The sequence below is a fragment of the Oncorhynchus kisutch genome, linkage group LG9 (genome assembly GCF_002021735.2).
Source record: "Oncorhynchus kisutch isolate 150728-3 linkage group LG9, Okis_V2, whole genome shotgun sequence".
Classification (NCBI taxonomy): domain Eukaryota; kingdom Metazoa; phylum Chordata; class Actinopteri; order Salmoniformes; family Salmonidae; genus Oncorhynchus; species Oncorhynchus kisutch.
Genome location: NC_034182.2, coordinates 5,595,727 through 5,667,815, shown reverse-complemented (window position 1 = coordinate 5,667,815; position 72,089 = coordinate 5,595,727). Strand labels below are relative to the sequence as shown.

General features: G+C 41.9%; 1 protein-coding gene, 2 pseudogenes and 1 gene segment (V, D, J or C); 3 read left to right on the top strand and 1 right to left on the bottom strand.

Annotated features, from left to right (window-relative positions):
* The first annotated feature begins 1,637 nt into the window (after nt 1–1,637).
* LOC109896635 (immunoglobulin kappa variable 4-1-like) lies at nt 1,638–2,742 on the top strand (annotated as a pseudogene).
* A 27,138-nt stretch (nt 2,743–29,880) lies between these two features.
* On the top strand, nt 29,881–31,149 carry LOC109896639 (Ig kappa chain V region 3381-like; annotated as a pseudogene).
* A 4,562-nt stretch (nt 31,150–35,711) lies between these two features.
* On the bottom strand, nt 35,712–37,116 carry LOC109896638 (Ig kappa-b4 chain C region-like). The segment is given in 2 exon segments: nt 35,712–36,301; nt 36,991–37,116. A coding segment is annotated over 1 exon segment (243 nt).
* Nucleotides 37,117–44,455: 7,339 nt separating this feature from the next.
* Nucleotides 44,456–68,956, top strand: LOC109896633 (zinc finger protein 184). Of its 11 annotated transcripts, none has more exons than XR_004210976.1 (15): nt 44,456–44,539; nt 44,702–45,134; nt 47,465–47,524; nt 47,966–48,053; nt 48,134–48,231; nt 60,038–60,240; nt 60,390–60,482; nt 60,843–60,938; nt 61,043–61,164; nt 61,320–61,449; nt 61,832–65,116; nt 65,508–65,603; nt 65,693–65,803; nt 65,971–66,091; nt 66,298–66,576. XR_004210976.1 is itself a non-coding variant. In XM_020490921.2 (13 exons), the coding sequence occupies exons 7-13, from the start codon at nt 64,438–64,440 to the stop codon at nt 67,944–67,946; spliced, it is 2,298 nt and encodes a 765-aa protein (XP_020346510.1). In that variant the 5' UTR covers nt 59,357–59,703; nt 60,038–60,240; nt 60,390–60,482; nt 60,843–60,938; nt 61,043–61,164; nt 61,320–61,449; nt 61,832–64,437; the 3' UTR covers nt 67,947–68,956. The 11 variants fall into 11 exon arrangements, 2 of the variants coding, with proteins under 2 accessions (XP_020346510.1, XP_020346511.1); XR_004210973.1 differs by having other exon boundaries at nt 44,464–44,539; nt 48,134–48,384; nt 61,043–61,153; XR_004210974.1 differs by lacking the exon at nt 48,134–48,231 and having other exon boundaries at nt 61,043–61,153.
* Nucleotides 68,957–72,089: the final 3,133 nt, after the last annotated feature.

Below are 72,089 nucleotides of genomic sequence, written 5' to 3'. Positions count from 1 at the left end.
TTTCAATGCTGCAGAAATGTTTTGGTACCTTTACCCAGATCTGTGTCTAGACACAATTCTGTCTCAGAATTCTACAGACAATTAATTTGACCTCATGGCTTGGTTTTTGCTCTGACATGCACTGTCAACTGTGGGACCTTATATAGACAGGTATGTGCCTTTCCAAACCATGTCCAATCAATTGACTACATCACAGGTGGACTCCGATCAAGTTGTAGAAAGATCTCAAGTGTGATCAATGGAAACAGGATGCACCTGAGCTCAATTTAGAGGGGTCTGAATTACCTATCTAAATACGGTATTTCTGTTTTCGTTTATATTTATAAAAATGTGTTTTCGCTTTGTCATTATGAGGTATTGTGTGCAGATTGATGAGGGAAAAACATATTTCATCATTTTAGAATGAGGCTGTTAAAATGTGGAAAAGTTCATACTTTACGAATGCACTGTACTGTATGTACATCAACAGTTGAATACTATGGGTCTTGACTAGAATACAGTATATACACTGAACAAAAATATAAACGCAACATTTTAAATGTTGGTCCCATGTTTCATGAATAAATGAATAAACAATATCTTCATTTTAAATAGAACTGTGACTAAGTAAACATATACTCTGTTTTATTATATCTGATTAACAATATGAGTTCTTAAGAAGGGATTGTGTGACACAGACAAGGAGTAATTAAAGTTAATGAACACCATTCCAACTAGGAAGAAAGAAATGGGTTGTGGATTAAGTAAACAGATAAGGTAGTTAACCTATGGTTGAACCGACGAAACCTAGCTCTGGGGTGTTTTAGATAAGACAGTGAGTGCATTCCTAGGTTTTCTGTAAATTAGAACTGTCAGTTAAGTGGTGATCGATAATGTTGAGGGGTCAAAAGTTAATTAAGTTATGTTGTGTGACCTGTGAGTGTGTTAGTGAGTTAGAATGAACTTTTAACCTCACTTGATTCTAGGTCGGGGGGAGGGGATTCTAAGTGTAATGGACAGAATGTCAGAATTTCAGACTGTCAGAATTTCACTGTAAGTGCACATGTGTCGTGACTTAAGGCCCTATTCCCTGAACTTAACTAAACATTTTAAAGGGATTGGCTTGAGTGAATTCTCTAACGAGAATTGATCAAAACCACATGACATTCGAAACATCTATATTTATTCACTATTATTTGCCAAACAAAAGGCTGTATATGTGTATTTTATGTACATTTGTGTTTTAGCCAACTCTGTGCTTTAGTCCTTTTTTCAAGTGAACCAATTTAGATTAAATTCCTTTGAGTGGAGTTTGGTTACCTGACTGTTTGGCTACTGTATCATTTATGTTACTGTGCTATATCTTTTTCTCAATGTGTTTTAACATCTATCTAGATTCACTGAAACACTGAGGTTTATGTTGTTACCAGCTGTAACCATTGGATAAAGACTAAATCCTATTTTATTGTCAACAGATTGTCTGTTGTAAGTAGCCACTAGAATTCTGGAAGCACAGACACCTACTTCCTGCTTACTCATTCGTTATTTTTAGATGACACGTGAGATAGCCGTTTTCATCATTCATTGATGGTGATAGCTGTTCCTCGGAACATCATTTGCATAGAGAGGAGACTTTGCATAGCCAGCACATGCTTCAGTGCTCTGGTAGTGTTTATAGCCCTGTGAGTTTAACACTTCATGACTGAGAGCTGTCCTTCATGACAACAGAACCCACAACAACCATGACTTTTATCACCATCTTCATCTGGACACTTGCCCTCTGTCTCCAAGGTAATATAATTTACGGAAAATTACCCTGACAATATAAAGGAATTATTTTTTACTGGACAAATTAATTAACAATTAAATTATAAATATACATTGCATCTTTGTTTCAGAGTCAAGAGGCCAGGTCACAGTGACCCAGACTCCTGCAGTGAAAGCTGTTTCAGTGGGTCACTCAGTCAGTCTCAGCTGTAAGACCAGCAGTGCTGTACACATTAACAGCAATGGACACTATTTGCACTGGTACCAACAGAAACCTGGAGGAGCTCCTAAACTCCTAATATACTGGGCTAAAACCCTTCAGTCTGGGACTCCCCATCTAGATTCAGTGGCAGTGGATCAGGGAGTGACTTCACTCTGACCATCAGTGGAGTCCAGGCTGAAGATGCAGGAGATTACTACTGTCAGAGTTTACACTACCCCAACAGTGTCTGGGTGTTCACACAGTGATACAGAGCCGTACAAAAACATCCCTCAGTCAGACTGCACAGTGACTGTACTGATACAGCTGGGACCTACTGCAGGTGCTGAGGGGGAAGAGACAGTGACATGGAACACTGATCAGTAGAAGAGGTCAACTTTGAAAACAGAAAGAATCATACGTTCTCCAACATCGTCTTTATCATCGTCATCATCATCGTCATTATTATCATCATCATGGTTATAACTTGTTATATTGGACATGAACTGAAAGTGTATATAAAAGTTCTTTGTAGTTTTGGAAGACAATACCAGTCCATAGTAGAGTAAGATGTACAGAAGTAAGAGGAAAAGTATCAGCCCCCCAAACCAATTCCCTACATGCACTTCACAACCAGTTATTGATGTGATCATCTAGCATGTATTAACTCTTTTCATGAACTGTTAGATCTGTGAATGAGACATGATGCTGGGCTCAAACATGACACATTGATGTAGAGACATACACTACACACTATTATCATAAAGTATAATATCCGTTGTGTCTGTCATTAATTACATGATGGTATATTTGTAATGTCTCCCTCCCTGAATCCACCATAGAGGTTAAAACCAGTCCACTCCCTCACATCTGGCCCAGTCCAGGGTATTTCAGGCAGTAAAACAGGTCAACTGGTAGACTGGTAGCTGTGGGAGTGAAACAGATTTACATAGACAGGGTTGGGTGGTTCTGCTTGTCCCAGAATAGAGCAGAACTGTCACCAGATGTTCACTCTGTCCCCAGGGGGTTGGAGGTAGAGAAGACCAGGGAAAATGTAATGGAAAAGCGTAGACCACACATTGTTAAAACCCATTGAAAAAACATCTAATTTAATAAAATCATATCAGGAATTAATCATGATATATGTGTAATGGAAAGCAACCTTTGAGCGCAGATATGTTATGAGGGCAGATATTAGAGGTTTATTTTTTATTATTGGTACATAAAGTTGGTGGAATGTGAACAACTCTCTCACTTTGGTGAGATGTCTGTCCACAGACATTATTAAAAGAAACAGCCTGAAAGTCTTTCTTCTGGAGAAGATAACATCTCATAACGTTGTTCAATTGCATGATTACATTTAGTTTTAATGAGAGAACACAAAAATTGACTTAATTTTCAGCACCAGTTTTTGCCGCTTCCAAAAGTCCACCACAGTGGTTCATGCTGGTGAAGTCCTTCACATAAGAGTGAGCACATTCACAGACAGAGAATTCTCAGTACCACCTTCATAGTACTGAAGTACACTACAATAGGGACTGATAGTACTTGTCACACCCTGATCTATTTCACCTGTCTTTGTGCTTGTCTCCACCCCCCTCCAGGTGTCGCACATCTTCCCTTTTATCCCCTGTGTATTTATACCTGTGTTCTCTGTTTGTCTGTTGCCAGTTCGTTTTGTTTCGTAAATCCTACCAGCGTTTGTTTCTCTGCTCCTGCATGTTTCTTGCTTCTGTTTTCTCGTCCTTCATGGTTTTGACCGTTCCGCCTGCCCTGACCCTGAGACTGCCTGCCGTTTTATACCTTACCTCACCGTACTTGATTATTGACCCCTACCTGTTTGACCTGTCTTTTGCCTGTCCCTGTTTTGGAATTAAGCTTTGTTTCCTTGACACTGTCTGCATCTGGGTCTTACCTTAAGCGTGATAGTACTGAAGTTTTAGTATAATACAATAGGGACTGATAGTACTGAACTACTATTATAACACAATACTGCCCAATAAAGGCAAAATGCAATAACTGTCATTTTTTGTATTCTGCAAAATCTGACTTCAAAGTCTTTTTCTGTATAGACAGACATCAATTTCTGATAACCCTTGATATATTCTGATCAACTGGCTTGTTTTTGTGTCAAGAAACTATCACGGCACAAGGCGAGACCCAAATGCAGACACAGGAGGCAGATGGTTGGAGTCTTACAATGTTTATTAATCCAAAGGGGTAGGCAAGAGAATGGTCGTGGACAGGCGAAAAGGTCAAAACCAGATCAGAGTCCAGAAGGTACATAGTGGCAGACAGGCTCGTGGTCAAGGTAGGTAGAATGGTCAAAGAGGCGGGTCCAGAAGCAGACAAGGGTCAAAACCCGGAGGACTAGAAAAAGGAGAATGCAAAAAGCAGGAGAATGGGAAAAACGCTGGTTGACTTGGAAAGATACAAGACGAACTGGCACAGAGAGACAGGAAACACAAGAATAATGTCACGATTTCCGCCGAAGTCGTCCCTCTCCTGGTTCGGGCGGCATTCGGCGGTCAACATCACCAGCCTTTTAGCCATCGCCGATCAACCTTTCATTTTCCATTGGTTTTGTCTTGTCTTCCCTCACAACTGGTTTCAATTCCATCAATTACATGTTGTGTATTTAACCCTCTGTTTCCCCCATGTCCTTGTCCGGAATCAATTACATGTTGTGTATTTAACCCTCTGTTTCCCCCATGTCCTTGTCCGGAATTGTTTCTTATAGTGCTTGTGTACGTTATGCTGGTGGATACCAGGTTTTGTTTGACCCATTGATTTGATTGTTCTGTTTACTGTGGTTTGTTATGTTTATTAAAAAACACCGTTGTAAATCAGTTTTCGCTCTCCTGCGCCTGACTTCTCTGCTGCCAGTACGCGCCCCGTTACAATGAATACACTTGAGAAAACCATCGACACCTGGAGGGGGTGGAGACAATAATGAAGACAGGTGAAGCTGATCAGGGTGTGACAGAAACTAAATATCACATTAATCAGATAATATACCTGGCCATTACTACAGATCAGAATTCGTTGTTGCTAAGTTTTGCCTTTGTAGGGCAGAATAGGGACTGATAGGGATGAAGTACTAGTATAATACATTAGGGACTCATAGTACTGATGTACTAGTATAATACAATAGGGACTGATAGTACTGAAGTACTATTATAATACAATTGGGACTGATAGTACTGAAGTACTATTATAATACAATTGGGACTGATAGTACTGAAGTACTAGTGTAATACAATAGGCACTGATAGTGCTGAAGTACTTGTATAATACAATAGAGACTGATAATCATGAAGTACTAGTTTAATACAATTGGTACTGATAGTTCTGAATTATGACTACAGTCCACTAAAGAATGCAGATAATTAAATGTTCATCTTGAATCACTGATTTACAGTAGTAGTTACTTAAAACTTGTTGAGGATAGGGGGCAGTATTTTCACTTTGGATGAATTGCGTGCCCATAGTGAACTGCATCCTACTCTGTCCTAGATTGCTAATATAGGCATATTATTATCACTATTGGATAGAAAACACTCTGTGGTTTCTAAAACTGTTTGAATTATGTCTCTGAGTATAACATAACTCATAGGGCAGGCAATCTTCCAAACAAGAAGTGAAATTCTGAAAGTTGGGACAACTTTGACGTCATCGCCCACTCCTTTCCCAACAAGATATGGATCTGGAAGCACTTCCTACGCCTTCCACTAGATGTCCTCAGTAGAAAGTGGAATGGAGCATTTGCTGTGAACTTTGACCGAATGGGAGGGAAATAGTCAGTGTCCCGACAGAATGCCATTTTCCTGTGGCGCATTTCTCTGTGGGTGCTACCGCTGTTCCATTTGGCTCCAGCTGAAAACGTATGATCCGGTTGGAACGTTTTTGGATATATATGATAATAACATCCTGAAGATTGATTCTCTACTTAGTTTGATCAGTTTATTCGACCTGGAATATATCTTTTGGAAGTTTTCGTGCGAGTTATCCTGGACCAGCAGTCATTTTTTGGGCACGTGAGCTGAAAGTGATAGCAAATGCAGCTACTTGGACACTAGTATTGGACATTATGGAACAAAACAACGATTTATTGTGGAACTAGGACTCCTTGCACTACATTCTCATGAAAGATCATCAAAGGTAAGGGAATATTTATGTTGTAATTTTGTATTTCTGTTGACTCCAACATGGCGGAGAAAAACTTTTATGTCTGAGCGCCGTCTCAGATTATTGCAATGTTAGGCTTTTTCCGTAACGTTTAAAAATAATCTGACACAGCGGTTGCATTAAGAACCAGTGTATCTTTAATTATATGTAGAACATGTATCTTTAGTCAAAGTTTATGATGAGTATTTCCGTTATCTGGCGTAGCTTTCTATAAATCCTCTGGATATTTGGGAGGAATTTCTGAACATGGCGTCAATGTAAACCGAGATTTGTGGATATCAATATGCATATTATCGAACAAAACATAAATGTACTGTCACATGTCATAAGACTGTCATCTGATGAAGATTTTCAAAAGGTTAGTGATTCATTTTATCTCTAATCCTGCTTTTGTGATTTTATCATTGGATGGAAAAAATGGCTGCGTTTTTCCTTTGATTTGGTGGTGGTCTAACATAAATATATGTTGTGTTTTCGCTGTAAAACATTCAAAAAATCTGACATGATGGGTAGATGAACAATATGTTTATCTTTCATTTGAGGTATTGGACATGTTAATATGTGAAAGTTAAATATTTCGAAATAATATTTTTGAATTCCCTGTGCCACCTTTTCAGCTGAATGGGGGGGTGGAGTTCCCCTCGGGGAACGCCTTGCCATAACAGGGTATAAAAAGAAAATGAAATAATCTGTATAATCTGAATCATAGTTAACAGTTGAAAGTGGGTCCTTACCAGGAATAATATTTACATAGGACACTTTGCATTGGCAGCACATGCTTCAGTGGTCTGGGGGTGTTTATAGACCTGTGAGTTTACCACTTCATGACTGAGAGCTGTCCTTCATAACAACAGAACTTCAACAATGACTTTTATTATGTCCTTTATTATGTCCATGTCCTTGTCCGGAATTGTTTCTTATAGTGCTTGTGTACGTTATGCTGGTGGATACCAGGTTTTGTTTGACCCATTGATTTGATTGTTCTGTTTACTGTGGTTTGTTATGTTTATTAAAAAACACCGTTGTAAATCAGTTTTCGCTCTCCTGCGCCTGACTTCTCTGCTGCCAGTACGCGCCCCGTTACAATGAATACACTTGAGAAAACCATCGACACCTGGAGGGGGTGGAGACAATAATGAAGACAGGTGAAGCTGATCAGGGTGTGACAGAAACTAAATATCACATTAATCAGATAATATACCTGGCCATTACTACAGATCAGAATTCGTTGTTACTAAGTTTAGCCTTTGTAGGGCAGAATAGGGACTGATAGGGATGAAGTACCAGTATAATACATTAGGGACTCATAGTACTGATGTACTAGTATAATACAATAGGGACTGATAGTACTGAAGTACTATTATAATACAATTGGGACTGATAGTACTGAAGTACTATTATAATACAATTGGGACTGATAGTACTGAAGTACTAGTGTAATACAATAGGCACTGATAGTGCTGAAGTACTTGTATAATACAATAGAGACTGATAATCATGAAGTACTAGTTTAATACAATTGGTACTGATAGTTCTGAATTATTACTACAGTCCACTAAAGAATGCAGATAATTAAATGTTCATCTTGAATCACTGATTTACAGTAGTAGTTACTTAAAATAAAAGAAAATGAAATAATCTGTATAATCTGAATCATAGTTAACAGTTGAAAGTGGGTCCTTACCAGGAATAATATTTACATAGGACACTTTGCATTGGCAGCACATGCTTCAGTGGTCTGGGGGTGTTTATAGACCTGTGAGTTTACCACTTCATGACTGAGAGCTGTCCTACATAACAACAGAACTTTAACAATTACTTTTATTATGAGCTTTGTGTGGATATTGATGTCTTTAATTCAATGTATGATTTACATTCTGCTGGTCTAAAATCAGTTTATTATTTAAATATTTCATCTTATTTTTGTTTCAAATTCAGAAAATTAGACTTCAGAGATTTAGACAACATGACCAAATGTTCTCTGAGATCTTAAATGTATCTGTTTCAGAATCCAGAGGACAGTACACTGTGACTCAGACTCCTGCAGTGAAAGCTGTTCTCCCAGGACAGACAGTCTATCTGACCTGTAAAACCAGCAGTAATGTGTATAATGCAGGGACCTCTTCTCACCGTCTTGCCTGGTACCAACAGAAACCTTGAGGAGCTCCTAAACTGCTTATTTACTATGCTACAACACTTCAGTCTTGGAACCCATCTAGATTAAGTGGCAGTGGATCTCATAGTGATACAGAGCCATACAAAAACCTCCCTCAGTCAGACTGCACAGTGACTGTACTGCTACAGCCGGGACCTACTACAGGTGCTGAGGGGGAAGAGACAGTGACATGGAAGATTGACTGAACTAAAATATTTCAGTGATGGTGACTATAATGCCAACTCTTCCAATGTTTAAGTATTCCTGAACTGACAACACCCGTAGGTCCAGACTGCATAAAAAGTCCTTCCCTTTAGTTATGTCAAACAAACCTTTAATTAACATTTCAGACAATAAGTTGAATGGACTCCATCTATGTGAAAGAATGTCTCACATTATTTCAGAATAAATATCCCAGTCTCTGCAAGGTCCCCCAGTCAGGTAATGAGTTTCTAGCAAAGATTCAACCATATTTATTGAGATTAAATAACATGATCATAACCCATCAAAACAATCTGAGGTTCTGTCAAGAGACAGTGACATGGGCCACTGGTGTAGTGAAGTCAACTTTGAATATGTTTAGAAAGCATCATTCAGATCACATGTTCCCCATCATCATCATCATTATTGTGCACCTATAATAGTTATTTGAAGTATTGAAATTCCCACAATACCAGTCCAATATGCATAATAAGATGTTCAGAACTGCTGTTCCAGTTTCAACTGACCTGAGCCCTAGGACCATGCCCCAGGACTACCTGACATGATGACTCCTTGCTGTCCCCAGTCCACCTGGCCATGCTGCGGTTCCAGTTTCAACTGACCTGAGCCCTAGGACCATGCCCCAGGACTACCTGACATGATGACTCCTTGCTGTCCCCAGTCCACCTGGCCATGCTGCTGTTCCAGTTTCAACTGACCTGAGCCCTAGGACCATGCCCCAGGACTACCTGACATGATGACTCCTTGCTGTCCCCAGTCCACCTGGCCATGCTGCTGTTCCAGTTTCAACTGACCTGAGCCCTAGGACCATGCCCCAGGACTACCTGACATGATGACTCCTTGCTGTCCCCAGTCCACCTGGCCATGCTGCTGTTCCAGTTTCAACTGACCTGAGCCCTAGGACCATGCCCCAGGACTACCTGACATGATGACTCCTTGCTGTCCCCAGTCCACCTGGCCATGCTGCTGTTCCAGTTTCAACTGACCTGAGCCCTAGGACCATGCCCCAGGACTACCTGACATGATGACTCCTTGCTGTCCCCAGTCCACCTGGCCATGCTGCTGTTCCAGTTTCAACTGACCTGAGCCCTAGGACCATGCCCCAGGACTACCTGACATGATGACTCCTTGCTGTCCCCAGTCCACCTGGCCATGCTGCTGTTCCAGTTTCAACTGACCTGAGCCCTAGGACCATGCCCCAGGACTACCTGACATGATGACTCCTTGCTGTCCCCAGTCCACCTGGCCATGCTGCTGTTCCAGTTTCAACTGACCTGAGCCCTAGGACCATGCCCCAGGACTACCTGACATGATGACTCCTTGCTGTCCCCAGTCCACCTGGCCATGCTGCTGCTCCAGTTTCAACTGACCTGAGCCCTAGGACCATGCCCCAGGACTACCTGACATGATGACTCCTTGCTGTCCCCAGTCCACCTGGCCATGCTGCTGTTCCAGTTTCAACTGACCTGAGCCCTAGGACCATGCCCCAGGACTACCTGACATGATGACTCCTTGCTGTCCCCAGTCCACCTGGCCATGCTGCTGTTCCAGTTTCAACTGACCTGAGCCCTAGGACCATGCCCCAGGACTACCTGACATGATGACTCCTTGCTGTCCCCAGTCCACCTGGCCATGCTGCTGTTCCAGTTTCAACTGACCTGAGCCCTAGGACCATGCCCCAGGACTACCTGACATGATGACTCCTTGCTGTCCCCAGTCCACCTGGCCATGCTGCTGTTCCAGTTTCAACTGACCTGAGCCCTAGGACCATGCCCCAGGACTACCTGACATGATGACTCCTTGCTGTCCCCAGTCCACCTGGCCATGCTGCTGTTCCAGTTTCAACTGACCTGAGCCCTAGGACCATGCCCCAGGACTACCTGACATGATGACTCCTTGCTGTCCCCAGTCCACCTGGCCATGCTGCTGTTCCAGTTTCAACTGACCTGAGCCCTAGGACCATGCCCCAGGACTACCTGACATGATGACTCCTTGCTGTCCCCAGTCCACCTGGCCATGCTGCTGTTCCAGTTTCAACTGACCTGAGCCCTAGGACCATGCCCCAGGACTACCTGACATGATGACTCCTTGCTGTCCCCAGTCCACCTGGCCATGCTGCTGTTCCAGTTTCAACTGACCTGAGCCCTAGGACCATGCCCCAGGACTACCTGACATGATGACTCCTTGCTGTCCCCAGTCCACCTGGCCATGCTGCTGTTCCAGTTTCAACTGACCTGAGCCCTAGGACCATGCCCCAGGACTACCTGACATGATGACTCCTTGCTGTCCCCAGTCCACCTGGCCATGCTGCTGTTCCAGTTTCAACTGACCTGAGCCCTAGGACCATGCCCCAGGACTACCTGACATGATGACTCCTTGCTGTCCCCAGTCCACCTGGCCATGCTGCTGTTCCAGTTTCAACTGACCTGAGCCCTAGGACCATGCCCCAGGACTACCTGACATGATGACTCCTTGCTGTCCCCAGTCCACCTGGCCATGCTGCTGTTCCAGTTTCAACTGACCTGAGCCCTAGGACCATGCCCCAGGACTACCTGACATGATGACTACTTGCTGTCCCCAGTCCACCTGGCCATGCTGCTGTTCCAGTTTCAACTGACCTGAGCCCTAGGACCATGCCCCAGGACTACCTGACATGATGACTCCTTGCTGTCCCCAGTCCACCTGGCCATGCTGCTGTTCCAGTTTCAACTGACCTGAGCCCTAGGACCATGCCCCAGGACTACCTGACATGATGACTCCTTGCTGTCCCCAGTCCACCTGGCCATGCTGCTGCTCCAGTTTCAACTTCCACCTGACTGTGCTGCTGCTCCAGTTTCAACTGTTCTGCCTTATTATTATTCGACCATGCTGGTCATTTATGAACATTTGAACATCTTGGCCATGTTCTGTTATAATCTCCACCCGGCACAGCCAGAAGAGGACTGGCCACCCCACATAGCCTGGTTCCTCTCTAGGTTTCTTCCTAGGTATTGGCCTTTCTAGGGAGTTTTTCCTAGCCACCGTGCTTCTACACCTGCATTGCTTGCTGTTTGGGGTTTTAGGCTGGGTTTCTGTACAGCACTTTGAGATATCAGCTGATGTACGAAGGGCTATATAAATAAATTTGATATGATTTGATTTGATTTGTATGTCTAAAATGTATGAGGGTCTTTGTCTTGGTGACCTTGATTTAATAAAATGTTGTTTGAAGGCAGGATCAGTCAGCAGCAATAGAAAAACATTTTTTTAGAAAGTAAAGTATCTAAAATAACAGTATTTTTATAGAGACAGCGTTTAAGAAAGTTAAATACATATTTCTTTATTAGAAAGAAAAATCAAGAGAGCTTGTTACTTACTTCCAACATCAAGTCTGGTGCCTATACCAAAAGTGTCCCACAGTGATACAACTGCTGGTACAAAAACCTCCTGACCATTGGTCAAGCTGAATTTCTTTAGACTGTGTGTCACGTTCTGACCCTAGTTCTTGTGTTATTTGTTTGTTTTAGTTGGTCAGGACGTGAGTTGTGTGGGCATTCTATGTTTTGTGTTTTTAGGTTGGGTTTCTGTGTTCGGCCTAGTATGGTTCTCAATCAGAGGCAGGTGTCGTCTCTGATTGAGAATCATACTTAGTTAGCCTGGGTTTCACTGTTGTTTTGTGGGTGATTGTTTCCATGTCTGTGTTTGTTCACCACACGGTACTGTTTCGGTTTTGTTCACATTTATTGTTTTGTATTCATTGAGTGTTCAGTTTATGTTTTTAAATAAACAACCATGGACACTTACCACGCCGCATCTTGGTCCGATCCTTGCTACACCTCCTTTTCAGACAAAGAGGAGGAAAACCCTTACACTGTGGTTCAAATCATTAACTCTACTATGTTATGAATACTTGTCAAAGATGATTTCACCTACTCAATTTGAAAAACAGTGTTTTGTATTTTTCGATTTCCTTAATTAACAATGAGCAGAAACCTACTGTTTATTGTACATTTCCTACTGGGTGCAGTATGTTTATTCATACAGCCAATCTAAAGTATAGGCTAATCACTCATCATTTAAAAAGCCCAATTAGATTAGATATGTGTATCCCCTCTATATACTTTTTTTCGTTCTGTGTATCAGGTGTTCACCTAGTCCGGAGGTACAGTCCAGCATCAGATCAGTGTTGCTAGTATTCCTCCATATTGTCCATATGAAAGACAACAGCAGCAGCAGTAGTGATAGTGATCCATGTTGTATATTCCTTTATTAAACATGTTGATCTCACATTTAACAGTGGAGGTAAAGTCACAGAGGACAGACAACACTACCAGAGGAATCCTACCAGCTTTAGTTTAGAGAAGTGTTCACTAACTGATTAGAGGAACTTACATGAGAGACCGAGCATGAGTGAACAGACAGTTCATTATATCTGATCATCATCAGAATACACATACGACAGTGAGCCATACAATTTGCCAGACATTAGTGATCTGAGTTATTAAAGATAGCACATGCAGGATAAAATGCATTCTAATGATGTGAGCAAATATTCATTTGCAAAATGCATCTGTCCTACTGCTCTATGAGTGTTTACAGCCCTGTGAGTTTAACACTTCATGACTGAGAACAGAACCCAATACAACCATGACTTTTATCACCATCTTCATCTGGAAGTTTGCTTTTTGCTTTCAAGGTTGCCATTTTCAGAGTTTATTGTTTGAAAATGATTACATCTACACAAATGTACAATGTTTTTTAATGTTAATATTTTATTCAGAACAATTGATTACTATATGTAATATTAATTTCAAATAAAAAATGTTTTTCTATGTTTCAGAATCGAGAGGACAGTTCACTTTGACTCAGACTCCTGCAGCAAAAACTGTTTTCCAAGGACAGACAGTCTCTCTGAACTGTAAAACCAGCAGAAATGTGTATCAATGTCACGTTCATCGTATGAAGAAGACCAAACTCCATTCTGCTTGTTTATGTTTTATCTGTCGGCCCCAGCCGCACTCAGGCTCTGTGTGTAGTTAATCCGACCCTCCCTGCCTAGTCAATGCCATTTTTACCTGCTGTTGTTGTGCTAGCTGATTAGCTGTTGTTGTCTCACCTACTGTTTTAGCTACTGTTTTAGCTAGCTCTCCCAATTCAACACCTGTGATTACTGTATGCCTCACTGTATGTCTCTCTCAAATGTCAATATGCCTTGTATACTGTTGTTCAGGTTAGTTATCATTGTTTTAGTTTACAATGGAGCCCCTAGTTCCACTCTTCATACCCCTGAGACCTCCTTTGTCCCACCTCCCACACATGCGGTGACCTCACCCATTACAACCAGCATGTCCAGAGATACAACCTCTCTCATCATCACCCAGTGCCTGGGCTTACCTCCGCTGTACCCGCACCCCACCATACCCCTGTCTGCGCATTATGCCCTGAATATATTCTACCATGCCCAGAAATCTGCTCCTTTTATTCTCTGTCCCCAACGCTCTAGGCGACCAGTTTTGATAGCCTTTAGCCGCACCCTCATACTACTTCTCCTCTGTTCCGCGGGTGATGTGGAGGTAAACCCAGGCCCTGCATGTCCCCAGGCACCCTCATTTGTTGACTTCTGTGATCGAAAAAGCCTTTGTTTCATGCATGTCAACATCAGAAGCCTCCTCCCTAAGTTTGTTTTACTCACTGCTTTAGCACACTCTGCTAACCCTGATGTCCTTGCCGTGTCTGAATCCCGGCTCAGGAAGGCCACCAAAAATTCTGAGATTTCCATACCCAACTATAACATTTTCCGTCAAGACAGAACTGCCAAAGGGGGAGGAGTTGCAGTCTACTGCAGAGATAGCCTGCAAAGTAATGTCATACTTTCCAGGTCCATACCCAAACAGTTCGAACTACTAATTCTGAAAATTACTCTCTCCAGAAATAAGTCTCTCACTGTTGCCGCCTGCTACCGACCCCCCTCAGCTCCCAGCTGTGCCCTGGACACCATTTGTGAATTGATCGCCCCCCATCTAGCTTCAGAGTTTGTTCTGTTAGGTGACCTAAACTGGGATATGCTTAACACCCCGGCAGTCCTACAATCTAAGCTAGATGCCCTCAATCTCACACAAATCATCAAGGAACCCACCAGGTACAACCCTAAATCTGTAAACAAGGGCACCCTCATAGACGTCATCCTGACCAACTGGCCCTCCAAATACACCTCCGCTGTCTTCAACCAGGATCTCAGCGATCACTGCCTCATTGCCTGTATCCGCTACGGAGCCGCAGTCAAACGACCACCCCTCATCACTGTCAAACGCTCCCTAAAACACTTCTGTGAGCAGGCCTTTCTAATCGACCTGGCCCGGGTATCCTGGAAGGACATTGACCTCATCCCGTCAGTTGAGGATGCCTGGTCATTCTTTAAAAGTAACTTCCTCACCATTTTAGACAAGCACGCTCCGTTCCAAAAATGCAGAACTAAGAACAGATATAGCCCTTGGTTCACTCCAGACCTGACTGCCCTCGACCAGCACAAAAACATCCTGTGGCGGACTGCAATAGCACCGAATAGTCCCCGCGATATGCAACTGTTCAGGGAAGTCAGGAACCAATACACGCAGTCAGTCAGGAAAGCTAAGGCCAGCTTCTTCAGGCAGAAGTTTGCATCCTGTAGCTCCAACTCCAAAAAGTTCTGGGACACTGTGAAGTCCATGAAGAACAAGAGCACCTCCTCCCAGCTGCCCACTGCACCGAGGCTAGGTAACACGGTCACCACCGATAAATCCATGATTATCGAAAACTTCAACAAGCATTTCTCAACGGCTGGCCATGCCTTCCGCCTGGCTACTCCAACCTCGGCCAACAGCTCCACCCCCCCCGCAGCTACTCGCCCAAGCCTCTCCAGGTTCTCCTTTACCCAAATCCAGATGTTCTGAAAGAGCTGCAAAACCTGGACCCGTACAAATCAGCTGGGCTTGACAATCTGGACCCTCTATTTCTGAAACTATCCGCCGCCATTGTCGCAACCCCTATTACCAGCCTGTACAACCTCTCTTTCATATCCTTGAGATCCCCAAGGATTGGAAAGCTGCCGCAGTCATCCCCCTCTTCAAAGGGGGAGACACCCTGGACCCAAACTGTTACAGACCTATATCCATCCTGCCCTGCCTATCTAAGGTCTTCGAAAGCCAAGTCAACAAACAGGTCACTGACCATCTCGAATCCCACCGTACCTTCTCCGCTGTGCAATCTGGTTTCCGAGCCGGTCACGGGTGCACCTCAGCCACGCTCAAGGTACTAAACGATATCATAACCGCCATCGATAAAAGACAGTACTGTGCAGCCGTCTTCATCGACCTTGCCAAGGCTTTCGACTCTGTCAATCACCATATTCTTATCGGCAGACTTAGTAGCCTCGGTTTTTCGGATGACTGCCTTGCCTGGTTCACCAATTACTTTGCAGACAGAGTTCAGTGTGTCAAATTGGAGGGCATGCTGTCCGGTCCTCTGGCAGTCTCTATGGGGGTGCCACAGGGTTCAATCCTCGGGCCGACTCTTTTCTCTGTATATATCAATGATGTTGCTCTTGCTTCGGGCCATTCCCTGATCCACCTCTACGCAGACGACACCATTCTATATACTTCCGGCCCGTCCTTGGACACTGTGCTATCTAACCTCCAAACGAGCTTCAATGCCATACAACACTCCTTCCGTGGCCTCCAATTGCTCTTAAACGCTAGTAAAACCAAATGCATGCTTTTCAACCGTTCGCTGCCTGCACCTGCACGCCTGACCAGCATCACCACCCTGGATGGTATCGACCTTGAATATGTGGACATCTATAAGTACCTAGGTGTCTGGCTAGACTGTAAACTCTCCTTCCAGACTCATATCAAACATCTCCAATCTAAAATCAAATCAAGAGTCGGCTTTCTATTCCGCAACAAAGCATCCTTCACTCACGCCGCCAAACTTACCCTAGTAAAACTGACTATCCTACCGATCCTCGACTTCGGCGATGTCATCTACAAAATAGCTTCCAACACTCTACTCAGCGAACTAGATGCAGTTAATCACAGTGCCATCTGTTTTGTCATTAAAGCACCTTATACCGTCCACCACTGCGACCTGTATGCTCTAGTCGGCTGGCCCTCGCTACATATTCGTCGCCAGACCCACTGGCTCCAGGTCATCTACAAGTCCATGCTAGGTAAAGCTCCGCCTTATCTCAATTCACTGGTCACGATGGCAACACCCACCCGTAGCACGCGCTCCAGCAGGTGTATCTCACTGATCATCCCTAAAGCCAACACCTCATTTGGCCGCCTTTCGTTCCAGTACTCTGCTGCCTGTGACTGGAATGAATTGCAAAAATCGCTGAAGTTGGAGACTTTTATCTCCCTCACCAACTTCAAACATCTGCTATCTGAGCAGCTAACCGATCGCTGTAGCTGTACATTGTCTATCGGTAAATAGCCCACCCATTTTTACCTACCTCATCCCCATACTGTTTTTATTTATTTACTTTTCTGCTCTTTTGCACACCAATATCTCTACCTGTACATGACCATCTGATAATTTATCACTCCAGTGTTAATCTGCAAAATTGTAATTATTCGCCTACCTCCTCATGCCTTTTGCACACAATGTATATAGACTCCCCTTTTTTTCTACTGTGTTATTGACTTGTTAATTGTTTACTCCATGTGTAACTCTGTGTTGTCTGTTCACACTGCTATGCTTTATCTTGGCCAGGTCGCAGTTGCAAATGAGAACTTGTTCTCAACTAGCCTACCTGGTTAAATAAAGGTGAAATAAAAAATATATTTTAAAAAGCGCAGTGTGAATAGAGTTCCACATATTTTTAATGAACTGAAACTCACCAAAACAACAAACAAACAACCGAACGAACGAACGAAACATGCCGCTACTAGTGTGCACACAGGCACCTAACTGTAGATAAGATCCCACACCAGAAAGTGGGGTAAAGGCCTGCCTAAATATGATCCCCAATCAGAGACAACGATAAACAGCTGTCTCTGATTGGGAACCATATCAGACCAACATAGACATACAAAAACCCTAGACATACAAAAAACTCTAGACATACAAAGTACCCACCCTAGTCACACCCTGACCTAACCAAAATATATAGAAAACAGAGATATCTAAGGTCAGGGCGGGACAATCAAGTAGGTTACTCTGATGCCCAGGCTGAAGATGCAGGAGATTACTACTATCAGAGTTTACACAGTGATCCAGTGTTCACACAGTGATACAGGGCCGTACAAAAATCTCCCTAAGTCAGACTTCACAGTGACTCTGGGGTAATAGACATTAAAATGGATCACTAAGGAGGTCAACTTTGAATATGGTTCGAAAACATTGTTCAGATTGCATGTCCTCCATCATCATCAATACCATTGTCATGACGTTGCCCTCTTTGGGTACAGCAAGCCCCATCTCCCTCTCCCTGTCACCTACACACAGGCTGCTGTGGTCAGAGAAAGGTTGTAAATTCCAAAAGGTGATGATCTCTTCATGGCAACAGTATAGAGACAGAGTGAAATTTCATAGAGAACAAAGGAATTTGTTCCACCTCACAGAACAACATTTATGTTCCAGAGAAGGTATAAAAGATCAGTGAGGAATCCAGCTACAAACTGTTCCATTTGGTGCAATTTTGTGGGGCTCATGGGAGATGGTGCGGCCACATTACCATAACGCCGTTTATATAATAGCCTCAGATATGAGGTTTTACATCTAATTGTTGTATAAGATGAATGAGGATGATACTGTTTGTAAAATTGTGTAATGTGATTTTGGACTTTTTAATGAAGGAAACTCCAATTCCCTTTTGAGTTTAACTAAATCAGAGGACCGCCCATTAGGGTCGGGCATCCTGGGACAGGCCCTTTTCTGCAATTCCGAATAAAACCCCACCTTGAGAATTTCTAAACAGACCATGTTTCTCTCCATTACGAGAGGACAAAGGTTGCAGACCAGCTTACCTCGATAACGAGAGGGCCAAGGTTTGAGACCAGACTGCTGAATCTTTTAACCATCCCACATGGTTAAACTCTTAGACTATCGATACCGACAGAGTAAGAACAAGTCTTTGATATTAATTACTAGTCTGCAGCTAGGAATTCGGTATCATTGAACGGGAAGACCGACAACCACCAAAACATCTATCCTATAACAACATTGCTGAATGTTACTCTGAAGTATCCATTCTGACCACGGCAGAGAGAGAGAGACAAACAATTCTACAAAAGAAACAAACTTTTCAACAGCGATCAAGACGATAAACTGAGCATAAATATATTGATTGATTGCAATTGTTCCCGAATGAGTGAGCGTTCATGTGCAAAGGATTAGCATTTCAATTGTTATAATTATTAACTCTGTAGTGACTTCTCATCTGACCCCCAAGAGTTGGCTAAGAGTTGAGGAGAGACTGACTGCATCACTTCTTCTTTGTATAAGAAACCTTATACAAAGAAGAAGTGATGCAGTCAGTCTCTCCTCAACTCTTAGCCAAGAGAGACTGGCAGGTATAGTATCAATATTAGCCCTCTGATTACAATTAAGAGCAAAACATGCCGCTCTGTTCTGGGCCAGCTGCAGCTTAAAACTTATTGACGCACCCATCCTGTTAGCGGGATCATTTTCGTCAACATCCGCAGAATTGCAGAGTGCCAAATTCAAATTAAATTACTAAAAATATTTAATTTTCATGAAATCACAAGTGCAATATAGCAAAACACAGCTTAGATTGTTGTTAATCCACCTGGCATGTCAGATTTCAAAAAAGATTTTCGGCGAAAGCATACCAAGCGTTTATGTAAGGACATCTCTCTCAGCAGACAAAACATTACAAACAGCAAGCAGCAAAGTAGATTGGTCACGAAAGTCAGAAACGCAATAAAATGAATCGCTCACCTTTGATGTTCTTCGGATGTTTGCACTCATGAGACTCCCAGTTACACAATAAATGTTCCTTTTGTTCCATAAAGATTATTTCTATATCCAAAATACCTCCATTTGGTTGGCGCGTTATGTTCAGAAATCCACAGGCTCGAGCGGTCACGATGGGGCAGACGAAAATATCCGTAAAGTTCGTAGAAACATGTCAAATGTTTTTTATTATCAATCCGCGGGTTGTTTTTACAATATATAATCGACAATATTTCAACCGGACTGTAGCTTCTTCAATAGGAGAGAGAGAGAGAAAATACAAAACGCTGCTGGCACCCAGCCATCCAATGACGCAATGTGATCTTTCTTGGTCATTTTTCAAAACAAAAGCCTGAAACTATGTCTAAAGACTGTTCACACCATGTGGAAGCCATAGGGAAAGGAATCTGGTTGATATCCCTTTAAATGGAGGGAAGGCTTGCAATGGAACAGAGAGCTTTCAGGAAAAACAGCACTTCCTTGTTGGATTTTCCTCAGGTTTTCGCCTGCAATATCAGTTCTGTTATACTCACAGACAATATTATGACCGTTTTGGAAACTTTAGAGTGTTTTCTATCCTAATCTGACAATTATATGCATATTCTGGGCCTGAGAAATAGGCAGTTTCATTTGGGTACTTTTTTCATCCAAACATCAAAATACTGCCCCTTACACTCAAGAGGTTAACTACGTCTTTCCTTGCAGCACTGGACCACACGACTGGACAGTAATCAAGATTAGACAAAACTAGAGCCTGCAGAACTTTCTTTTTGGAGTGTGGTGTCAAAAAAGCAGAGCATCTCTTTATTACGGCTAGACCTCTCCCCATCTTTGCAACCATTGAATCTATATGTTTTGACCATGACAGTTTAAAATCTAAGGTAACACCAAGTCATTTAGTCTCCTCAACTTGTTCAACAGCCACACCATTCATTACCAGATTCAGCTGAGGTCTAGCACTTAAGGAATGATTTGAACCAAATACAATGCTCTTAGTTTTAGAGATGTTCAGGACCAGTTTAATACTGGACATCCATTCCAAAACAGACTGCAACTCTTTGTTAAGGGTTTCAGTGACTTCATTAGCTGTGGTTGCTGATGCGTATATGGTTGAATCATCAGCATACATGGACACACATGATTTGTTTAATGCCATTGGCAGGTCATTGGTAAAAATAGAAAAGAGTAGAAGGCCTAGAGAGCTGCCCTGCGGTACACCACACTTTACATGTTTGACATTAGAGACGCTTCCATTAAAGAAAACCCTTTGAGTTCTATTAGATAGATAGCTCTGAATCCACAATATGGTGTAGGTTGAAAAGCCATAGCACTTGAGTTTTTTCAACAACAGGTTATAATATCAAAGGCTGCACTGAAATCTAATAGTACAGGTCCCACAATCGTCTTATTATCAATTTATTTAAACCAATCATCAGTCATTTGTGTCAGTGCAGTACATGTTGTGTGCCCTTCTCTATAAGCATGCTGAGAGTCTATTGTTAATTTGTTTACAGAGAAATAGCATTGTATTTGGTCAAACACATTTTTTTCCAACAGCTTGCTCAGAGCTGGCAGCAAGCTTATAGGTCTGCTGTTAGAACCAGTAAAGGCCGCTTTACTGGGTAGCGGAATTACTTTGACTTCCCTCCAGGCCTGAGGACAAAGACTTTCCTCTAGGCTCAGATTAAAAATATGACAGATAGGAGTGGCTACAGAGTCAGCTACCATCCTCAGTAGCTTTCCATCTACGTTGTCAATGCCAGGAGTTTTGTCATTATTGTTTGTTAACAATATTGTTTCCACCTCTCCCACACTAACTTTACAAAATTCTAACTTGCTTTTCTTTCAGTATTTATTTTTTATTTTTTATACATTAATAGAATTGCTCACTGTTTGTCATGGGCATTTCCTGCTTAAGTTTGCCCACTTTGCCATTGAAATAATCATTCAAATAATTGGCAACATCAAATGGTTTTGTGACGAATAAGCCATCTGATTTGATGAAAGATGGAGTTGAATTTGTCTTTCTGCCCATAATTTCATTTAAAGTACTCCAAAGCTTTTTCCATCATTCTTTATATCATTGATCTTGGCTTCATAATACAGTTTCTTCGTCTTTTTGTTGAGTTTAGTCACATAATTTCTCAATTTGCAGTCATATGTGCAGCCAGACTTATTAGCCATTCCTTTTGCCCCATCTCTTTCAACCATACTGTTTTTCAATTCCTCATCAACCCATGGAGCCTTAACAGTTCTATTAGTCAGTTTCTTAACAGGTGCATGTTTATCAATAATTCATCAAGTGCAGCTTCTGGATGCTCCTCGTGAATCACATCAGACCAACAAATATTTTTAACATCATCCACATAAGAGTCCCAGCAAAATCTGTTGTATGATCTCTTAAACACTAATTAAGGCCCAGCTGTTGGAACTTTGGCTTTCCTGGATATAGCTACTATATTGTGATAACTGCAGCCAATGGGTACGGATACAGCTTTAGAACAAAGTTCTACAGTATTAGTAAAAATGTAATCGATACATGTGGATGATATTGTTCCTGTAGCGTTGGTAAACACACTGGTAGGTTGATTAATAACCTGAACCAGATTACAGGCACTGGTTACAGTAAGAAGCTTCCTCTTGAATGGACAGCTTGATGAAAACCAGTCAATATTCATGTCCCCAAGAAAGTAGACCTCTCTGTTTATCACATAAAGGTCTACAGAGAGGTCAACAGGGACCTATAGTACTGAAGTACTAGTATAATACAATAGGGATGGATAGAGCTGAAGTACTAGTATAATACAATAGGGACTTATAGTACTAAAGTACTATAGTGTATTACAATAGGGACTGATAGTACTGAAGGACTAGTATATTATAATACAATAGGGACTGATAGTACTGACATACTATTTTAATACAATAGGGACTGATAGCACTGAAGTACTAGTACAATACAATAGGGACTGATAATGCTGTGGTACTAGTATAATACAATAGGGACTGGTAATACTGACATACTAGTATAATACAATAGGGGCTGATAGTACTGAAGTACTAGTATAATACAATATAGACTGATAGTACTGAAGTACTAGTATAATACAATAGGGACAGATAATACCGAAGTACTATTTTAATACAGTCGGGACTGATAGTGCTGCAGTACTTGTACAGTATAATACAATAAGGACGGATAGTTTTTTGCTATGAGTATTATCACCTTGGGTCACTGATTTACAGTATAAGGTACTTAAAACATTATTAAAGAGTCTGTTTCTGTATAATCTTATGAATGTGGGTCCTTACTAGGAATATAATTTACATAGGACAATTTGCATTGGCAGCAAATGCTTCAGTGGTTTGGGAGTGTTCATAGCCTTGTGAGTTTAACACTTCATGACTGAGAGCTGTCCTTCAAGACAACAGAACCCACAACAACCATGACTTCTATCACCATATTCATCTGGATTTGTGTATTCTACATGAAGGGTAAAAAAAAATTGAAAGTCATATGTTTTTATGCTAAAAAGTAGGGCAATGAGTAAACTGAAATGTTGTTGAGAATGTGCTATTTATTCCTGGTGATATACATTTTTTTTCTCTCTTTGTTTCAGAATCCAGTGGACAGTACACTCTGACTCAGACTCCTACAGTGAAATGTGTTCATGTTGGACAGACAGTCGCTCTGAACTATCAAACCAGCAGTGATGTGTATCAAATCAAATCAAATCAAATTTATTTATATAGCCCTTCGTACATCAGCTGATGTATGGCTCTTATCCCTGCCTAGCCTGGTACCAACAGAAACCTGGAGGAGCTCCTAAACTCCATAGACCCCATCTGGATTCAGTGGTAGTGGATCTGGGAGTGACTTCACTCTGACCATCAGTGGAGTCCAGGCTGAAGATGCAGGAGATTACTACTGTTAGAATTACCACAGTAGTGGATTGTTCACACAGTGATATAGTCGTACAAAAACCTCCCCCGACAGACTGCACAGTGACTGTACTGATACAGCTGGGACCTACTGCAGGTGCTGAGGGGGAAGAGACAGTGACATGGAAGACTGATCAGTAGAGGAGGTCAACTTTGAAAATGGTTAGAAAGTATCATTCAGAACACACGTTCTCCAACGTCGTCATCATCATCATCATAATCATCGTCATTATTATCATCATCATGGTTGTAACTTGTTATTTTGGACATGAATTGAAAGTGTATATAAAAGTTATTTGTAGTTTTTGAAGACAATACCAGTCCATAGTAGAGTAAGATGTACAGAAGTAAGAGGAAAAGTATCAGCCCCCCAAACCAATTCCCTACATGCACTTCACAACCAGTTAATGATGTGATCATCTAGCATGTATTAACTCTTTTCATGAGCTGTTAGATCTGTGAATGAGACATGATGCTGGGCTCAAACATGAGACACATTGATGTAGAGACATACACTACACACTGTTATCATAAAGTATCATATCTGTTTAATCTGTCATTAATTACATGGTGAATCCACCATAGATGTTAAACCAGTCCACTCCCTCACATCTGGCCCAGTCCAGGGTATTTTACTCAGCGAAACTGTTCAACGCTTGACTGGTAGCTGTGTGAGTGAAACTGAGATGTACATAGACAGGGCAGGATGGTTCTGCTTGTCCCAGAATAGAGCAGCACTGTCGCCATATTGGGAATGAAACATAAATACATGTGTTTTGGAAAGTAATTGTTTAGCAGTGTGAGTTCTGAGAGCAGATCTTAGAGGTTTATTATCTAATATCACTAATTATTCTCACTGGTATTGGAGCTACAGGCTCATTCAGTTGTAGAAATGATTGCAAAGTATTTGTTGGATCAGATGCCCTTTTAATTATGTTTGAAAACATGAGAGTAGCAGAAAAGATGCCTCATGCAGTGCGACATCCCCTTCGCATAGAGTTGATTGTGGCCTGTGGAATGTTGTCGCAATCCTCTTCAAATGCTTTGTGAAGTTGCTGGATATTTTTATTTAACTCGGCAAGTCAGTTAACAGCAAATTTTTATTTAAAATGACGGGCTACCAAGAGGCAAAAGGCCTCCTGCAGGGGCTGGAATTAAAAAGAAAAATATAAGACAAAACACACCATGACAAGAGAGACACCACAACACTACATAAAGAGAGACCTAAGACAACACAGCACGACACCAACAAATGACAAAACAGCATGGTAGCAACACAACATGACAACACTGTAGCAACACATGGCAGCAGCACAACATGGTAGCAGCACAAGCATGGTACAAACATTGTTAGGCACAGACAACAGCACAAAGAGCAAAAGGTAGAAACAACAATATGTCACACGAATCAGCCACAAGTTTCAGAAAAAGTGTCCATGATTTTGTCTTTGAATGTAGAGATGGAGATAAAACGGGAACTGGAACACGCTGTTGTACATGTCGATCCAGAGCATCCCAAACGCATCCCAATGCGTGACATGTCTGGCGAGAATGCAGGCCATTCCAGAGCTTATGCCTGCCCATACCATCACCCCACGGCCACCATGGGGCACTCCATTACCAAAGTTGACATTAGCAAACTGCTCGCCCACATAATGCCATACACGTGGTCTGCGGTTGTGAGGCTGGTTGGACGTACTGCCAAATTCTCTGAAACGACGTTGAACATTACATTCTCTGGCAACAGCTCTGGTGGACATTCCTGCAGTCAGCATGCCAGTTGCACGCTCCCTCACAGCTTGATACATCTGTGGCATTGTATTGTGTGACAAACTACACATTTTAGAGTGGCCTTTTATTTTCCCCAGCACAAGGTGCACCTGTATAATAATCATGCTGTTTAGTTGTCTTCTTGATATGCCACACATGTCAGGTGGATGGATTATCTTGGTACAGGAGAAATGCTCACTAACAGGGATGTAAATACATTTGTGCACAAAATTTAAGAGAAATTAGCTAGTTGTGCATAATTATGGACAATTTCTGGAATATTTTATTTCAGCTCATGAAACATGGGACCCACACTTTACATGTTGCATTTATATTTTTGTTCAGTGTACGTACATAAGTAACCCCACGGAAGTCAAAATATTAAATCATCACATTTTAAATCAACATTACAAACATTTCAGCCCACTAAAAGTCCTCATATGGTGTGATAAAAATTTATCTGATCATTTAGAATTATTAATTATTATGAGCAGGTTACAGACTGCCGGATCTGTCAATCAGGAACAAGATGTGGGGCTCAGACATTAGAAAAAAGTCCTCCTAATTGCAATCGATCTGTTTTAATCCAATGATTGCGCCACACAATTTTTACACTGATGCCCCAGGTGTCCTAAAATAGAGAATGAAATTGCTTTTTGGACCATGTTATTACTATTTTAGAACAATTCCATGAGTTAGGGTAGTAGTTATCATAGAAAAAATATCAGAAGCCAATCAACTATAGAAGTTAAAACCAGCCCAACCCCTCTCTCCACATCTGTACCAGTCTAGGGTATTTCAGAGAGTGAAACTGGGTCGTCACTACTTAACACAGAAATAAAGTCATTATTCTGACAAACCCCACCTTAAATTTAAGACCAAAAAGCTAATTTGTCAACTGAATTTTTACTTTGTGGCTGTGTTATCAGTTGGAGTTGTGGGAAAAATGTGATATTACTCCAGTGCTAGCCTCTCTACACTGGCTTCCTGTTAAGGCAAGGGCTGATTTCAAGGTTTTACTGCTAACCTACAAAGCATTACATGGGCTTGCGCCTACCTATCTTTCCGATTTGGTCCTGCCGTACATACCTACATGTACGCTACGGTCACAAGACACAGGCCTCCTAATTGTCCCTAGAATTTCTAAGCAAACAGCTGGAGGCAGGTCTTTCTCCGAATGAGCTCCATTTTTATGGAACGGTCTGCCTACCCAATGTGAGAGACGCAGACTCGGTCTCAACCTTTAAGTCTTTACTGAAGACTCATCTCTTCAGTAGGTCATATGATTGAGTGTAGTCTGGCCCAGGAGTCTGAAGGTGAACGGAAAGGCTCTAGAGCAACGAACCGCCCTTGCTGTTTCTGCCTGGCCGGTTCCCCTCTCTCCACTGGGATTCTCTGCCTCTAACCCTATTACAGGGGCTGAGTCACTGGCTTACTGGTGCTCTTCCATGCCGTCCCTGGAGGGGTGTGTCACTTGAGTGGGTTGAGTCACTGACGTGATCTCCTGTCTGGGTTGGCGCCCCCCCCTTGGGTTGTGCCGTGGCGGAGATATTTGTGGGCCATACTCGGCCTTGTCTCAGGATGGTAAGTTGGTGGTTGAAGACATCTCTCTAGTGGTGTGGGCGCTGTGCTTTGGCAAAGTGGGTGGGGTTATATCCTGCCTGTTTGGCCCTGTCCGGGGGTATCATCGGATGGGGCCACAGTGTCTCCTGACTCCTCCTGTCTCAGCCTCCTGTATTTATGCTGCAGTAGTTTGTGTCGGGGGGCTGGGGTCAGTCTTTTATATCTGGAATACTTATCTTGTCTTATCCAGTGTCCTGTGTGAATTTAAGTATGCTCTCTATAATTCTCTTTCTCTCTCGGAGGACCTGAGCCCTAGGACCATGCCTCAGGACTACCTGGCATGATGACTCCTTGCTGTCCTCCCCAGTCCACCTGGCCGTGCTGCTGCTCCAGTTTCAACTGTTCTGCTGCGGCTATGGAACCCTGACCTGTTCACCGGACGTACTACCTGTCCCAGACCTGCTGTTTTCAACTCTCTAGAGACAGCAGGAGCGGTAAAGATACTCTTAATGATCGGCTTTGAAAACCAACAGACATTTACTCCTGAGGTGCTGACTTGTTGCACCCTCGACAACTACTGGGATTATTATTATTTGACCATGCTGGTAATTTATGAACATTTCAACATCTTGGCCATGTTCTGTTATAATCTCCACCCGGCACAGCCAGAAGAGGACTGGCCTCCCCTCATTGCCTGGTTCCTTTCTAGGTTTCTTCCTAGGTTCTGGCCTTTCTAGGGAGTTTTTCCTAGCCACCGTGCTTCTACACCTGCATTGCTTGCTGTTTGGGGTTTTAGGCTGGGTTTCTGTACAGCACTTTGAGATATCAGCTGCTGTAAGAAGGGCTTTATAAATACATTTGACTTGATTTGAGTGAAACTGAGATTTGCATAGGCAGGGTTGGGTGGTTCTGCTTGTCCCAGAATAGAGCAGTAGAGTTACCAGATGTTCATTCTGTCCCCAGGGGGTTGAAGGTAGAGAAAACCCAGGGAAGCTACAGTGTAGACCACACATGGTTAAAAACCATAGCAGAATATTAGTAAATACACATTTAATAATCAATAAGTTATGGAAGTGTACTGTTTAGCAGTGTTCTGAGAGCAGATCTTAGGTTAGGTTCCTTTTTAATCAAAATTTTTATCAAATGTTCTGCCTTCATTAGACTGTGATCACAGTAATCGTGATTAAAGTAACTTTTGTGGTTATATTTCAATTAAAACAAACTGTATCTGATCTCAGAGGAAAGAAGACATGTACAACTTAATCTCAAAGTAGTTAATTTAGCACACAGCACTAATGATATTATTCACTATTATACTATAACAGTCAGCTCTAAAACATTGTTTCCAGATCTAGCACCATGTGGGGACTCTCTAGCCCCCTACAATTGCCTCTCCCGTCTCTAGACAACAGTGACTTTTCTGGAATGCGGCGGAATTCACTGATATCGTCGAGGACCACCCTGCAGGTGTACACCTCTCCCCTTTCCCAGCGTGCCTTGCTCAGGGTGCTGTAGCGGAGAGGAAAGAAGAGACACTGCATTATCAGTTAACATATTTCATATCAACAATACACACAGGATAAACAACTAGTTACACTTAATCTATAAAGATATTCAGTCCAGGACTAGGCGTAATGTGTCTGGCAAACTGCCTCTGATTCTTCAAAGACATGCAGTAAACAGATACACTCCATTACCTCATCAGGTATACGCTTAAACATTACAAAGCACAACTGATCATGACCTAGGGCTGTATATCCACAGCTTATTAAAGGCTGAATGCATCTCATGTATGGTAAAAACAGCATCCAAAGAAGAGTCAACACTATGCCTTGTCTTATACACATTAACATGAGCATTTAAAAGCTCACACCTGTGTTGCTTACATACTTCATCTAAAGTAAATCCATTATGTTCTCTAGCAAATGTCTTCCAACAAGTCAACTTTTTCTTTCAGTTACGTACAGTTTTTGACCCACAACCAAAACTGGAATTCGAGTGGACTTGCTTCTTTAAGTCATCTTCTTCAACACAGACCATACATCCCCCTGCCTATCGTAGAGCAGAACTGTCTCCATGCATTTCTCTTGACAGACTTCGTGACCTTACATGCTAAAGTTATTTTTGTTTGGCAACCAATTAGATTCTCGGGAATCAAGTTCCTACACAACACTCAGTAAACCCTATTTATTTCTCCCATAGCCGCAGTGCACCCCTCAGTCCACCAAGAAACAACCTTCCTGTTCTCACACTCTTCACTCACTGGTACGTATAAACTCACAGCACTCAATATCAGAGAGGTCACAGAAGCAGCAAATACATCAACCGGCCTCTCCAAAGACAACTCTCCAACAGACTTTAAGTAGTGATCCCTTTTTCCCAGTCTACTTTATGAAATCCCCATCTTGTGAACAGGATCTCATCTGGAATAGTGACATCAAAGGTCATGGTACACGAAATTGGGAAATGATCACTTCCAACATTCGAATCATCCATTCCATTCACACATAGATGCAACAGAGTTAGAAGCCAGTGTGAGGTCCAGGCAGGATGTAACCCCTCTAACAACATCGACTCTGGTACCACATCCATCGTTAAGACATACTAATGCTTTGTGTCCATCATATATTCCACAATAGTAACATTATCATCTGTATGTGTGCTTCCTCCATAAACTATTATGTGTATTTCATCACACATCGCTACAGACAGTTGTAAAAAATTGTGCAACCTAATTTTACTACCTGCAATGTATGTTTCCACCATCACACATTCATATTCAGATGGGACAGGTATATTATGATACACAAGACCATCCCTTATGAACATAGCACAACCACCACCCTGTCCAGTTGACCTATCCGATCTGATTGAACAATAAAACCAGAATAATAAAGTCAAGATGTGGTCAAAGGTTTGAACTCTAACTCAATTATATATTTCTTAAACTCCTGAGAGTTAGCGCAACACATTGTTCATGCCACACCCTTCTATATTCCAGCACCTTCTCAGTCTTTAAATGATTCCAGCTGAGGCTTGTTTACCAATCAAGGCCATGATTGGCTGGACAATCAGCTCTCAACCTTTTTCGAGGTCAGCTGCTCACACAGATCTCTTCAACTACAGTTTCCCTGTGGGACCATGAAAGTCTGTTTGCATAGAGAGGACACTTTGCATTGGCAGCACATGCTTCAGTGGTCTGGGAGTGTTTATATCCCTGTGAGTTTAACACTTCATGACTGAGAGCTGTCCTTCATGACAACAGAACCCACATCAACAATGACTTTTATCACCATCTGCATCTGGGCACTTGCCCTCTACTTCAAGGGTGAATAAAATTCCATGTTTCTATATTGAAAAGTAATCAGTCTGAGTGAACTGATAGTTAAGAATGTGCTATTAATACCTGGTGATACAATTATTTGCTCTCTGTTTCAGACTCAGAGGACAGATCATTGTGACTCAGACTCCTGCAGAGAAAGCTGTTCTCCCAGGACACTCAATTTCTCTAAACTGTAAAGCCAGCAGTAATGTGTATGGTGATTGTTACAATGGTCAGTCATGGGGCCATCAGTGTCTATCCTGGTACCAACAGAAACCAGGAGAAAACCCCAAACTCATGATGCTCCCAGGGAACACACTCCATTCTGGGACTCCATCTAGATTCAGTGGCAGTGGATCTGGGAGTGACTTCACTCTGACCATCAGTGGAGTCCAGGCTGAAGATGCAGGAGATTACTACTGTCAGAGTTACCACAGCAGTGGTAATGTGTTCACACAGTGATACAGAGCCGTACAAAAACCTCCCTCAGTCAGACTGCACAGTGGCTGTACTGATACAGCTGTGACCTACAGCAGGTGCTGAGGGGAGGAGATGATTCAGTACAATGACACAGTGTGTAGTAGAGCTGAACAACAATAGAGTCAAACTAGAGCTATGTCTAGAAGACCTTAGATCATAACTGATCACTAAATGTTTCTACTTAACATTAACTACATGTTGTCTCTGTTGAGTAACTCAAGGAAAACCATCAACCAATCTAAATAGAGATGATGTGCATTGATCAAAATCCCTAAAGATGACCTGTGTTTTGAATACACCCCTGGACAGTGAGAGCCAGGGTGCTGCTCCAGCTGTACAGACCGTCCTTCTCCAGGACCCTGGGACTGGTCTCCTGCTTCTGGCTGGTCCACTTTCCAGCTCAAGGTCCAGTCTGAGGGGAAGCTCTTGTTGGCCAGACATGTCAGTGTGGCTGTTGTTATACTGGACAGCTTCTCACTAGAGGGGGGCAGGACTCATCAATTACATCAAAACAAATCACTTTGGAAATTACTTCTAAAACTGTATATGAATATAAAAGTTAGATTGCTGAAAGATGTAAAGAAAACCTAAACAGCAACATGATATTAAACAAATTATAAGTATAAAGTATACAAGTATGTGTTTAATATTAGCATTACTTTGCCATACAGATGTGTTTTTAGGAACGTATCTGATCAGAAAACTCATATTAATAGTATTTGCAGAAGCCAAGCGGTTGGACACAAACATAACGTAGATCATTTATCTTCACATTAATATTGTGGCTATCATAAACTCAATGAAATTATGACTACAATAACAGATACCATACTTGTCGTACCAGAATATTTGAAAGAAGGCTCAGTCAACAGCAATATATGACAATATATAAACTCAGCAAAAAAAGAAACGTCCCTTTTTCAGGACCCTGTCTTTCAAAGATAATTCGTAAATATCCAAATAACTTCACAGATCTTCATTGTAAAAGGTTTAAACACTGTTTCCCATGCTTGCTCAATGAACATAAACAATTAATGAACATGCACCTGTGGAACAGCTTAGGTAGGCAATTAAGGTCACAGTTATGAAAACTTAGGACACTAAAGAGGCCTTTCTACTGACTGGAAAACACCAAAAGAAATATGCCAAGGGTCCCTGCTCATCTGCGTGAATGTGCCTTCGGCATGCTGCAAAGAGGCATGAGGACTGCAGATGTGGCCAGGGCAATACGTTGCAATGTCTGTCTTGTTAGACGCCTAAGACAGAGCTACAGGGAGACAGGACGGACAGCTGATCGTCCTTGCAGTGGCAGACCACTGTACACTGCACAGGATCGGTTCATCACATCTGCGGGACAAGTACAGGATTTTAATTTAAATTTTTTCCTTTATTTAACTAGGCAAGTCAGTAAAGAACAAATTCTTATTTTCAATGACAGCCTAGGAACAGTGGGTTAACTGCCTGTTCAGGGGCAGAACAACAGATTTGTACCTTGTCAGCTCGGGGATTTGAACTTGCAACCTTCCGGTTACTAGCCCAACGCTCTAACCACTACTAACCCTAACCCTAACCTTCTTTTTTTTAACCCTAAACCTAACCCTACACTTTACCTTTACCTTAACCCTAACATTAACCCTTACCCTAACCCTAACATTAACCCTTACCCTAACCCTAACATTAACCCTTACCCTAACCCTAACATTAACCCTTACTCTAACCCTAACATTAACCCTTACCCTAACCCTAACATTAACCCCTACCCTAACCCTAACATTAACCCCTACCCTAACCCTAACATTAACCCCTACCCTAACCCTAACATTAACCCTTACCCTAACCCTAACATTAACCCTTACCCTAACCCTAACATTAACCCTTACCCTAACCCTAACATTAACCCCTACCCTAACCCTAACATTAACCCCTACCCTAACCCTAACATTAACCCTTACCCTAACCCTAACATTAACCCTTACCCTAACCCTAACATTAACCCTTACCCTAACCCTAACATTAACCCATACCCTAACCCTAACATTAACATTAACACTTACCCTAACCCTAACATTAACCCCTACCCTAACCCTAACATTAACCCTTACCCTAACCCTAACCCTAACATTAACCCTTACCCTAACCCTAACATTAACCCCTACCCTAACCATTACATTAACCCCTACCCTAACCCTAACATGAACCCTTACCCTAACCCTTACCCTAAAATTAACCCTTACCCTAACCCTAACCCTAACATTAACCCCTACCCTAACCCTAACATTAACCCTTACCCTAACATTAACCCCTACCCTAACCCTAACATTAACCCTTACCCTAACCCTAACATTAACCCCTACCCTAACCCTAACATTAACCCTTACCCTAACATTAACCCCTACTCTAACCCTAACATTAACCCTTACCCTAACCCTAACATTAACCCCTACCCTAACCCTAACATTAACCCCTACCATAACCCTAACATTAACCCCTACCCTAACCCTAACATTAACCCTTACCCTAACCCTAACATTAACCCCTTACCCTAACCCTAACATTAACCCCTACCCTAACCCTAACATTAACCCCTACCCTAACCCTAACATTAACCCTTACCCTTATTGTAAACCTAACCCTAACTGTACCATTAGCCAGCAGTTGCTTAACAACAGATAGTGTGTGACCATCTGTAGAGCAGTTACAGATGGAATATCTGGACTATCCAAATAAAGTGTGCTCTACAGACTATTAGTAACATTTCAACTAACTATCTACTAACGCTAAACCTAGCTCTAACCATTTCCTATGTACAGTGCCTTTGGAAAGTATTCAGACCCCTTGACTTTTTCCACATTTTGTTACGTTACAGCCTTATTCTAAAATGGATTAAATGTTTGTTTTTTTCATCAATCTATGCACAATACCCCATAATGACAAAGCAAAAGCAGTTTTTTAAATATTATTTTTGCTAATAAAAAAAAATGAAACTGAAATATCACATTTACATAAGTGTTCAGACCCTTTACTCAGTACTTTGTTGTAGCACCTTTGGCAGTGATTACAGCCTTGAGTCTTCTTGGGTATGACGCTACAAGTTTGGCACACCTGTATTTGGGGAGTTACTCCCATTCTTTTTTGCAGATCCTCTCAAGCTCTGTCAGGTTGGATGGGGAGCGTCGCTGCACAGCTGTTTATTTATTTCTTTATCTTTGCGAATGTTCACCTTCCAACAGGACAACGACCCTAAGCACACAGTCAAGACAATGCAGGAGTGGCTTCAGGACAAGTCTCGGAATGTCCTTGAGTGGCACAGCCGGAGCCCGGACTTCAACCCGATCAAACATCTCTGGAGAGACCTGAAAATAGCTATGTAGCGATGCTCCCGATCAAACCTGACAGAGCTTGAGAGGATCTGCAAAGAAGAATGGGAGGAACTCCCTAAATACATGCGTGCCAAGCTTTTTAAAAATTGTGTGTAGAGTGATGAGGGAAAAAAATTGATTTAATCCATTTTAGAATACGGCTGTAACAAAATGTGGAAAAGGTCAAGAGGTCTGAATACGTTCTGAAAGCACTGTACATAAGAAATTTGTTTTTAAAAAGTATGTAAACATTTTTAAAAGTTACCAGTGTTCCAATATTTAAGAGACCAGTGATTCCATGTCTATGTACGTAGAAAGGACAGCAGCTTCTAAGGTGCAGGGTTGAGTAACAGGGTGTGAGCCGGCTAGTGATAGTGACTAAGTTCAAGGCAGGTTACTGGGTGGAGGCCGGCTAGTGATGGCTATTTAACAGTCTGATGGCCTTGAGATAGAAGCTGTTTTTCGGTCTCTCGGTGCCAGCTTTGATGCACCTGTATGGACCTCACTTTCTGGATGATAGAGGGTGAACATTTTATAATGATTTGTGTTTTTCGTTAATTTTTCAGAATCAAGTGGACAGTACACTGTAAATCAGACTCCTGCAGTGAAAGCTGTTCTCCCAGGAAAGACAGTCCCTCTGAACTGTAAAACCAGCAGTAATGTGCATGGAAATAACCTAGCCTGGTATCAACAAAAAGCTGGAGGAACTCCTAAACTCATCAGTCTGGGACTCCATCTAAGTTCAGTGACAGTGGATCTGGGAGTGACGTCACTCTGACCATCGTTAGAGTCCAGGCTGAAGATGCAGGAGATTACTACTGTCCGAGTTGCCATGTGTTCACACAGTGGTAAAGAGCAACAACTTCCCTCAGTCAGACTGCACAGTGACTGTACTGATACAGCTGGGACCTACTGCAGGTGCTGAGTTGGCAGAGATGCTGACATGGAACACTGATCGGTAGAGGAGATCAACTCTGGCATGTGACAATATGATTAGAAATCGATCATTCAGAGAAAATGTTCTCTGCCGTCATCATCATCCTGATTAAATTACAGATGATTATTGCTACATTGTCATGACACCAATGTGTAAACATAAAAAGTAACCCCACCGAGTTACAAAAGTCAAAACATTTGCATATTCAAATGAGAAACATTTCAGCCCCTACTTCCCCTGTATGAAAGCAAAAAGATGTAGAGCTCAGACATTAGACACGTCAGTAACGGTCAATGCCTGTCTTTAGTCATACCCATCTTATATGTCATCTATTAAATGGTGATTTATTCATTGTAAGAATGTCTCCCTCCTTGAATCCACCATAGAGGTTGCAGTAAAATGAGTCCACCCACTCACATCTGGCTCTATCCAGGCAGTGAAAATGAAACTAGACTGGGAACTGTGGGATTGAAACTGAGATTTACATAGACAGGGCTGGGTGGTTCTGCTTGTCCTAGAATAGAGCAGCACTGTCACCAGATACTCATTCTGTCCCCAGGTGGGCTAAATGCCGGTATGATTACATTGGTGAGAGTCCAAGATATCAATAACATCTTAGATTACTGTCTTTATAAGTCTAGAAGTCAAGCAGGTCAAAAACATTTCGGAAATATGAATAAAGCGTACAATCTACTACAAGTGGATAGTTCTTCTGTTAATCTGTAAACATCGTAGCATCTTGTGTTGCTGTGAACTACAGTTTGATGACGATCTTGTTTCAAGTGAGAACCTAAATAACTAAGCAGTGACATTTAGGTCTGATAGGTTTTATGAATCTATTTCTATTTCATACAACATTTAAGACTAAAATCAAATTACTGACAACAACAAAAAGCTTTGTTCCAACGAGAAGTCTTTATTGTCGTCTAGTAATCAAAGCATCAAAGCAAATCATTTCTACAGTATCTAAAAGTAATAAAACAGAACACATCAAATCTAACACTGATACAACCTCAGTCTACAGAGAGGATTGACACAATGACTCAAGCAAAGCCCCCTGTTAGTCTACATGTCAGTGATCAATAAGACAGAGAACATCTGATCTCAGAACAGAGTCAAAGCAGAGGAACCAGCTACCTCGCTCCACAGGGGTGTGTGACTGAGGGGTCCTACCCAGAACAGTCAGCCCTCCTCAAGGTCTTGGTGACCGGAGTCTGGGATATCTGTTGGGCTTCACAGGTCACCTCTCCTGCCTTGGTCCACTCCTGGACAGTGAGAGTCAGGGTGCTGCTCCAGCTGTACAGACCATCCTTCTCCAGAACCCTGGGACTGGCCTCCTGCTTCTGGCTGGTCCCGTCCACTTTCCATCTTATGGTCCAGTCTGAGGGGAAGCCCTTGTTGGCCAGACACATCAGTGTGGCTGTTGTTGTACTGGACAGCTCCTCACTAGAGGGGGGCAGGACGGTCAGGGTGGGGGCACTGTTACCTGGAACAGACAGAACACATTAACTAAGTAACTGCATCAAGTACAGCTACACTAAGAGATTCTCTTCAGAAAAGTACACATCAAAATAAAGTGAATTGAAAATACCTTCAAAATATTAATATAAAGTTAGATTGTTTGAAAGATGTGGAGAAAACACTAAAGTAATATGATACAAAGCAGATTGATGAACCAAACAAGTATAAAGTGGTAAAATAACTGTCAGTTAAACATGTTATACAGATATTGTTTAGGAATGGATCTGATCAAAATAGCCTACTCATATTTATAGTATTTGCAGAATTAGAGCATAAATTAGTTTTTATAAAATATCAAGCATTTTAGATCATGAAGTATGTTACAAACATAACTGAGACCGTTCGTATTCACACTAAAAGTGAAGGCTACCATGAACTCAATGCAACAATAATGACTACTATATCCAATACTATTAAATAGTTATTTTACCAGAATTAAGAGTTATATTCTGCAATCATACAAAACAGACATGTAAATAAATGCCTACAATTTAACATTTTGATTCAATAAACTGTTGAAAGAAGTCTCAGTCAAAGCAATGTATAGATAATTTTTCCTTCTAAAATCTCTATATTTTTATAGAGACAGAATTTAAGATTAACATACTTAATAAGTGTAATCAGAAAGAAATATCAAGAGAGATTGTTACTTACTTCCAACATCTAGTCTGGTGGCGCTACCAAAGGTCAACCACAGTGATACAACCCCTATTACTGCTGGTACAAAAACCTCCTGACTTTTGGACAAGCTGAATTTCTGTCGTCTGTGGTTCAAATAATTAACTCCACTATGGTATGAATACTTGCCATACACTATTTTATCTTCTTAATTTTAAATAAGTTGTTTTTTGTTTTGTTTTTCATAACATTTAGCAAAACCTACTTTTTCGTGTGCATTTCCTAATTGGTGACGTATGTTTATTCATACAACTAATGTAAAATGTAGACTAATCACTCTTATCACAAAAAAATGTATGAAAACATATCCTCAGTATAAAGGAGAAATTGATAGAGAAATTGACTCACAACATCAAAAGGTGTATAAAACAGTTAATTTGGTGTTTACTTACTTCCAACATCTAGTCTGGTGCCGCTACCAAAAGTCCACCACAGTGATACATTCCCTATTACTGCTGGTACAAAAACCTCTCTGTGTTGTGTTGCTGCAGCTGTTACAGTGAAGATCACTCATACAGAATCACACTAAATACAAATACACTTTACCATCTTCCAGGTAGAACAAACACTTCATATTAGCTGTTTCTAGATAATACAAATATGAATTGTGTCTTAAATCCAGATAGTAGTATTTTTCCTTCCTCTGTGTATCAGGTTCTCCTAGTCTGGAGGTACAGTCCAGCATTAGATCAGTGTTGCTAGTATTCCTCCATATTGTCCATATGAAAGACAACAGCAGCAGCAGTAGTGATAGTGATCATGTTGTATATTCCTTTATTAAACATGTTGATCTCAGATTTAACAGTGGAGGTAAAGTCACAGAGGACAGACAACACTACCAGAGGAATCCTACCAGCTTTAGTTTAGAGAAGTGTTCACTAACTGATTAGAGGAACTTATATCAGAGACCGAGCATGAGTGAACAGACAGTTCATTATATCTGATCATCATCAGAATAACGATATAATGTTGGTGTGCCTAACAAACGTCATACATTAGTGATGTGATTAAAGAGTTGCTGTTTGATGTTATAAAAATGAGCACATGCATGATAAAATCCATTGTAAAGATGTGGGCCTTCCTGGAAACGGAAATAGACTTAAAACATTCATTTGAATAATGCATCTCCCCTGCTCTGAGTGTTTACCACCCTGTGAGTTTAACACTTCATGACTGAGAGCTGTCCTTCGTGACAACAGAACCCACAACAACCATGACTTTTATCACCATCTTCATCTGGACACTTGCTTGCTGCTGACTTTATTGTTGAAAATTAATTAAATCTACACCACAGTAATGTAGATCAATAATCATATTTATATTCAGAACTATTCATTACTATATGTAATATTTAATTCATAGAAATGTTTTTATGAAGTGTTTCAGAATCCAGAGGACAGTACACTGTGACTCAGACTCCTGCAGTGAAAGCTGTTCTCCCAGGACAGACAGTCTATCTGACCTGTAAAACCAGCAGTAATGTGTATAATGCAGGGACCTCTTCTCACCGTCTTGCCTGGAGGACCTCCTAAACTCCTTATTTTATATGCTACAACACTTCAGTCTGGGACTCTAGATTCATCTAGATTCAGCGGTAGTGGATCTCATAGTGACTTCACTTTAACCATCAGTGGAGTCCAGGCTGAAGATGCAGGAGATTACTACTGTCAGAGTTGGCACAGTGGTAATGTGTTCACAAAGTGATAGAGAGCCATACAAAAATCTCCCTCGGTCAGATTGCAGTGTCTGATCGGGAAGAGACAGTGACATAGAACACTGGTCACTAGAGGAGGTCAACGGTGACGTGATACAACATGGTTACAAAGCAATCATTCAGATCACATGACCATCATCATCATCATCATCATGGTTATGACTTGTTATATTTGTCATGGCCTGAAAGTGTCAATTAAAGTTACTTGATGTTTTGAAACACAATACCTGTCCATATGCAAAGCAAGATCCATAGGAGTAAAACAAAATATGTTATGACCTCAACATTACTTCAAAGTTACAATCACTTCAGCCCCCAAAACAAGTCCTCATATGGACCTTTAACCAAATGTCTGATTTAAATTGATGCAATCTTCTAGCATTATATTAACTTTTTTTCATGAGCAGATTACTAACGGCTAGATCTGTGAATGAGACTGTGAATGACGCTGGACTCAAACATGAGACACATGTACACTACATACAGTATCTACATAAACTATCTACACTACACTACTACATACACTATATAAACTATCTACATAATGTACACTACATACACTATCTAAATACACTATCTACACTATCTACATAGATGATCTACATACACTATCTGCACGACATACCTACACTATCTACATTATTTACACTACATACACTATCTACATGATCTAAATACACTATCTACACTACACGATCTACACTACATACACTACATATACTATCTACACTGTCTATATACACTATCTACACTACACTGCATACACTATCTACATACACTATCTACACTACACTACCTACACTACATACCTGATCTACACTACACTACCTACACTACATACATGATCTACACTATCTACATACACTGTCTACATACACTATCTATCTACACTACATACACTAGCTACATACACTATATACACTAAATACACTATATATACTACATACACTATCTACACTACACGACCTACACTGTCTACATGCAGTATCTACATAAACTATCTACACTACACTACTACATACACCATCTACACTATATAAACTATCTACATAATTTACACTACATACACTACATAAACTATCTACATAATTTATACCACATACACTATCTACACTACAGTACATACACTACATACACTAGCTACATACACTATATACACTAAATACACTATATACAGTACATACACTATCTACACTACACGACCTACACTGTCTACATGCAGTATCTACATAAACTATCTACACTACACTACTACATACACCATCTACACTATATAAACTATCTACATAATTTACACTACATACACTGTCTAAACTACACTACATACACTATCTACACTACATAAACTATCTACATAATTTATACCACATACACTATCTACACTACAGTACATACACTACATACACAATCTACAACATACACTATCTACATACACACACTATCTACATACACACTTTATCTACACTACACTACACTACACTACACTACACTACACTACACTACACTACACTACACTACACTACACTACACTACACTACATAAAGTGTCTAGGTGTTCCACAGTGATACAGATCTGTACAAAAACCTCCCTCAGTCAGACTGCACAGTGACTGTCTTGCTACAGCTGGGACCTACTGAAGGTGCTGAGGGAACCAAGTATAGTTATTGTATCTGACCACTAGAGGGGAGTTAAAAAGCAGCCATAACTTATGCTTGAAATCAGTCAGTCCTATCCCACTGGGCACACACTGATAGAATCAACGTTGTTTCCACATCGTTTCAATAAAATTAAGTTGAACCAACTTGGAAAAGACGTTGAATTGACGTCTGTGCCCAGTAGTAAGGCTTCATAATGCGTGTGATAGTGCAACATGAGAGGAGATGGCAGAGAAACATGGTTTCCTGCTGTCTGGGGATTGAGGATCAAACGTTTTTTGATTCATAAGGATCTGTCTCTGTCGGTTAGCATGGAACTGGTATTTCCTTCAGCCTACGGCTTTTTTCTTTTGTGACGAGAACAAGCCCCTCTTATGGCCCTCACTGAGATCATCCAGAGCAGGGTAGCTTACTCACACACACACACACACACATACAGCGGGCAGTTAAACTGTCATACTGTGGTCACACACACTGATGATGTGACTCAAAGAGGGGGTGAAACAAAAAAGTGTCAGCACACACTCTGTGGCCACACAGCAGCAATAGATATTTAGGCAACAACAAAGTCCAGTCTCAGTAGAGAATGTCTCTGATGTTGTGTAATGTCAAAATCTCTGATTAGACAGACATAGACAAGGTAGGAACCTGCGATACATGGTGTTGTGTCAAAATATATGACAGTCCAAATTATATAGTTCTAGTAAGCGGTTGATTAATGTCTTATTGCCGTTGTCCCTTGTTTAAGTGAGACACTATATCAGCCCATATATTATAGAGATATCAGCTCCGATATGTCAAAGATACCAAATAAGAGATTTCAGCTCTGTTCTCTCAGGGATATCACCCAAGAAGAATCAGAGATACCAGTCCAGAGTGACACCAGTCCAGAGTGACACCAGTCCAGAGTGATACCAGTCCAGAGTGACACCAGTCCAGAGTGACACCAGTCCAGAGTGACACCTGTTCACAGTGACACCAGTTCAGAGTGACACCAGTCCAGAGTGACACCAGTCCAGACGGGGAGCTTTCTGATCTCTATGCAGTGCTTGATGTTGGCTTCTTCTGCTCCCTCAGTGGTGATCAGGCTTCCCCCATTATTGGTGTGTCAGTTGGACTGGTGACTGGTGGAATAGGGATGGTTATGGTCCGTTCCACATCAGTGGACAGCCTTCTATGGCCTCTCTCAAGGTTACTCTCTGGGGAGCCTCCTCTTCTAGATTTAATCTATGGAACAGAATATCACGTTGAATAATTCAATACCATACACCAGTGCTCTTCAGTCCTGGAGAGCCAGTGTACAGGGTTTTGTTCTGGCCAAGTACTAACACATTTGATGATTAGTTGAAATGTTGATTTAGGTGTGTAGTAGTAGCGCTGGGCTGGAACAAGAGTCAGCATACCTTGTAGGTCTTCTGGGCCAGACATTGTCATACAGCCTGAGCAAGCCATTCACATTGTTAACTTACCGCCCACACAATGAGGAACACGCAGGCTGTGACTGGGATCGGAAGCAGGGACAGCAGACTCCCCCTTGACCGAGTCTGTTCATGGTCCTGTGCTTCACTTCCTGAGAGAGACAACGACATGCTCTGTGAGGAAGAGACTTGTGAATGCTGTATGTTGGGGCTGAATCGATACTGTGTGTTGGGGCGTGTTTCTTACCTGGTGTAGTAGGGGCAGGGCAGGGTGGAGGCACACAGCGGAATCCTCCTTCTCCCTGAGCTGCAGAATTCAAAATGTCTCTGATATAGTCGAAATACTGCCCAGACGGCCATTTGACCGCCCTATAGTGGCATTTAAAGACTTGCATTGTTGCCTCCTGGAAGTACAGACAAACAAAGTAAACATCAGGATGGTTGCACCACTTAATACAGTCAATAAACTGGGTCTACAGTAACTGGATCTACATTTGGCAGAACTGACAGGCATTACCAGCTCCTCATGATCAAATTTGAAGCGTAGATTTTGCAGCATGGTGATGAAGATCATAATATTATCTTTGTTGGAAGAAATGGCACCAAACACCCGGGCCAGTTCCCTGAGGCTTTGTTCCAGTGGATAGATATTCAGTAGAACCCAGCACACACCACTCTGGAGTAAGAAAAGGGAGAAAACTGACTAGGTTACATATGATTCCAATCTACAGATTGTAAATTAAACAAAAATGTTCCTCTACAAAAATGCTGCCAAAGTTTAAGACCGCCCAACTTCTCTCCTTCTAAAAGTTTCTGCATGATGTTTTGTTTTTGAGAAATTCTACTCACCCTCTCTTTGGGAATATAATGCATAGAAATGTTATAATCCTTTGGAATATTGTGTTTCTGAAAAAATAAATTAGTATTATTTGGCCCATTTTTCTGTATCAAAAGAAGAGATTTAAAGTCGTTTTTAGGACAAAATAAACTCTAAATAATCACCAGACTAGTTTTGCATAGTAGAGTTCAGGATAGAGTATCTTACCAATAACATCAGCCTGCTCACGTCATCTGTGACAGGATTCCCAAATCCTCCTGAGCATACTCCAAGACTTGTCAATAGAAATAGGAGGACACACGTGGTCGTCCGAATCTGACAGAGGAAGCACATCAGAAAGGGAAGACTTTCCTTTCCCAGCCCCTCCGTACATGGCTTTCTTTTCTAAATCTGTATATGACTTCACTTTCTCATCAACCCTCAAGTTAATTCTAGAAACGTTCTAAAAACAGAAATCACAAAATATTCAGGAAAATCTGATAATACATAAAAATATGTATTTCTACTCACTTTGCTCTTCATATGGAACTTGAGAAGTTAATGAGGAAGACTTGAAATCCAATGTTTCTTTCTTCAGGCAGAGGACTTGTCATGATGACATGTAAATACTATAGACCAGGGTCCGGCTGACTAGTGTCGCAAGGGCCGCCTACGGGCACTACTGTCTGTCACTCACCCGCACGCACACACACATTTTAGAAACTCTTACTTGTTTGATATTTGTGGTCTATCTAAATGGGGGAATCACTTTTTTTTAAAGAGTTGTATTCCCGTTTCCGTTCATAACCTGCCCTGAGCCTCTTCAAGTACCAAGCACCATCTCACAAAAATGTCTCTGTGCTGATTCCCTAACATTTCCAGCTAAATATTTATCATAAATGTTATCAAATAGATTGTGAATCAATATCCAGTGTAGTATCCAAGAATATGAGGAGGATATTTGGCTGTGATATGGATTAGAAGTATGTCTGAGAGCCTGAGAGGAGAGACAGTCTGTGATTCATATGCTTTGATTCATCTGACCTTTTGTGTACGGCACAAGGACAGCATTGTGTGACCAGTTCACTGTCACTCAGTCAGACACTCAGTCACATAGTGTGTGTGTGTGTGTGTGTGTGTGTGTGTGTGTGTGTGTGTGTGTGTGTGTGTGTGTGTGTGTGTGTGTGTGTGTGTGTGTGTGTGTGTGTGTGTGTGTGTGTGTGTGTGTGTGTGTGTGTGTGTGTGTGTGTGTGTGTGTGTGTGTAAGCGAGGGAGAGTGTCTGTGAGATCTTGTGACAACAAAAGTTGCTCGGTGAGAGTGCACAGAGTGGTTGGGAGCATATATGAGTCAGACATCATGGAGGAGGATGAACGTACAACTCATGTGACAAATCACTCACTTGTTACTCGTTGTAAGGTTTTGATCAGGCACACACAAGGTTACTTAACAAAGTACATTTTGTCTGTGTCTGTGTAGGACGTTAGGAGCCAATAGTGGAGGTGGTACGAAACGCATGGAGAACAAGAAAAACAAGGTGCCAGATGTATTTACAAGGGAAGGAAGATACTGTAACTCTAAAGTGAACAAAAATATATCTAGACAATGTTTTTATATTAGTGTCTGTCTTACAATATGGGCCATATTGATACTGCTTTTTTTATGAATAAATAAACCACACTAAGATTCTGGTAATCTCACTGATGAGTTTTCAACCGCGTTCATATCACAGGTGTCCTGTATCATCAGACTGTTGCTCCATTTGCATATGAAGACAATTTGCATTGGTAGCACATGCTTCAGTGTTCTTAAAGTGTTTATAGTCCTGTGAGTTAAACGTGTGCTTTATAGAAGCCACACAACACAAGACAAAAATGACTTTTATCTCCGTAACTATCTTGGTCCTTGCATTTTACACAAATGGTAAGTTAGGAATTACTTCAGTAATTGACCTTAAAGCATTCTATTTTAATATTATTATCCTAATTTGAACAGAAAGTCTTTATTCTAATATTCGTATTTGAACTGAAACAGGTTTAATCTAAATGAAAGACTGCAAATTCATATTTGTTTCATCTCTTCCAGGCTGTGCTGGGGACATTCTATTGACCCAGACTCCTGCAGTTGTCATGGTCCAGTCTGGAGAGTCTGCCACGATCAGCTGTAAAGCCAGTAGTGCCATTGACGGTGACTTAGCCTGGTACCATCAAAAACCTGGAGAAGCTCCTAAATTCATCATCGACTTTAACACAGGTTTAACATCTGGTCGATATCAAGGCACTGGATATGATATGGATTTCACTCTGACCATCAGTGGAGTTCAAGCTGAAGATGCAGGAGATTACTACTGTCAGCAGCATGAAGCTACTCCATTCACACAGTGATACAGAGCCAAACAAAAACCTCCCTCAGCTGTAGAGGAAGTGATCTAAATCTGCCTACTGGGGACTTTCACAAATGTTGTGTTGAAATAGATTATTAATATTTATCATGACAAGGATTATCATGACAAATACAGGTAAGCTCAAGGCCCAATCTGAATATAATATCAGTTAATATGCCAGTGTGAGTGTGTATTTATGCACATTTAGGTGTAATATTTGTGCTGTGGATAAAATTACCAGGCAAGAGACGGGAGCACAGTTAGTGTCGTTTAGTAAGAACATCTCGTTTAGTAAGAACAATCTTCCCAGCTCTGCAGATTTTGCTGCGAGGAGGCAGAGTCATTAGATCATTTATTTTGGTACTGTCCATATTTAGCTTGTTTTTGATCACAGGTCCAGAAATGGCTGAAGAACTTCAACATTTACCTAGAATTAACGCTACAGATAGCAATATTGGTGATTTGAAAAATCACAGTCAATTGATCAATAATATAATAATTATTTTAGCAAAAAAATTTATCTTTAATTTACAATCTGTAGAAACTATGAGAATAGTAAGGTTCAGCACTTTTGTGAAGCATCACAGCACAGTTCAGAAATATATGGCAAATAGAAATCCAGAATGGATGGCGTTAAGAGATAGATGGGAGGGGTTGAATGGAGCTGAATGGTGGGGACTAATAACAGCAAGATAACAAATGTAAAACATTCGTGGTCTGTGAAATGTACATAGGTTCAGAACTGTTGTGAAACAGCACAGATACAAATAGAAACTGGATGGACATCAGAAATAGAGGAAGGCCAGAACTAAAAACAAACCAAATTTAACTATTGTAAAATAGATTGTGTCTGTAAAATGTGTAAAGTATGTATAAACTGAAGATAGAAGCCTAAGTGTTATTATTTATTAGTTTACTCCTATTGGGCCGAGGGGTGGTAGGGTTTGCGGGGAACAATAAAGGTACATAAAAAAAGGTGTATAGGTGTATGTATGTATATATATACAGTTGAAGTCGGACATTTACATGCACTTAGGTTGGAGACATTAAAACTTGTTTTTCAACCACTCCACACATTTCTTGTTAACAAACTATAGTTTTGGCAAGTCGGTTAGGACATCTACTTTGTGCATGACACAAGCAATTTTTCCAACAATTGTTTACAGACAGATTATTTCACTTATATTCACTGTATCACAATTCCAGTGGGTCATAAGTTAACATACACTAAGTTGACTGTGCCTTTAAACAGAAAATGATGTAATGGCTTTAGGAGCTTCTGATAGGCTAATTGACATAATTTCAGTCAATTGGAGGTGTACCTGTGGGTGTATTTCAAGGCCACCCTTCAAACTCAGTGCTTCTTTGCTTGACATCATGGGAAAATCTAAAGAAATCAGCCAAGACCTCAGAAAAAAAACTGTAGACTTCCTGAAGTCTGGTTCATCCTTGGGAGCAATTTCAAAACATCTGAAGGTACCACGTTCATTTGTACAAACAATAGTACGCAAGTATAAACACCATGGGACCAAGCAGCCGTCATACCGCTCAGGAAGGAGACGCGTTCTGTCTCCTAGAGATGAATGTACTCTGGTGCAAAAAGTCCAAATCAATCCCAGAACAACAGCAAAGGACCTTGTGAAGATGCTGGAGGAAACAGGTACAAAAGTATCTATATCGACAGTAAAACGAGTCCTATATCGACATAACCTGAAAGGCTGCTCAGCAAGGAAGAAGCCACTGCTCCAAACCACCATAAAAAAGCCAGACTACGGTTTGCAACTACACATGGGGACAAAGATCGTACTTTTTGGAGAAATGTCCTCTGGTCTGATTAAACAAAAATAGAACTGTTCGGCCATAATGACCATCGTTATGTTTGGAGGAAAAGGAGGAGGCTTGCAAGCTGAACACCATCCCAACCGTGAAGCATGGGGGTGGCAGCATCATGTTGTGGGGGTGCTTTGCTGCAGGAGGGACTGGTGCATTTTACAAAATAGATGGCTTCATGAGGAAGGAACATTATGTGGATATATTGAAACAACATCTCAAGACATCAGTCAGGAAGTTAAAGCTTGGTCGCAAATGGGTCTTCCAAATGGACACTCCAAGCATACTTCTAAAGTTGTGGCAAAATGGCTTAAGGACAACAAAGTCAAGATATTGGAGTGGCCATCACAAAGCCCTGACCTCAATCCCAACTGAAAAGGCGTGTGCGAGCAAGGAGGGCTACAAACCTGACTCAGTTACACCAGCTCTGTCAGGAGGAATGGGCCAAAATTCACCAAACTTATTGTGGGAAGCTTATGGAAGGCTACCCAAAATGTTTGACCCAAGTAAAACAATTTTAAGGCAATGCTACCAAATACTAATTGAGTGTATGTAAACTTCTGACCCACTGTGAATGCAAATACATTTAATTACTTAAAAGTCATACAATGTGATTTTCTGGATTTTTGTTTTAGATTCCATCTCTCGCAGTTGAAGTGTACCTATGACAAAAATTACAGACCTCTACATGCTTTGTAAGTAGGAAAACCTGCAAAATCGGCAGTGTATCAAATACTTGTTCTCCCCACTGTATATGTGTATATTGTTATATGTATGTATGCATACTGTATAGATATATATATTTACAAAAAAACACAAAAAAATACATCTCGTGCCCTACAGTATGTATGCATACTGTATAGATATATATATATTTACAAAAAAACACAAAAAAATACATCTCGTGCCCTACAGCTCCCCGGCCCAAAACTGCGCATGTGCACAATCTATTAGGTGTTGTAACATAACACTGCCGTAATACATTACTGCTTAGTAACAGCATAGTAACTTATATATAGACAGCTATAGATCCCCGATGCTACACTCCTCCCCCCGTAGTGTTTAACTCCTAGACAACAAGGTAAATACTAATGCAATATCTGAACAATGCATTCTTAAACATTTCTCAACTAAAGGGTTAAAGCAGACCTTCCAGAGCCCAGCACAAATCCAGGGTATTATTCCGCCCCGAAGATGGAACTTGTGTCCAAATAACTAATCCAGGTAATGTCCTTTTTCTTTCTTTTTATCTAGGACATATGAAAGTGTTTGTTTGTTTTACTGTTCGTTACCTCCTGAAACAGCTCAACTCACAGGTCAAGCTTTGAGGTGCCCTTCACTGTCGGACAGGATATCTTCGCTCCTCCTTGGCTTCCGGTGGTGGGACAGGTTCAGGTGGAAGGTCAGGCTCTGTCTCTCCCATACATCCACAGTCAGGAGAATAGTCCCGGGGGTCGTTATTGTCCTTGTTCTCTCTGCATGTCTCTGCCAGGGCGTTGGACCATAGCATATGATCCACATGAACATTGACATGGCGATAACCAACTTGGACGTGGTAAGTCAAAGTTTCTCTGCGTTGCAAGATCACACCTGATGTCCACAGGTGCTTGGGGTGTCTGAAATCACATACCATTACACTCTCTCCCTCTTTCATTCCCTGACGTCCTTTGAGTGTCTGTCATGAACTTTCTTCTGCTGTAGCTGGTGCTTTGCCACAGTGTTTGACAAGTCTGGTTTCAACAATGTCAGGCAGGTACGTGGTTGGTGTTTCAGAAACAGTTCAGATAGTGTACGTTCCGTTACTGTGTGTGGTGTGTTATGGTAAGTAAACAGGAAACAGGGAAGCCTTTGGTGGGTGGGCACAGACAGAACCTTGAGTCCAGTCCAGGCCTTCTTAAAGGTTTGCACGGCTCTCTCCGCTGCTCCGTTTGATGCCAGATGGTAAGGTGTTGACAGGATGCTCCTTACTCTGTTGTTCTTGAGAAACATTTCGAAATCGACGTGAAAGGCGGGCCATTGTCCGAGACGAACTCCTTGACTAGTCCAAAGGATGCAAACAGGTGTCTGAGAAGATTGATGGTCTTCCATCCATTTGGAATGGACATCGACAACAAGGAAATGTTGCTTGTCATTCTCAGTGTAATCCACATGGATGCATTCCCATGGTGTAGCAGCCCAGGACCATGGATGAAGAGGTGCAGTAGCAGGCTTGTTGCGAACAGCTTCACAGGTTGAGCAGTGGCTTACATGCTACTGAATGTCCTGATCCAGTCCAGGCCACCACAGATAACTGCGGGTGAGTGCTGTCATTCGAGTGATCCCTGGATGTCCCTCATACAAGACAGATAGCATTCTCCCCCTGAATTTGTGAGGTACCACCACCCTTGATCCCCACAGAGCACATCCTTGATCAGTACACAACAGGTCTTTCTTGTTGATGAATGGACAAAGGTTATTGCTGTTAATGAAGGTTGGCCAGCCGGCCAATGTTAAGTCCAAGACTTTTGAAAGCACTGGGTATTTCCTCGTTTCCTCTGCTATGTCTGAAGCAGATATGGGCAGTTTGTCGATGAGGGAGATCTGGAAGACTGCTCTATCATCTTCACTGTCTGAGTCACTTTTGCATGGTAGTCTTGATAGTGCTTCGGCATTTAAGTGGTGACTGGATCGTCTGCACTCAATCTCGTAGTCATAGGCTAACAGTATCAGTGCCCAACGTTGCATTCAAAGTGCAGCCAGGGTTGGTATGGCTGATTTTGGTCCCAGGATGGCCAACAGAGGCTTGTGATCTGTCAGCAGTTGGAACTTCCTTCAGTAGAGGTATTTGTGAAACTTCTTCAGTCTGAATTTTATGCTCAGGGCTTCCTTCTCAATTTGAACATAATTTTTCTCACTTGGTGACAGTGTCCGTGATGCATATGCAATAGGGTGTCTCGTCACCTGACGGTAGAACATGTGATATGACGGCTCCTACTCCTTATGGAGATGCATCACACGCGAGTCTCAGCTTCATCTCTGTGTCGTAGTGGGAAAGCCTCTTTCTCTTTAGCAGACACTGTTTGCATGTCTTGAATGCTTATTCGCATTGTGGAAGCCAATTTCACTTTGTATCGGCCTCCAGCAGTTGGTGAAGTGGATGCAACAATTTGGACAAGTTTGCCACAAACTTTCTGTAATAGTTCAGGAGCCCCAAAAATGACCTCAGCTCTGAGACGTTTGTGGGTCCTGGTGCGTTTACAATTGCTTCCACTTTGCTGTTGGTTGGGTGCATGCCTTGTGCATCAATCTTGTATCCGAGATACTCCATTGAGTCCTGGAGAAACTCACACTTGCTGCGTTTCATTCTCACTCCGTATTTCTCCAGTCTTGACATCACTTTGTCCAGCACTACAAGGTGCTCTTCAATGGTTGGTGCTTGCACAAGGATGTCGTCCATGAAACACACAACATTGTCTATTGTCTATTGTCTATGCCATCCAAGATCTAATCCATTGTGTGTTGGAATAGCGCTGGAGCTGTCGAGATTCCATAGGCCAAGTGATTGAATCTGAATAGCCCGTTGTGTGTATTGATGGTCAGATAGTGTTCTGACTCCGGATCCAGCTTCAGTTGCTGATAAGAGAATGACAGGTCCAGCTTACTGAAAACCTTCCCACCCGCTAGAGTGGCAAACAGATCTTCAGCATTTGGTAGTGGATATTCCTCTGGTAGTATGCAGTGATTTACTGTGACCTTGTAGTCTCCACACGTTCTGACGGTCTTGTCTTTCTTTGGGACTAAAGAAAGACAAGACCAACAACAATCGGAGCAGCCCAGTCGCTCCTTTCCACTTTTGTGATGATGTTATTCTTCTGTAGGCGGTCCAGTTCCTTCTCTACTGCTTCCTTAAGAGCATATGAAAGATAGGCTTGATTCCTTCTTGCACTCTGACTTTTACTAGTGAAGTTTTCTTTCTCGCCGTAGGTAGCCATCTTTAAAAATATCTTTGTGCTTCTCCAGCATGTTAGTGAGTGTAGCGTGACTCACTGGTTTGTCATTTCTCAGACTAATGATTTCTCCCCAGTTCAGCTTGATGTTCTGTAACCAGTTTCTGCCTAGCAGGCTGGTATCTCTCCTTTAACAATGATAAGCGGTAGCGTCCACTCCTTCCCCTCATACCAGACTGGTACGTGGATCTGCCCTAACACAGGAATAGTGTCACCAGTGTATGGTGAAAGGCGGATGGAAGTTGGCTGAAGTGGGCACTCGTTCAGTTTTTCTTTGTAGATTCTCTCAGGAACAAGAGATACAGACGCTCCAGATTTCCAGCTAAGTCCATGTTGAGATAGATTCCATCTTTTTGTTGTTGAGCTGTGTACACTGTGAACAGTTCCAATACTGATCCAGCTGTGCCTTCCTCTTCTTGTGCTGCGTCTGACACCTTGTGTGCTCTTGCTGTGCATTTTGGAGCTTTACATACTCTCTGTAAATGTCCAACCTTTCCACAATTGTGGGACTTTTCATTTTGGAATCGGCATTCACTGTGCTGATGATTATCTCCCCCACATCTGTAGCAACTTGGCTTAGTCCTTTGTGATATAGGCTGCTGTGTTCTTGTGTAGCCTCTTCCTCCACGTGTGTCACTGACCTTGTGAAATCGTTTCTGACGTTCTGCGTGTCCTGATAACTTTCGTGTCCTGATTGCCTTCGTCTGACGCCATTCTAAAGTAATTTACACCTTCACAAGTGCAGTTTCAGTACAATGATGGGGTCTAAAACCAGACTGGAGCGTTTCCTGTACATTATTTGTCTTTTGACCTCACCCTTTCCCAGTCCCCTCCCACTCACAAGGCAGGCAATACACTTGACTTCATCTTTATGAGAGGCTGTTCACCCACTAATCTCACTGCAACCCCCCTCCAGGTCTATACTTTGTTTCCTTTTCTGTCTCCCTTTCCTCCAATTCTAGGAGGCTCTCCGCACTGCCAAAGCTGAATCTCTCTCCTCTGTTCTCATCCTCCTAGATCATTGGTTCCCAAACTGTTATAGTCCCGTACCCCTTCAAACATTCAACCTTCAGCTGCGTACCCACTCTAGCACCAGGGTCAGCGCATTCTCAAATGTTTTTTTGCCATCATTGTAAGCCTGCCACACACACACTATACGATACATGTATTAAACATAAGAATGAGTGTGAGTTTTTGTCACAACCTGGTTCGTGGGAAGTGACAAAGAGCTCTTATAAGATCAGGGCACAAATAATAATATAATAATAATCAATAATGTTGCTTTTTATTTAACCATCTTCCATATAAAACCTTATTTGTTAATCGAAAATTATGAATAACTCACCACAGGTTAATGAGAAAGGATGCACATAACTCTGCAATGTTGGGTTGTATTGGAGAGTCTCAGTCTTAAATCGTTTTCCTAACATAGTCCGTGCCTGTATTTAGTTTTCATGCTAGTGAGGGCCGAGAATCCACTCTCACATAGGTACGTGATTGCAAAGGGCATCAGTGTCTTAACAGTGCGATTTGCCAAGGCAGGATACTCAGAAATCTGGCAGTGGCTTCTGATTAAATTCAATTTTAACAGAACCGCTTGTTGCAATTTCGATGAGGCTCTCTTGTTCAGATATTGGTAAGTGGACTGGAGGCAAGGCATGAAAGGGATAACGAATCCAGTTGTTTGTGTCATCAGTTTCAGGAAAGTACCTGCGTAATTGCGCACCCAACTCACTCAGGTGCTTCGCTATGTCACATTTGACATTGTCTGTAAGCTTGAGTTCATTTGCACACAAAAAATCATAGAATGATGGAAAGACCTGTGTGTTGTCCTTGTGAATGCAGACAGAGAAGAGCTCCAACTTCTTAATCATAGCCTCAATTCTGTTCCGCACATTGAATACAGTTGTGGAGAGTCCCTGTAATCCTAGATTCAGATCATTTAGGCAAGAAAAAACATCACCCAGATAGGCCAGTCGAGAGAGAAACTCGTTTATCATGCAGACAAGTGAAATGATGGTCAGTAAAGAAAACTTTAAGCTCGTCTCTCAACAAAACGTGTCAATACTTTGCCCCTTGATAACCAGTGCACTTTACCATGTTGTAAAAGCGTTACATGGTCGCTGCCCATATCATTGCATAGTGCAGAAAATACCCAAGAGTTCAGGGGCCCTGCTTTAACAAAGTTAACCATTTTCACTGTAGTGTCCAAAACGTCTTTCAAGCTGTCAGTCATTCCCTTGGCAGCACCGCCTCTCGGTGGATGCTGCAGTGTACCCAAGTGGCGTTGGGAGCAACTGCTTGCACGCGCGTTACCACTCCACTATGTCTCCCTGTCATGGCTTTTGTGCCATCAGTACAGATACCAACATGAGCAGCAGCTACGTTTGGCTACATACGGACCGTTAGTGGAATATCTGCAAGAGAGTAATGGTTAATGTGATTGGATGTTAATTATTTGACTAGGCTACCTGTATTTGACATTGTGTTGTTATTTCGCTGAACACTAGATGGTTAGTTTAATTTGGGGCAGTGAAACGAGGCTACTCAGGTGAGAAAAAAAACCTCACACAAATGTATAGCCCTGTTGGAAAATATAAATGGACTGTTTTTAAATGTGAATCACAGTTTTATTTGGCATACCCCTGATGGCATTGCGCATACCCCTGGTCATACCCCAGTTTGGGAATACCTGTCCTAGATCTATCCTCTTCCTTCGAAACCGTGAACCATGAGATCCTCCTCTCCACCCTCTGAGAACTGGGCATCTCAGGCTCTGTACACTCTTGAATTGCATCCTACCTGGCAGGCTGCTCATACCAGGTGACATGCAGACGATCTTTGTCTGCACCACATACTCTCACTACCGATGTCCACCAGGGCTTGGTTCTGGGCCCTCTTCTGTCTATACACCAAGTTACTCGGCTCTGTCATATCCTTACATGGTCTCTCATATCATTGCTATGCGGATGACACTCAACTACTTTTCTCCTCCACCCCTTCTGACACCCAGGTGGCAACACGCATCTGCCTCTCCCTACCTTCAGGCTATGCTCAAACTCTACACCCCAACCCGAGCACTCAGTTATGTAGCTGCTCTACTGATAATCTCAGTGTGTCCTTGCTGGGATGACACAATCAGTCTACTACCGGAGAATATCAACACCAAACACATTGGTTCACCGTTCCACGGGAGCGGACAGTACACAGCATACCATAATGTTCTGAATAATGGCCAAGTCTACCTCGCTCCTTATTCTACTGAACCGCTTAGGCGTAACAAACACAAGTCCAACATTTATCGGAAACTGTTAAACTACCTGTTCGCTACCCTCCTGCTCTCCGGGGATGTACAACTCAATCCTGGGCCCAATATCACCGAGCCAGTGATACGCACCGGAGTGGAGAGCGGTGGATGGCCTCTTCCACTGGTAGTCGCAGCTGTGGAGGTGGGTGAGTGCTATGGTCCTATGGTTTCTCTCGACTCACCCGGTTCCAGGATAGATTTTGACTCTTCAAACATACCAGAGTTGCTATATGCGATCCCTGACTCTGCTTCTGGTACGCAAGCTATTTTAATTAGTTCCCTGCATCCAGTGCAGGCGGGAGGGATTGTTAATTGCGCTACCGAACTGCCCCTAATCAAAACGAAACAAAACGGCCTAAACCCAGCCGTCAGAAAACACAGAAAATTTTACTTTTTTCAATGTGTCAATCACTCTCGAGTCATCTGGGACCCACGAGCTAAGCCCAAGGGACTACTAGGGGGGCACTTGAACATTCGTAGTGTCATTCCAAAAAGTGATCAATTCAACATCTACTCACAGACTCCAACCTTGGCTTTCTCTGCCTCTCAGAGACATGGCTCCATAAACACTCTCCATGTGCTGCTTTGGTTGTGCCTGGCTACAATGTTTTCAGGAGAGACAGGATTGAAGGAAGAGGAGGGGGTGTGATGATTTACATTAAAGAACATATCCGATGTAAACAAATTGAGTGGTCATGTGATAATGAACTAGAATGTATCGGCCTGAACGTTACACTGTCTCCCCAAATGTATTTTACCCTCATTGGAATGTATAGGCCACCTTCCACCAAAAGTGTGTTTTTTGATCAGTTTAATACTATGCTTAGGGAATGTGATTTTGGGAAAGAGGTCATCGTAATGGGAGATTTTAACATTAATTATGAAGACAAGTGTTGTAGGAAAACCCTCAAACGGATCACTAATACCTTTGACCTTACACAGCTAGTTAAAGGGCCAACCAGGGTGACTTGTTGCTCTAAAACACAGATTGATTTGGTGTTCAGTAATAAACCAGAGAGAGTGACTAAATCATTTAATATGGTTACTGGGTTGTCTGATCATAATCTGACACTTATAGCCAGAAAGCTGTCTAAGAGCAGGTTTAACCTCTCTACTGTTAGAAAGCCGGATCAACTCAGAATACCTAAGAGTGAATTAAATAATTTTGAAAAAGCAATTAAGGGAATAAACTGGAATGATCTCTTGTCCTATACAGACGTGGAAGCTGATAGTCAGGTTTTTCTATCCACAATCCAGACTACAATAAATGGCTTCCTAAAGAAAATCAAATCCAAACCTGGCCAAAAGAGCACTCTTCCTTGGCTAAATGGAGAAATCTGGAAATTGATGAAAGAACGAGATTATGCTCTAAAAATAGCCCTAAAATCTAAATTAGAGCATGACAGACGTAGGTTTACCATGTTGAGAAATAAGGTGATGAAAGAAATCAGACAGGCCAAGGCAAACTTTTTTATTAACATAATTGGTGAAGCAAAGGGAAATTCTAAATTGATATGGGAGAATCTAAAAAAGTTAACAGGGAAAGACCATAGTAACACTGCAAAAAGACTAGAAATCATGGTGAATAACAATCTAACACAGGATGCAGTCGAAATAGCAATAGCCTTCAATTCCTACTTTATTGACTCTGTCAGGGTACTGACACAGAACCCCTCCACTTGTTTCTTGGGCTCAGTGCTAGTGAATGACACTCAACCTGTCTTCATCATAAGGGAGGTTTCTGAGTCAAAGGTGAACAAGGTGATTAGCTCACTAAAGAACTCTAAAGCCAAAGATGTGTTTGGGATGGACTCTACCTTTCTTAAAAACTACAAAGAGTCACTCATTGGCCCCATTACTAAGGTCACCAACACATCTATTGGTCTCGGTGTGTTTCCAAGGGTATGGAAGTCGGCCATAATAACGGCCATCTTTAAATCAGGCGACCCTGCTGACGTGAGTAACTACAGGCCTATTAGTATACTACCTGTGGTGTCAAAGGTTGTTGAAAAGTGTGTAGCAGAACAACTGATTGCCCACCTCAACAACAGCCCCTTCACATTACACTCCATGCAGTTTGGCTTCAGAGCGAAACACTCCACAGAAACGGCCAACTGCATTCTTCTGGAAAATGTGAAGTCCAAGATGGACAAAGGGGGTGCTGTTGGGGCTGTGTTTCTGGACCTAAGGAAGGCTTTTGATACTGTTAACCATGAGATTCTCATCACAAAATTGTGCAAGTTCAACTTTTCCCCTGATGCCTTGAGATGGATGAAATCATACCTTGAAGGCAGAACTCAGTGTGTCAGAGTGAGCAATGAGCTGTCGCCCACTCGTAGCTATGATGTGGGCATGCCCCAAGGGTCAATACTGGGGCCCCTCCTGTTCAGCCTGTACATTAATTATCTGCCTTCTGTCTGTACTGGGTCTGAAGTTCAAATGTATGCAGATGATACAGTGATATATGTGCATGCAAAGAGCAAACAACAAGCTGCACAAGAACTCACTACTGTAATGGTCCAGGTTACAAAGTGGCTCAGTGACTCGTGTTTGCATCTCAATGTGAAAAAAACTGTTTGCATGTTCTTCACAAAGAGGGCAACAGATGCTACTGAGCCAGATGTCTATGTGTCAGGGGAGAAGCTCCAGGTGGTATCCGATTTTAAGTACCTTGGCATCATACTTGATTCCAACCTCTCTTTTAAAAAGCATGTGAAAAAGGTAATTCAAATAACCAAATTCAACCTAGCTAATTTCCGATTTATACGAAATTGTTTGACTACAGAGGTAGCAAAACTGTACTTCAAATCTATGATACTCCCCCACTTAACATACTGCTTGACTAGTTGGGACCAAGCTTGCTGTACAACATTAAAACCTATTCAGTCTGTCTACAAACAGGCTCTCAAAGTGCTTGATAGGAAGCCCAATAGCCATCATCATTGTCACATCCTTAGAAAGCATGAGCTCTTGAGTTGGGAAAATCTTGTGCAATACACCGACGCATGTCTTGTATTCAAGATCCTCAATGGCCTGGCTCCCCCTCCACTCAATATTTTTGTTAAACAGAAAACACAGACATATGGCAGCAGATCCACAAGGTCTGCCATGAGAGGTGACTGTATAGTTCCCCTAAGGAAAAGCACCTTTAGTAAATCTGCATTCTCTGTGAGAGCTTCCCATGTCTGGAATACACTGCCATCAGACACACATAACTGCACCACATATCACACTTTCACAAAATGCTTGAAGACATGGCTAAAGGTCAATCAGATTTGTGAACATGGTCCCTAGCTGTGTGTTGCCGCTCTCCATGTTGTCTGTCTGTAGCTTGTGAGGTGTGGAAACACTGTTGCTTTTATGAATTTTGTCTTGCTGCTTTTTGTTTTATGTTGCTCTGTCTGTATGCTATGTCTTGCTTGTCCTATGTTGCTATGTCTTGCTTGTTCTATGTTGCTATTGTCTATATTGTAATTGTTTTTAATAACCTGCCCAGGGACTGCGGTTGAAAATTAGCCGGCTGGCTAAAACCGGCACTTTTACTGAAATGTTGATTAATGTGCACTGTCCCTGTAAAAATAAAAATAAACTCAAACTCAAACTCAATGGTAGAACCGGCTTCCCCCTGAAGCTAGGACAGTAGAGGCCCTGCTCATCTCCCGAAAAACATCTGAAGCTCCACCTCCACAATTAGTATTTTAAAAGCCTTTTGTGAACATCTGTGGTATAGTCTTATCGTAATATTTTGTATAGCGTTGACACTGACCTTGCTGAATGCTACTTTATAGAGGGAAAATTTACTTACTATGACTGTGATATGTGGTCCCACCTAGCTATTTTAAGATGAACGCTCTAACTATAAGTCGCTCTGGATAAGGGCATCTACTAAATTACAAAAATGTAAATATGAACAAATATGTGTCATTGTTAACATTCAGACAATAATTGTTCATACATCATGAATACATACAGGTGAATTACTTTTATACTATTAAATATGGTAACGTAAACTCACTGCATTCCGTACAAATGTGCGCAACCGCAACATTCAAACAAGGCTACAAAGAAAACTAATGGGACTGTAGCGACTGCGTTGACGTCAAAATCGGGGGTGTGAAGTAGGTTTCTATTGAAGGGTTGATCGACATGGTAATGGCTCTATATTATTGGAGAAAAGTTTATAAAACTGACCCTCCATTACATCGTGGCGTGTCATGTCGTTACGTACAGCACGCATAAAGCAACTATTTCTGTCTTACAATCTCTCTCCACCAGGTGTAGCACTTCTATCATCTTTTAAAAACAAGAATTGGACAGTGACGGGGGTAAGGGGGGGATACCAAGTCATTTTTTGCATCATCGTTGCATGCGATCATCATTCTCAAAGCCGCTGTTTACTTCTAAGATCACTTTAGCACCGCCCTAAAAACTGATGCGAATTTGACACAAACCATCAAATGGGTATGTAATGACACATTGATATCAAAATATTTACCCCTGATACCAACCTTGGTAGAGCATCCTACTGGAAGCTAAATAGCTCATTATTAAATAATGATATAGTTAAATTTGAGGTTAAAGATCTGCTCTCACACTTTTGGGAAAGGGCTTGTGAAGAAAAATCTTATTGCAAGAACAGGGAGTTCTTTAAATGTGAGGTGTCCAAATACCTTAGAAAATATGGTAGTAATCTTGCTAAGACCTGAAGAGCTGAGGAGGAAAAGGTGATCATTAAGATAACTTCCCTTTCTCAGAGGTCCCCAGCCAACCTCTCGGGGGAGGAGAAGATGGAACTAATTGAGTTACAAAATAAACTGGATAATATATATAAATTAAAAGCAGAAGGAGCCTCTATTAGATCTAGGAAAAAATGGATTGAGGAGGGAGAACAGAATGTGTCCTATTTCTCTAGACTTGATACATTTCACTCTAAAAAATAACACTATCCATAAGTTAAACATTGATGGTGTTATTACAGATGACCAAAAAATGAATCGCTAAATCCTGTAGCAATTTTTACAGAAAATTGTATAGCTCTATGTATTGTCAGGAATCCACAGACATGTTTTTTAACTCGCTGAATAATGTTCACTCTATCAGTGATATCGAATCTAAACAGTGTGATGAACCCATCAAAGTTGAAGAGATTATTATTATCAAACATCTAAAGAACAATAAATAACTGGCGTCCAATTTGTCTTCTTAATAATGACTATAAGATATTAGCCTTACTACTTGCAAAAATAATTAAAGAAGTACTGAATGCAATACTGGAAGTATTACGTTTGTGGGGCACTAAAATAAGGGCAATTGTACGGACCAAGGCGATGTAGGAGTTTACGTTACTCTTATTTTTACATTTTCCCGAAACCTTGACCCGGAAGGGCTTTTTTAGTGCTGCTGACGACACACTAATTACTTTCTGGATGTACGGTTGTTGTTGCCATTTCCACATTTATTAATTTTATTGCATGTTGATATACTGCTGTATGTTGTTAGATTTGTTGTTTGTTATCCATACATACATTTGATAACAACTTTTCCATCATGGACAAACGAGTCAAAGCTTCTGTCAGTACGGGTAGGGCAGTTTTTTTCTTCTTAACTGTCTATGCTATTTACCCCGGCTAACGTTAGCTAGAGTAGCTCAAATTCAACTTACAGGCAGCCCTAAGTGAACTGTAAAGTAATTTACTAGTATAGCTAACTACATTCATTTCATGTTAATGTCATGTTGGCTTTCTTTCTAAATGTAGCTATCTATTGCTGCTAAATATATTAAAGCCAAAGAGTATAACGCCCATCTATGTTATAGTCTTATCATAATATTTTGTATAGCCTTGATGTTGTAGACAAAACCATTTTTTATGCAACTACTGCCTAACATTTTTTTCGGTTCTCTCTTCTTTCCATAGGTCCCCCTCTTCCTCTCTCCTCTTTGCGACTATTGGTTTCTCCCCTGCGGCTGATGTATTCATTTGTATGGCATGTGGTGAATCGACGCAATGTGATGCACTATGGGAAGGTCGAGGAGTTTGTAACTGTGGTGACTGAAGCTGTTCCAAAGTTGCTGAGTTACAAACAGAGGGCTCAACTCATCCTGGGCCTGAGAGCAAGGGTGAGTGTTATGTTGTGTGGTCATGGGAGGGGTAGTTTATTATGCTTTGATTGACACATTTGTATCAATGCCAGTAGAAACTAGATGTGTGTAAGGTGGGCGGGGAAGATGCAAGTTTACTCAATATCGCAATGATTCCCATTATTTAGATGATCTTGGAGATGTTCCGCAAGGGTTGTCCACCTAACCCTCAGGCCATCCAAAGTCTCCTGGGAAACATGAACATCAGTGCATCCTCAGGGGTAAGTACATTTTTCTCTCTCCTGCATATGTAACCGTATAACTTTAGTCCGTCCCCTCGCCGGGCTCGAACCAGGGACCCCCTGCATACATCAACAAGAGTCACCCACGAAGCATCGTTACCCATCGCTCCACAAAAGCCGCGGCCCTTGCAGAGCAAGGGGAACCACTACTTCAAGGTCTCAAAGCGAGTGACGTCACCCATTGAAACGCTATTAGCGCGCACCACCGCTAACTAGCTAGCCATTTCACATCGGTTACACATACATTCAAAGTGTGTAGCAGCTACTCATTTTAATAGCTTAATTCAGATAACCAGAAAAGTTATACTTGTATCAAATTATTCACATTCTGTGTTACAGCAGCAAGATGTGGAAGTGGAGGAGTCACAGGCTAACTTTGTGTCGCTGGTCCAAACCCTTTTGAAAAACCCTTATGAGAGGAAGCACTTCTTCCAGGTTTGACATACTCTCTCTCTCTTCATTTCTTCTGACTTGCATTTAGCGGCTCGTCATTCAGGTAGGTTCTCTTATAGACACTGTCACTCTTTCCTTCCCTGTAGGAGGAGTTCTATACACAGTATGGCTCGAAGTATGACACAGCACTGCAGGCCCTTGTGGGAGGCTTGGTTTTCAGACTGGAACAACTGTTATCTGTGCCAGATCTCTCCCAGGTATTGAACTGGTAAATGACAAGTCTATAACTAGTGGTTCACTGATCATACCTAAATTCTGTCATTATTAGATAACAATTTATGTCACATGCCATATTATTGTCTTTCCCTCACATGCTAAGCCACCTCCCCTTTGCTGATCTTTGGTTCTTCCTCTCCTTCTCAGATAGCATCTATGATCAGTGCTGACCCCTCTGACCTGGAGGAGTGTGGGCAGTCTATGTCTGACCCTGAGCAGCTGAAGATCCTCCTCCATCACCAGAAATTGCTAAATAAAACCCAGTTCAACAGAAATGGTAGGCTTGAAAACAGTCCATAGGAAGCTTTGGAGTCTCTACTTGAATCATTATCTGTTATCCTCCCTGTGTATGTACAGTACATTTATAAACAGCTAGACAAAGAACATTACAAGTTTACAAAACCTTAAATAAAAAGATGCAAAAGCTAAACTCAAGGACGGAAGGCATAGAAATAGCACGCATAGGACCGATATACCACTTTTCAGACTTGCTTACAATGAGAAAGACAGATCTATAACTCACATTTCTATGTACATATGGGACCTTTCAGTTCATTATGAACCATTTAATGATTTTTTAAAAACAGGAATATATATAAAAAGCCTAGTCTTCTTAATGTAAAGTACTTAAATATTTTTCATATTTTATTTTTTCTCAGTACCTCTCACTTCTTCTGTGGGTGACTGTGTGCTGTCCTCACTGTCCTTCCGCCTCGCCTGTGGAATGCCATCAATGGAGCCAGATTTTGACAAGCCATCAGAATCATTAGAAGCCGCTCTAAGTGTCATGAACCCTGCCTCCTTCAGTGACCTGGAGGATTTGGGAATGATGTCAGATGACTCGCCCCATGCTGGAGAAGATAGTACTCTGCAGAGAGAAGAGGGTGCCAAGGACAACGGAAGTGGGGCGAAAAATGCAGTGTGTGAGAGTGAAGAAGACGATGCACTGCCAGAGAGCCCGTCTAGTCCTCAAGGTGTTAGCGGACTAGTGGGAGGGTCACCATCAAAAGGGGCACCAACAGTAAGGAGTATGCTGCCAACAGAGAGACACCAACCGCTTGTATCACTGATGAGTAGTTCCTTCACCAAATCCTCTCCTTCACAGATAGTCAAATTAGTCATCCCTGCCACGGTCACCATTGGGAACCAACCGGGTAACCCACCGGTCAAAGTAGCGAGTTTCCACCAGTGGGTCTCCCACATTGCAAGTAACTCGATCTCGCTCCCTTCCTTGCCACCCCTTCCACAAAACAATTATGTAGACCAGGAGATCCGGTCAGGTGACACATGTCTTGGAAGCAGTGTGGTAATTGGGGGTCAGGAAGCAGAAACCAATCTCTTTGAGAGGGCTGTTATCCGAAGGAGATGGGCGCCCAAGCCACAAAGAATAACGGTACCCTCGAAGAGGAAAATCCCTGAGGCAACCATCATTTGCCAGGAGTGTGGGAAGAGTTTCGTCTATCCGTCTCAGCTGGAAAATCACCTCCGCATTCACACAGGAGAGAAACCGTTCAAGTGCACTGAGTGTGGCAGGGCCTTCAGGTCCTTAGGAGGCATGACCACTCATATGAAAAATCACTCTGAAGCGCGGCCATTTAAGTGTGATGAGTGTGACAAGGGCTTTCGGAAAAAGGCTGACCTGAAGAAGCATCAGCTCATCCACATGGGTGCGAAACCACATAAATGCACCATCTGTGGAAAGGGCTTCAGCCAAGCATTCTATTGCAGAATACACATCCAGTCTCATGCAAGTGAAAATAACTTTCCCTGCACTCATTGTCCGAAGAGATTCCCAACCCAATACAAGCTGTCTGTCCACGAGCGCTGGCACACCATGGAGCGCCCGTTCATCTGTGAGCAGTGTGGGATGCGCTTCTTTCATCCCAGTGGGCTGAAGAGGCACATGGGCTATCACATTGGGAACCGCCCGTTCCTGTGTGCCCAGTGTGGAAAGACTTTTGTTTATGAGTTTGACCTGAAGAAACACCAAAGGGACCATGGCCCCAAGCCCAAGATCCCATGCCCTGTCTGCCAGAAGGTGTTTGGCAGCAACGGACTCATCAAGGCCCACATGTTTACGCACACCTCTGTAAAACCTTACAGATGTGACATATGCGACAAGACCTTTAAACAGAGCAGCAGCTTGAGCAGTCACAAACGTCTGCACACGGGTGAACGGCCTTACCACTGCGACATGTGTGGGAAGACGTACAAGCTGAATCAGCACCTGAAGGAGCACATAATTATCCACCACACGGCGGAAGGGCACCCCTGTGACCAGTGTGGAAAGGTCTTCAAGTTACCACGTCTTCTGAAGGCGCATGAGCGGTTGCACTCAGGGGAGCGATCTGAGCAACCAAGGAAATACAGTCACACCAGCCGTCGCAGGAGAAATTCCTCCAAAATGAGTTGATTTTCTGCACATTGGCTGCCTTCCACACACACTGACTGGGATGCTATTTTTAATGTCTTGACAAATTGCCAATAGCTGTAATAATATTCCTCATTTTTTGTTGTAGACTTTAGATTTTGGACCATTTTGGACCACAATTCAGGATATCCTAAATAGACTGAACACTGAAAAATAGTATAATGTCTGGCTTAATTAATGCAGCAACAAACATGTCTCCTGTTAGATAACAATTCATGATTGTGTCATTAAAACGTATTTATTTGTTGTTGTTTTTTTGTATAGGTTGAAATTCTAAAGACATAAGATGTCAATTGACAGCTACTCACTAATCTCTTTCTGAGAGTAGTCAATGATTGCCGGAAGCCTTTACAAAAAATATGCACAACATTTGATGTTGGATGAAGGCAAATAGTCACAATTGTGTGCCACTACTCATTTGTTTTGCTATTTTATTCACAGCAAGGGAAACCAAATGTATGCTAGAACGGTTCTGTGTGATGACTTTTTATAATACATTTAAAGTGTATTAAGCCACAAAATAAAAATTCATACTCAACCAAATATATACAGAAAAATTATGAAATTTGTGTTTTAATCTCAAATGTAATTTCAAGAAAAGAGCAGCAGGATTCAATTGCGGCTCTAATTCCAGGACGATAGGTGGCAGTAATGATCTTATGCTGCCAATCTTATTGTTAATAGTCTGGTCAAAACTGTTCTGGTTTTGGTTCCGTTTACATCTGTTGTCGCCATTTTCATAAATCGTTAGCCATCCCCAACTTACTATCTATCATGCTAGTTACCTTTACTGTTAGATTTCTGCCTATCGTACATATTTGGTAACATTCCGGCATGGACAAACGAGTCAAGAAGAGGACAGCCAGTACGGGTAGGTTACATTATACGACACTTGCTAACCATGTATTAGCAATCTAACCAATTTTACAAATGTGCACCTGGCTACAAACCCAAGTCACTGCAGTGCAGAGCGCTAGCTATCTAGCGACTAGCTTCAATGGATAACTTAGTGTAAAACTAATGTCTATTTCGGCATGCCTTCTAAATTTAAGTTGGCTAGCTAGTTAGCTATGTTGCTGGAGTTATTTGTTGATAAAGAACCTAGAGGATGAAGCCACACACCCTAACATGTTGTTCTATCTTCTTGCTATAGCTCCCCCACTTCCTCTCTCCTCTTTGCGACTATTGGTTTCTCCCCTGCGGCTGATGTATTCATTTGTATGGCATGTGGTGAATCAACGCAATGTGATGCACTATGGGAAGGTCGAGGAGTTTGTAACTGTGGTGACTGAAGCTGTTCCAAAGTTGCTGAGTTACAAACAGAGGGCTCAACTCATCCTGGGCCTGAGAGCAAGGGTGAGTGACATGATATGTGGTTTTGACACATTTGTGTATTAGAAAAATCATATACAATTTTGTCCCATTAATTTAGATGATCTTGGAGCTGTTCCGCAAGGACCCACCCAACCTTCAGGACATCCAACGTCTCCTGGAAAAGATGAACATCTTGGGGGTAAGAATATTTCTCTCTTGTGTGGAAATTCCGCCCCATACCAGGGAACAACTCACACCAGTAACACAGCATACAAAAAGATTTATGTCAATACCATTCTCGGACGACTACTTAAAAGAGAGTAACATTTGCACATTAGTCTGGTTTGAAAATAGCCTTTAGCTCTGTGGTGTAAAAATCTGAGGGTACTGGATAAGTGTAAACGACATAAGTGTTAACACCTAGTGGGGGTTGTGGGAGCTTTTGGCCATCTGTCTTGCTTTGCTGTCACTCATCTGATTCCTTAGATCTGCAAAGGGCAAACATGGATGGGGTAAGAGATAAAAAGTTGTTTTCAGGTTGGACTTATGACTTCTACAAACCCTGTCACCCCTACACATCCTGATTACAGCAGCAAGATGCAGAAGTGGAGGAGTCGCAGGCTAACTTTGTGGCGCTGGTCCAAACTTTGCTGAAAAACCCTTACGAGAGGAAGCACTTCTTCCAGGTTCAGCACACTTTCTCCCTTTCCTCTCACACTGTCCACTTTGTCATTTCAAAGACACTGACTTAAACTTATTGTTTCCTTCCCTGTAGGAGGAGTTCCATACACAGTATGGCTCCAAGTATGACACAGCACTGCAGGCCCTTGTGGGAGGCTTGGTCCTCAAACTGGAACGACTGCTATCTGTGCCAGATCTCTCCCAGGTAATGAACTGTTACACAACAAGTCTATGACTAACAATTCACCAATCATATCTAATGTTGACATTATTAGACAACTTTATACGTGCCAACACATTTCATGTTGTTTATCCTGCGCACTCTAAGAAACCCCCTGGATGCTGATCTTAGCTTCTACCTCTTCTTCTCAGATAGCGTCCATTATCAGTGCTGCCCCCTCTGACCTGGAGGAGTGTGGACAGTCTGTGTCTGACCCTGAGCACCTGAAGATCCTCCTCCAGCACCAGAACCTGCTAAATAAGAATCAGTTTGGTAGGCTTACTTTAAGTAGAATTATCAACAGCTGAACAAAGTACAATGTAGTTTTCCCCAAACTCTCATGGATCACTTTGAACTAGCTGTATTTACAGGAATGTGAAATAGTTTTTCAGTGGTATTAATGTCAACATGCTCATTCCTAGGCTTTCACAATCAACCAATCAGAATGTAATTTTTCTATATTTGTCCCTTTCTCTCAGTACCTGTCACGACTTCGGTGGGTGACTGTGTGCTGTCCTCGCTGTCCTTCCGCCTCGCTTGTGGAATGCCATCAATGGAGCCGGATTTTGACGAGCCATCAGAATCATTAGAAGCCGCTCTAAGCGTCATGAACCCGGCCCCCTTCAGTAACCTCGAGGATCTGGAAATGATGTCAGATAACTCTGACCGTGCTGGAGAAGATGAGGATGTACTGCCAGAGAGTGCCGTGGTCTGCTCTAGTCCTCAAGGTGTTAGCGGACTAGTGGGAGGGGCACCATCAAAAGGGGCTCCAACAGTAAGGAGTATGCTGCAAACGATGAGACAGCAACAGCTTGTATCACTGATGAATACTTCCATCACTGAAGCCTCTCCTTCACAGATAGTCATCCCTGCTACGGATAACCAGCCGGTCGAGCTAACGAGTGTCGACCAGTGGGTCCCCCATATTGCCAGTTACACTTTATCGCTCCAGTCCTTGCCACCCCTTCCACAAAACGATCATTTGGACAAGGAGATGGAGTCGGCCGACACAGGGCTCGGGAGCAGTGTGGTGATCGGGGGTCAGGAAACAGAGGTCGATCTCTTTGAGAGTTCCATTATCCAAAGGAAGAGGGTACAAAAGCCACTACGAGTAGCGTGCTCAAAAAAGAGAGAACCTGCAACCAACTCCTGCCAAGAGTGTGGGAAGCGTTTTCTGTCTCGGGGACGGCTGGAGGATCACCTCCGCATACACACTGGAGAGAAACCTTTCAAGTGCACCGATTGTAGCAGGTTCTTCAGGACGTCGGCACTCCTGACCAACCATATGAAAATTCACTCTGATGTGCGGCCCTTTAGCTGCGACGAGTGCGGCAAATGCTTTCGGAGAAAGGTTGGCCTTCAGAATCACCATCGCGTCCACACGGATGCTAGACCATACAAATGCACCATATGTGGAAAGGGCTTCACGCAGGTACAGTACTGCAAACGACACATGGATTGTCATACAAGTGAGAATACCTATTTCTGCACTCATTGTCCGAAGAGCTTCCCAACCCAATTCCAGCTGTCCTCCCACCAGCGCTGGCACACCACGGACCGCCCGTACGCCTGTGAGCAGTGTGGGTTGCGCTTCTTTATGCCAAGCTTGTTAAAGAGACACATGGGCTATCACATCGGGAACCGCCAGTTCCTGTGTGCCCAGTGCGGAAGGACCTTTGTCTATGAGTTTGACCTAAAGAGACACCAAAAAGACCATGACCCCAGTCCCAAAATCCCCTGCCCTGTCTGCCAGAAGATGTTTGGCAACAACAGCCTACTCCAAGCCCACGTACGCAGGCACTCTTCAGAGAAACCTTACAGATGCGACATATGCGACAAGACCTTTAAAGACAGCGGGGGCCTGCGCATACACAAGCGTGGGCTGCACTCGAACGAACGCCCTTACAGCTGCGACGAGTGTGGGAAGACTTACAAACTACACACGCACCTGAGGGAGCACAAGTTTAAACACACAGGGGAGGGCCACAGCTGTGGCCAGTGTGGAAAAGCCTTCAGGTACCTGCGTCTCCTGAAGTTGCACGAGCGGTCGCACTCCGAGCCATCTGAGCTCACGCTGCGAAACAGTCACACCAGCCGTCGCAGGAGACATTCCTCCAAAAGGAGTTGATTTTCTCACATGTTCACACCTTTCACTGTGGCTACAGTAATATACAACAGTATTCAACTGTGTCACAATGTCGTTAGCTGTACGGTCGTTATGTATGGCAGCCCAGGGTTCCTCTGTGTTGTCTTAGGAATGCTGCATTATCCCACCATTCCCCATTCTGTCATATCTCTGTGGTGCAGAGGGGCGACATGATGGGGGATGGTGAGATAATTGACTTGAACGGAGAAGAGGGTCTCTGCTGTTCAGGACTGCTGCTCACTGAGTTTAGCTTCCTCCCTCTATGATCAGACATACTGGGACTATACAAACCCTTATTACATGATACACAGCATATCAAGTACAGGGTCTAAAATCGTTTCAAGTCATGGAATGTCATACATGGTCTATTTTGGGAGGTAGCAGCATTGCAGTCCTAACAGCCATGCATACAAGCCGGGTTGTGTGTCTGAAGGCTCCCAGAAAATCTGTGGACCGGCAATTGATAAAGTGAATCTGTGGAACTATGTTCAGTGAGGTGTGTTAGGTAAACCAGTGAAACATCCGCCACTGTCAGGTACAGTATGCTCTCAAGAGAACATGGTTTTAATCTGTCGACTTGGATCAGGATTGGGGATCAATTACTTTTTAATTCAGGATCTTCCTATTAGAAAATAATTTCAGTTACTCCAACCCTGATTTGGGTAGTGATTCAGATTCAGTATTTAATAGTCACATGTACAGGGTTGCAGGTGTGATTGCGGATACAGTGAAAATCTTAGGGTCCAAACTTCAACAGAGTGTAGTTCTTCAATTTGTGCTTCTTGTTCTATGTTCTTGTCTAATTAAAAAGGTTAAAGGCTACATTAATTTGTGTTGTTTATTTTGGACTTAAACGGTCTCTGAAGAAATATTTTCCTGTTCTGCAACATGTATTTCCCGTAGCTGCCTTTTTAAACCTTACATTTTTCCCCAGATGCAGCATTACCCTTCTTGGAGGCACATCAGTAAATTGTGAACATAGGTGTTATGGCCATGCTGGAGTTGTCATTGATATTTTTTTTATGAATCATGGCATTTTATCAGGTGAATGTCAGTTTGCCTCATCAGTCTTTTGATATCAACAACATTTTGTGGTAAGCAATACACTATATATATATTTTTATAATAATAGCTAACAAGATTGCAACAGATGTCTAGTTTTTCTGTGTGAAATGTTGGATCACTCCAAATTATGATCTACTGACATCTGTTTTTGAATGTGTTTCACACATTTCTCTGGCAAACAAAAGTCAACAAAACTACACTTGCAGTCAACAAAACTACTAAGAACCTGTGCACACACAAATGTATTATTCTGGAAAGTGTAAGCATCTACCTGTGAGGGAAATCTAATAGGCTAGCTCATACATTCTTTAGTTGTGCATGGCGAAAAAGAGCTACAGTACCCTACTGTTCTGCAATGCAGGTCCGACTGAATTCCAGCCCTCTTTGTGAAAATTTAACAGATTACATTTTGATCTTGTTGAATGTTGTTCTCCAACTCACAATCCCACACTCCATCTTTTTGTTTAATCTCATGTCATTCCTCATGCCTTGTCCTAAGAGGAAGAGCAGTGAGTCTGAGCCATTTATTTTGAAATCATAAAAAGTATGAATTAGTAATAAATAAACACTTACACATGACTTAAATGGTTATAACTATGAATGCAATCACATGCATTCCTCATACGAACAAAAGGACAGGATCCAATTAAATCAACAGTAGGCTTAAGCCATGTTCGCCAACAAACGCACAGCCTTTCTTTGCTTTTGTTTAGGCTGTGTCAGAGTTGAAAGAGCGGTCATCGGTGAGTGGCTGCTCTTGTGGTCATTGTCAGTAAACCACACCTGCGCTTATCCCACCAACGTTAGACTTTCTCAACAAGAAAGTGAAGGCTATATAAAAAATACCACTTAAAAAAATAAAAAATAAAAAATGATAGGGATTTATATCAACTTAATCAAGGTGTAGATTGTGCCCAACATCACACATTCCAGTGATTAAAGCCTGGTTTAGAGCTGTAACCTATTGTAAACTTGTTTTTGTCTTCATTTGATTGTTTACTCTTACGGCTGACAAAACGGAAGTCCTCAAGACCAGGTTGAACTTCATTCCACAAAGGCACCTCAAACATGTACCAGACCGTGTCCCAGTTCTAAAAAAAAAAAAAACATATCAGTCTTGAAAATACAGTATTGATTAAAAAGTACATCCGAAACAGAATGGGAAAAATATGTTTGTCATGTTAACTGTGGTTCATATCGATCTCAGAGCTCCATTCTATAATAGTCTCAGAGTCTGGTGATCGACCACAGTTTGAACAGACAACTGTGTTTGATGTGGAGTTGTCATATCGAGCTGTGACAGTGTGACTAAGAAAGAAAAACTCAGACAGAACTGGGTCAATCAGAGCCCACAATGGAGGGAGAGGACCCTAGATTGTTCAGAGCCACACAGAACATGAAGTGGTTCTCTGGCAGCTATACATATGATCAACAATAGTACAGTTGGTGAGTACCCTTTGTCTTTGTGTGAATGATCTTGTATGCAGAATTTACAATGATTGCATATTTAATATCGAAATGGGTTTAAGCATGTGGGTAGTCAGCAATTATATATATCACCGAAAACAATTTTTGGTGATGTAAGATCAAAAAGGGAAACAAACTTGATGAGCAACACTTTTTTGTTGTTGCAAAATACAACCTTCTTGTGCTCAAAGTGTATTCAGTTCATTCCTGAAATATCTGATATGCAGTTTAGTTACGTTTCATATTACATGCACTTTTGTTTTTAAGCATCTTTGAGATTGTGTATAATTAAAGGCACTATATAAAATATTATTATTATTATTTTACTCACAAAACAATGTTTACTGAGTGAAACAAAAATGTAACTGTTGTTCAGCAGTTATCAAGTTCTTTTGGGATTTTCATATAACCTGAAATCCGGATTTGATTGAACAAGTCCAGTCAACTCAGTCTTTCTTACACCATCTTCTCTAGATGTTCTTCAGAGGCGGCGTGGCTGCACTTACATCACGAATGAATCTTCCGCTGGGTTTGACCAATGGTTCTCAATGGTGAGAACTTCCTGACCTTTGACCCTACCTCTCATACATGGATGTCAGAGTCTCTACAGGCAAACCCCATAGAACAGAGTTGGAAGTCAAACAAAGTGAGGAGTCACATGTTTAAGGAGTTTCTCCAGGATGACTTGCTCTTCACTCACCAATATCATGAAGACAGGAGGGAGCAGGCGCAGTAGAACATAAGACTGGTGAGATGAACAGATACAGTCGAGCGACTATGCAATAACAAAGACCTGCGAATTAATGTGCACAATACAGGATTTGGGGTTGTGGAGTTATATTGCATCTGAATAAATTTGCCTTCCCTGTTTGTTACAACTGTGGTATTTACATCAGTCAACATTGTTTTATTCTATGATTTTCATATTTGCCAAGCCCATACCTCACAAAGAGGACGTGTCCTTAAGATGTTATGTGACAAGCACTGACCTAAGGTCCACTTGACCCGAGATAGGGATGTGATGACAGATCGGGTCAGAGTCATTGGGCCTCTACCCAATGTTGCCGGATCATTCCTGCTGAGACTGAGTGTTGAGATCCCCACTGGCCTCACGAAAACATAGCGTTACCGCTGTAAAGTCCAAACGAGCACAAGCAACACCGCTGCTTTGTGGGGTGAGACATTTTCAGATAGATAGCTAAATGTATTCATACTCCTTGGAATTCTTCACATTTTATTCTGTAACAAAGTGGGATTAAAATGGATTTAATTGCAATTGTCAACAATCTACACAAACACTGAATGTCAACGTGGAAGAGCATTTTAATAAAAATATAAAATATTAACCAAAATATAGTTTTTGCATAAGTATTCAGCTTCCTGAGTCAACACATGTTAGAATCACCGTTGGCAACGATTACAGCTGCCAAAAGTCTATAAAAGCACCTGGATTGTCAAATAATTTGCCCATTATTCTTTTCATAATTCTTCAAGCTCTGTTAAGATGGTTGGGATGATGGCTAGACAGCTATTTTCAAGACTTGCCATAGATTTTCAAGCAGATTTCAATCGAAACTGACTTGGCCACTAAGG

What these genes read in the sequence shown, in the direction of transcription:
- LOC109896633 (XM_020490921.2), top strand. Translation starts at nt 64,438, where the DNA reads ATGGACAAACGAGTCAAGAAGAGGACAGCCAGTACGG. An exon ending in CTGTGCCAGATCTCTCCCAG is followed by an intron (nt 65,804 to 65,970) that starts GTAATGAACTGT and finishes TCTTCTTCTCAG; the next exon opens with ATAGCGTCCATTATCAGTGC. An exon ending in GCTAAATAAGAATCAGTTTG is followed by an intron (nt 66,092 to 66,297) that starts GTAGGCTTACTT and finishes CCTTTCTCTCAG; the next exon opens with TACCTGTCACGACTTCGGTG.